Source organism: Syngnathus typhle, linkage group LG7 (assembly GCF_033458585.1).
Source record: "Syngnathus typhle isolate RoL2023-S1 ecotype Sweden linkage group LG7, RoL_Styp_1.0, whole genome shotgun sequence".
NCBI lineage: Eukaryota > Metazoa > Chordata > Actinopteri > Syngnathiformes > Syngnathidae > Syngnathus > Syngnathus typhle.
Genome location: NC_083744.1, coordinates 11006231 through 11064647, shown reverse-complemented (window position 1 = coordinate 11064647; position 58417 = coordinate 11006231). Strand labels below are relative to the sequence as shown.

At 39.6% G+C, this 58417-nt stretch overlaps 3 protein-coding genes across 6 annotated transcripts; 2 read left to right on the top strand and 1 right to left on the bottom strand.

Annotated features, from left to right (window-relative positions):
• Positions 1 to 2414: 2414 nt before the first annotated feature.
• On the bottom strand, positions 2415 to 40834 carry furinb (furin (paired basic amino acid cleaving enzyme) b). 3 transcript variants are annotated; one of them, XM_061283440.1, is made up of 17 exons: positions 40487 to 40834; positions 40211 to 40310; positions 37794 to 38065; positions 26079 to 26177; positions 23488 to 23583; positions 22849 to 22977; positions 22687 to 22763; positions 17283 to 17371; positions 15193 to 15365; positions 11993 to 12205; positions 10669 to 10769; positions 9178 to 9281; positions 7648 to 7765; positions 7371 to 7550; positions 6888 to 7015; positions 3535 to 3663; positions 2415 to 3215 (listed from the first exon to the last, which is right to left on the bottom strand). In XM_061283440.1, exons 3-17 carry the CDS (start codon positions 37965 to 37967, stop codon positions 2548 to 2550), a joined length of 2478 nt encoding a protein of 825 aa, XP_061139424.1. In that variant the 5' UTR covers positions 37968 to 38065; positions 40211 to 40310; positions 40487 to 40834; the 3' UTR covers positions 2415 to 2547. The 3 variants fall into 3 exon arrangements, with proteins under 3 accessions (XP_061139424.1, XP_061139423.1, XP_061139425.1); XM_061283439.1 differs by having other exon boundaries at positions 40211 to 40834; XM_061283441.1 differs by lacking the exons at positions 40211 to 40310; positions 40487 to 40834 and adding an exon at positions 39268 to 39357.
• Positions 40835 to 41689: 855 nt separating this feature from the next.
• Positions 41690 to 50918, top strand: accs (1-aminocyclopropane-1-carboxylate synthase homolog (Arabidopsis)(non-functional)). Of its 2 annotated transcripts, none has more exons than XM_061283437.1 (16): positions 41690 to 41861; positions 43309 to 43973; positions 44164 to 44900; positions 44991 to 45050; positions 45121 to 45191; positions 45264 to 45333; positions 46349 to 46415; positions 46668 to 46765; positions 47259 to 47336; positions 47458 to 47558; positions 48300 to 48389; positions 48500 to 48545; positions 48698 to 48839; positions 49448 to 49590; positions 49740 to 49893; positions 50259 to 50918. In XM_061283437.1, exons 2-16 carry the CDS (start codon positions 43331 to 43333, stop codon positions 50675 to 50677), a joined length of 2919 nt encoding a protein of 972 aa, XP_061139421.1. In that variant the 5' UTR covers positions 41690 to 41861; positions 43309 to 43330; the 3' UTR covers positions 50678 to 50918. The 2 variants fall into 2 exon arrangements, with proteins under 2 accessions (XP_061139421.1, XP_061139422.1); XM_061283438.1 differs by having other exon boundaries at positions 41692 to 41861; positions 44206 to 44900.
• Positions 50919 to 51647: 729 nt separating this feature from the next.
• Positions 51648 to 56646, top strand: si:ch211-256a21.4 (uncharacterized). Its single transcript, XM_061284052.1, has 4 exons — positions 51648 to 51804; positions 51917 to 52115; positions 54636 to 54827; positions 55876 to 56646. The coding sequence occupies exons 2-4, from the start codon at positions 51929 to 51931 to the stop codon at positions 56181 to 56183; spliced, it is 687 nt and encodes a 228-aa protein (XP_061140036.1). The 5' UTR covers positions 51648 to 51804; positions 51917 to 51928; the 3' UTR covers positions 56184 to 56646.
• The last annotated feature ends 1771 nt before the right edge of the window (positions 56647 to 58417 follow it).

Here is a 58417-nt window from a genome sequence, read left to right as displayed (position 1 = left end):
GGTTTATTCGTGGCGGGCGGCTCGGTGTTGCACTGGGTAGCACGTCCGCCTCACAGTTAGGAGGGTGCGGGTTCGATTCCACCTCCGGCCCTCCTTGTGTGGGCCGGAGGTGGAAGTTTGCATGTTCTCCCCGGGCCTGCGTGGGTTTTCTCCGGGCACTCCGGTTTCCTCCCACATCCCCAAAACATGCCCGGTAGGCCGATTGAAGACTCCAAACTGTCCCTAGGTGTGAGTGCGAGTGCTAATGGTTGTTTGTCTCTGTGTGCCCTGCGATTGGCTGGCAACTGGTTCAGGGTGTCCCCTGCCTACTGCCCGATGACGGCTGGGATAGGCTCCAGCACTCCCGCAACCCCCGTGGGGACTAAGCGGTTCAGAAAATGGATGGATGGATGGTTAATTTGTGACACTTGTATGTCTTACTCGTACGGCTAAAGTGCATCGTAGGACACGGAACTTAAGGTGGACATTGATTATCAAAAAATCCTCAAACAGCTGTGCATAAATGAGTGCTGGTGCTTCATGACAAAGCTGAACCGAAGCCAGGGAGATGTTAACAGCCATCTGCTTGCTTGGAGAGCAAATACAATTAGCAATGCTAAGTGTGTGTCTAGAATATAGAAAAGACAAAGTGGTCTTTGCAAACACCGACGCCATTTTATTCCAGCCTGAAATCGATCTCCATGATATATTCCACTGTGAGTTAAATAGAAAAAGTAATAATGTATAAAAATAATACAAGATTTCATTTGAACTTAATCAGTGTAATCTGATTACGTCAATGTACGAGGGACCATGAAAAATAAAATGAATAATAACAAAATGGTTGTGATTTAACGAGTTTTACTTTTAATAGTTTTAATGTGAAGTGCTTCAGGGTAGCCTAGAGGTTAGTATGCCTGCCATACTGTTCTGAGGTTTGGGGTTCGGATGTCAGCTCAGGAATGGAACTGCAATGGATGAGTGGATTCCGATAACTTGGCATTTTTACCCTTTTTTTTTTTTTTTTTGCAAAGTGGCCTCAATAGTCCTATTACGCCTGTTATACAAGGCAATTGAAGGAAAAATAACTTGTAATTTCTGCTTACAAGGAGTACAATAAAGTGATTTTGAACTTTGAGCTTAACTGAGATGTTCTGGGAATAAATCAACATTGCTTCAGTACTGGAAAAGAGAGCAGAAATATCTTGATAGTAAAGGACTTCAATCGGCAACAAACATGGAGAACATTTTCTGGCTTTCTCACTGTAAGGACCTGAGCCTTTGTTCCGAGTTTCTATTCTGTTCTGTTCAAATGGCAGAAACCGCCTTGGGATGGACCACAATGGAAACATGTCTGAAATGCTGTAAAGCGCTGCCCGACAAACATTTTCTATACCACACTTCAAATTGTATAAATACAATAAAATACTGCGTTGTTGAGTGAAAGAAAGCAAAATGTATCAGTACTTAAAATTCTGTGAAAATAAATACATAATTAAATAAATAAATACAAAGTCTTTTGCTATGGCACCATAATGTCTCATTGCAAAACCCCCCCAAAAAGCTCAAGCAGGAGTGTCAAACTTTTTTCTATTACTCAAACAAATTCAATTGCAATTCATATTAATAAGTCCACTAGCCCGAACACGATCTGCTTGATTACAGGCAATTCTAGCGCATGTTCTGTTTAAGGGCCTTTATCATCATTAGGTTGTTTAAGAAAACCAGCGGCAAACTTTTGCAGGCCACAAAAAATGATATGTAGGGCCGGATCTGGTCTGCAGGAGTTTGACACCTGTGAGCTAACTGACTAATCTACTTTACCATTATATAAATAGGGTATTTCAGAATTAAGCAAGTGACACATTAACAAATACACAATTATTAAAAAAAGGTGGGCAGAATAGGTAAGACATTTGGTGGGACAAGTAGGCCTCCGTTTTGTTTTCCTCCCGAAAGTACAACTATTTAATCATGTGTTAGGTTGGGGTCTGAAACTGTTACATGGGTCATCGTTTCCAGACGAAGGATGTTTGACGGTACGAACAAATCAGAGTGTGAAGCGGTGAAAGAATACATCTCGCGACACAAGGCACTAGCAGTTCCTTGTTGATTATTTCACATCAGTGTTCCAGTTTTTGTTTTTCCCATTTCAATCGTATTATTTAAATGATCACTTAATTACATGAAAAATGTTTCATATCAAACAGTTTTACATTAGTTTTACTTTCCCTTTTTCACAGTAAAAAATGAAATTCACGGAGAAGAAAGGCATTTTGTGTGGAATATGCTAGAAAAATTAAGGGTGCATTTCCGAGGAAATTCAAATGGGTGTCGCAAGCGGTGCATGTTTTCGGTTCTCAAATCTCAATTTAAATAAGTTGTTGTAATATGTAATGCGGGGGGAAGCCCAGAGACGAGTTATGCAAGCAGAGTGAGAAGCCTGAATTTATTCAGATATTCATATTTCAATTGATTAAAATTTTTAGGAACACAACTACATGTTCTGACAAATTCTGAGGAATTCCATTGTAAACTAAGGACCCCTGTATCTTGGGATGGGGTCGTCTAGATGACACTCTGAGTCTTGATGAAAGCTGTCCTTTCGCTGTGAGCGTCAACTTCCTCGCTGTCTGATTCAGACTCGTAGGCGGTCATGTCCTCATCCCCCCACACAGTGGGGATTCCCTTGTAGCATATGCGAGCCTTCCTCTTCTGTCCTCGGCCCGGGCCGAAACCAAAGCCCACATGTCTATCGGGCAGTTTGGTCCTCCGGCCAGAAGAGACTCCACGCGAGCGCAGCTGCAGTATCAGAAACACTCCGGCAAAGGCCGTCAAGATAAAGGCACAGCTGAGGATCGCCACAATGACGGGAAAGTGAGAAGACGAGCGAGGATCAGGTGGGGCCACGCCGCCGACGCTTTTATCATCATCATCTAATTTTGGATCCTCTCCTCTGGGCTCCCCTCCGGCAAGAGGAGATTTGCGCTGCACCTGGTTCTGGTGCAGGCAGGAAGTGAGGACCAGGCGACTGTGAGGAGGGCAAGACAGACAGTCCGTGGGCCCCGTGGCAGAGCAGCTGAGACAGGCGGGATGACAGGGCAGGCAGGCTTGTACTGAAGACAAGTCAACCCAGTTCTCGAGAGAGAGATTGAGGAGCTGCGGCCCCGACGTGAAACCAGGAGGGCACAACTTAACGCAGCCTTGGAGGAAGAGTGAGAAACCTGGGCTGCATTCTGTGGCAGGGGCAAGACAAAAACATGAAAATTGTTTTTGCGCGTGTAAATCTAAATCAGGCCTTCATTTAAATTTGCGCTGATCACTTCCTGTCTGGTGTCAGTCGCTCGTTTGCAATTTAAACTGACAAGCTATATTTCCTTGTGGGCTTTAATGGAGCAAGTACGCTTTGCAAACATGTATTGTCATCAGAAAAAAAGCAATATCCACTTCAGCGCTTCATAATGAAGCGCAATTTTACTTTGCTCAAGACTTTTCTTGGTATGTGACCCATATAAGTTGTTGGTTCCCCCGATGTGAAGACAACCGATGACTCACCGATGCAGATCTGCTGAGCATCGAACGTCTTGCAGCTGTTGTTGGAGGGCCGAGGGAAGTCCGACGACAACAGGCTGACCCCAGTGGACCCTGTGCCCCACAGAGTCAGCGTGAATTGACTCAGCACTCCTGAAAGATGGACGGACCAACAGGAAGTAAAGTTTAAAATTTCTAAAAAAGGAAGTGGTGGTGTTATTATGAGGGCAGTATTGCTGCTATACATGGGAATGCATTGAGAACACTGCTATTTTTAGACAATTCTGAAAAGGAATACCACTTTTGATACATTTTTTTTCATGTTTTGACTTGTGGATATGGATGCGAGTGTGCGAATATAAAAGCGTTCATAAGATTTTGGAGCTTTACTCGGCCATTATCCTATGCCATTATTCTGAACATAATAGCTACTGTCAGCTGTTCCAGGCCAGAAAAATCACATTTCTGTCATGCTCAGCTGCTCTGAGAAAACAATATAGGGGCTGTTCAGGCTATAGTAACAGTGCCAAGTGGATATTTGTGTGAATCAGTTCATATAAAGACACACACACATTAAGGATCATTTCACACGCTGGGGTGGACTACTCCCAGTGTTGATGAATGATGTGTAAATAAACAAGGCAGCATCCTAATGGGCTCTCTTTTAGTCAGTGCCATTTTTGAATAAAATACACTGTGAAATATGTTATGAGGACACATAGGAGGACGTAAATATATGTTGTGGGTTACATGACCACAACACCAACGGCGGTGCAGACAGAGCAGACTCTCTGAGCATGCAAAGCAAAGACTCAGGTTGTAAAATAATCAGTGAATATTCTTATTATTATTCCCTTTTTCAGAAAAAAACTAAAAGGGTTCATGTAGCTGATGAGGCCTTTGCCAAAGGGTGATGATAAGACAAGTGCCAAAATTGGCCAATTTTCAATTTGACATTTGCATGGGCATTCTTTGTGTGAAAGTGGCACGATAACACAAATGTTATCTATCGCACTTTTCAATTTCTCAGTGCCTTAATTCCGTGTTCCTTGCTTTTGTAGTTTCCTAGAACTGAAGGAGGACGAAAAGGTTAGGCAGTACTGTGGATAATTTGCCCTTCAGCAGACAATATACCAATTAGGAAGATAATATGTTGGCATATTATAAAACCACCGTGCTCATCATTACCTGACAACAAAAGAAGGGCACAATCTTAATTCTTGAATATGAAAACGAGAGCCGGGGAGTTTAGAAAAACGTGGAGCTGATGAGGGAGAGGAATGTGACACAGAAATAACAAAATAAATAGAAGACCTGACCACGGAGAAAGACGACAACAATTTTCAATGAGGCTGGAAAAATAATGTTTTCCATCTTGTGCGGCAGCAAAGGTCAGTCAGCAAAGATGTTTCAGTCAATACAGATGAGAGATAAAGGCTTACTGTCACAGATCGGACGGACCAGGGTTTATACAGCAAAACAATCTAATAGACTCAGCAAACGGACATGACTTAACAAGATAACAACCAACTAACCAACAGGGACGCGAAACAAAGGACGTTAAGACATTGCGACACCAGGAACCAAACGACATCAAGACAACATCACGCAATGATCCGACGGGGCGTGAGGGGCAGACAGGACTTATATACACGACAAGTAATAAGAGGAAGGTGAGAATAATCTGACTAATCATGGGCACACAGGAGGGGAGGGGCGAGCACACAGACAGAAACCAAGACAGACACATAGTAACACGGCTGGGGACGAGACGTGACACTTACCATGTCTTTTTACTCTTAATTCTAGTGAGAGACTTTTACTATAGCATATCTGCCTACTTCATGGATTGACATTAGATATTCAGTTATGCCAGAAATGTGATAAACTTTTATATATAGGTGTGCTGACCAATAACCCATTTAGTTTTGCTGTAAATCCAAATGATTGTTTTATATTTGCTCCTTTAGCCATTTGCATCATGGTGGAAACAATTCCCTTCAAACCAAAAATTAAAGAAATGGTACGATCCCTCCAAATACAACATACTGTGTATTTGGATGCAAAAGTTTTGGCACTTCTGTTAATGAAAGAATGCCTCACAATGGTCATGAAAATCAGTCACTGCTTTTGAATTGTGGTTCATCAGATTTTTAATTTTTATTATTATTAAATTCCAGGATCACTTTTTTTTATCAATAATTTATATCCGCCTCCATCTTGGTCATCTTCTATAAAGTCCCCTTTGGCTCAAACGATGGATGTTACAATCTGACGCTAATGTACCTTGACCTTGAGGGTGACCTTCAATTTCTTTGGCTGTTGCTCTGGGCTCTTTGGTTGCCATGTGTATTATCCATCACTTCAATTTCTCCTCCATTTTTCTCCTGCGGCCAGGTTGAGGGAGGTTGGCTACGGTCCCGTTGATCTTGAATTTCTGAATAATACTTGCAATATAGGAGCATCAAGCTGCTCGAAGATTGTCCTATTATAGATTTTAACATGCTTGTCCTTAATTTTCCTTTTAATTCCCTGAAACCACAGCAGTAATGCTAATTAGGAAACACACTTTGGTTAAAGATATTTCATCAGCTTGTTTTTTTTAAATCTGCTGAACCACAATTTTAATTGGCTGATTTTCTTTAATTTTCAAAAATGTAGTACTTTCATCAGATTCAAGTTATTTTTCTGACCACTGTGGGCTTTTCTCTCATTTGGGGTTACCAACAATTTTGTCCATGTTTGAGTCGACCTTGCTGTTTATTCTAATTTATTTTGTGTAGTATTGAAAAGATTAAATGGCTGCTAGAAGGAGAGGTTTTTTTCTTTTTTGAGTTTGTGTGTGGGTTCATATTGAAATCCATCCAATGCCGTGTACTTGACTTGTTGTCAGAAAACACTGCAGCTATAATTGGAAAAAAATCAATACAGTGTTTTAGAATATTTTTTCTCCACTTTTGTTAACGGTTCAACCTTGCCGGAGATCAGTGATCTACAGAGTACCGTTGTGAAATAGTTTATCCAATCATCCATTTTTTACATTATTTTTATGTTCAGGGTCACGTGAGTTGACTTCGGATGGGGTGAGAGGCAGGACACTTTCTGAAAAAGTCGCCTGAAGGACATATATGTATGTACAAACAAAATTAACATTCTCTTTTAATTGTCCGATAATGTTAACATGAGCTGGCTAGAGTAGCTGAAGAAAAGCCATGTAAACCTGGGGAGAATATGCTAACGCCACACAGACTAATGTCCAGCTCCACCGTACCAATATTTTAGTTCAAATGAAAAAAGAAATAAATACAAAAAAATGGTCTTGGGTATGGGTGTTTGATGTGATGCAAGTGATAAATAATGGAAGCCAATTCGGTTACCATAGTCTCGGCTATTAGCAACAACATTTTCTATTTCCAAGGTCCATTCCCCTTGAGGATCCTCATCCCACGAGTGGGTGGTCATAAAGGCCCAGTCATTGAATCCCTCAGTGGAGAAGTCATTTGGCCTGCAAGAATAGGGACAGTATTTCTTTTCTCTGCATCGAAATGAAAAATGTGTTTTAGAAAGTGTTATATAGAGCAACTCAGTAGTACTGAATGGAAATAAAACAAATCCTGCAGGTTTATGTACCATCATTAACATTATGTCCAATGGAACGTTTCTTAATAGTTCCAAATTTTGTAGGTAACTTTCCAAAAGGTGATTTACAACAGAAAATGTCTAAATAATTACGATTAGATTAAACTTATTTGAACAATTTTTTTTCCTATTTGTCTGTCAGGACTCTGCATCACAAATTCTAGGTTTGTACACCTCACATGTGAAATTCAGAGTGGAAAAGAAAGTGTTTCTTTGTGTACCTGGGAAACAACAGGGTAGAGCGTGTGCCCAGTGGACTGACGAGATGAATAGCCAGCTTGCCCCTCTGGTTGTGGAGGAGAGTAAGACGAGCCTGAACGTGCTCCAGAGAGCTGACATAGTCTGGCCGTCCCCAGCAGGCATCCACGCTTTTACTGAACATCAGCCTGCTCCCGATGTCTCTGCAGATTTGACAAGACAGCTTAATGGTACGTGTCTACACAACTAAATGTGCCACTCCTGAGGGGCAATATGGTGACTGATGTGTCCAACACTCACCTTGGTTCTGTGAGCATTGTGTGAACACACTGGTGCTGTGGCCCCACTCTGGTCCAGTTTTGCGCTAAAGCCACCATTGCGCCAGCATCCAGGAGCCCATAACCATATGAGTGACTCACTGTGGGGGGGACAGGGTGTTGTTAGTAAACACAGTTCATTAGCATTATTTTCTAGTAAGGGAGACACAAATTGCAAATCAGCCTTTTAATCACTCATTGCAAATTACCAAAGAAATTACAATGTACTGAAGACCTACAGCATACATGACTTAATACATTATTTTACAACAGCTGTATTGTGAGATCATTGCGGTTAGTAGAAAATATATTCACAAACCTATCAAGTCCAAATTTGAGCTTTTTGTGACTCTACCGTTAAAATTCTTGACTACTCAGTCAGTCATCATCCCCGGCAAACAGTGTAAGCAACATAAAGACTGTAAAACATCTCTATACAGCTCAGTGAAAATGCCACATTTTTGTGGTCTGATAAAATGAGACGGGCATAAATCACTTCAGGGTGGCACGGTGGTTGACTGGTTAGCACATCCGCCTCACAGTGCAGAGGTTGTGGTTTCGATTTTGAATCCGACTTTCCTGTGTGGAGTTTGCATGCTCTCCACGTGCCGGTGTGGATTTCCTCTGGGTACTCCTGTTTCTTCCTACATTTAAAAAACATGCATGGTAGGCCGATTGACCCCTCCAAATTGCCCAACGGTAAGAGTATGAGTGCGAACGGTTGTTTATGTGTGCCCTGCTGACCGATTCAGGGTGTCCCCCACCTACTGCCCGATGACTGCTGGAATAGGCTCCAGCATGCACGCTACTCTTGTGCGAAAAAGTGCTTCCGAAAATGGATGGGTGGATAAATCACTCAAAGGTTTTTCAACCATCAATGTGACCTATGATTTGTACTGTTTTAGAGGAGGAACACAAATAAACTGAGCTAACAGTGTTATTTCCACCCCTCAAAAAGATTTATTTTCCTTTTCCTTTTAAATTGACTCATACAGTTTAAGGTCACATAAATGCTAGAAGAAATATTTATCTTGGAAAAATCTTCCATTTGAACTACATCACATTTTTTTATAGCGATAGAACACAATAATGACCACTGTAAGAGATTAACTTGGCAAACAGGGACCTGCTCCTACTCACTGGGGCAGGCCTGTTTTACCATTTCTCCCTGTCTTTTCCTGTCCTCTACCTCAGTTAAACTTTTCCTTGCAATCAGATCTAAAAAACAACAACAACAAGGCTATAGAATAGTTGCCTAATACTGTGGCATAATACACCAAGATGTATCACCATTGTAACAGACCATAGCAAAGTTAATAAAATGCTTATGAATGCTACTGACGATGTTGGTTGTCACTTTATAAAGGTCAGTCCATTTATTACATGCATCGCCTCACTGACAGACCTGCCACGTTCAGTACGGCGAACACACAGAGCACACGCGTACATCCAACATTTTGGTGATGTGTAAAATCAGAAAAGGATGCTTTTGAAACAAAATCATCAGTACTACCTCTGCGTCCAACTCCATTGGTCCTCCAGTCTCCTGCGTTGAGACGTTTGGGTCGGGCTGTTCTCACCACCAGGTGCTGCATGTCCCTCCAGGTCAGGTTCATACTGCCGAAATGTGGGAAAGAGACCACTTAATCTTCATGTCACTTAACAGTAGAAGGAGTAATTTAGTTCCCGTCATATATTATGAGCTGTCAGACTTGGCTGACCTCTAACTATACAGCAAAAGGAAGGAAGCAGTGGAATGTGAAAAACATTTAGCCGTCTGTAGCCCTTGCTGAAATATAATTCCGAACGTTAAAATGGAGAGGCAGAATGTTTTTCGAATACGAAAAAGACCAAGGATAATTTCAGTTAACCATGACAACTATCCTGTTTCACACTATGGTTTAAAGTGTCAGCTATACTGTAGAATGGGGATGTGTTTTTAATAGACACGATTCCCCATTATTTCAGTGACACTTAACAAGTAGTGGCAAGGGTGACTGATGGAGAAAGGGAACAGCAGAAAGATAAAACATCCTTTTGAATGAATCTATCTGACAGGGAGGGCAAATTCATAGATGAGATTACAGTGTGATAAACTGAAACATTGTCACAGATGCCAGGAGATCAGAGTTTGAGAAATGTCTTTTTGTAAAGCATTGACAAATACAAATCACAGGCATGGCCTTTGAACCCACGAACATCTTTGATATGATATTACTCATGAAAGGGAAAACACGCTGAATGTGATCTTTGGCTACCTACCGCTTTGGTCAGACATACTTTGACATAATTGTATAGAACATAAATTCATTTGATTTTTAGAAGCCTCAAAACGAAAACGCACTAGTTAGTGAATCTCAAATTCAACTGACAGCACTCTTGAGTTCAAATGTACAAATGTAACATTTATTGGAAGAGTCGGGTTCTTCATTGTTAATCGGAATAATTGAATATTGAATGAATTGAATAATGTTTTGTATTTTTTGCCCTGACAAGAAATGTCAAAGTATCACACAGAGATACTTACTGTCTTCACATCTTTACTTAAATAGCCCTGTGGGGTTTTCCAGGGTTTCAAATAAAATGCTGCCAGCTAATTGCTAAAATGGGAATCACAAGCATTATGAAGATAAGCAAACTAAATATGCCAAGATAAGATAAAAGGTAAGCCTATCATGGAACACATTAGAATTGCTGAATTTGGAAACCTGGATGAGAAATAACGTGACACACTTTCTAGTTTAAGACGTCACAATCGGCTGTAAGATATTCTGATGTCTTTTGGGGATAAAGTCACTAATTTGTATGCATAGCTAATAAAGTGATTATAAAAAGATCCGTTTGCTGGGTGACCAAGTGGGTTGGGTTTTAGGCTGACTGTGTGCACACAAATATTCATATTAACCTCTGAGCCTACAGTGATGCATACAAAATAAGGTTAAAGAACATCTGATGAGCCATAAGGCTGGCTCCGCGTAGGCAGAAGAAGGGTGATTCGACTTACTTGGCCTCCAGCGCCAGAGCAATGATTCCAGCAGCTAGTGGTGCTGAAGCCGACGTTCCTGTGTGTGAATCGGTGCACTTTTGCCTAAGGTCTGTTGTCACCTTGGAGACAGACATGGAAATTGAGAGATACATTCAATTTTACACATCAACTATTCCACTTATGTGTGCTGGGAAGTCACAGTGAAAGATGTTGAGTGTGAGTCATTGAGGGCCCGGTAATCAGAAGACCCTTTAATGAGCAATTGGTAACAGGAAAGAAAATGGAAGCGTCAGCTTGTTTTTCAGTCTCATGTGTTTAGTAATGGAACCATACAACTAGAAAGCCCAATGGCAATGTTTACTTGAGAACAATGTAGTCTCTGCATTTTTGCAGTTTTGGAAATTCAATTCAGACAATCCCCATGCACGTATCGGGACCAAAATATGCCTAAAGACAATCTTGTTTTAGTCTGGTGTTTGCAGGCGCCTTCCCGTTGAAGAAGATAATTTGTTTTCAATTGTCTTATCTGGGAAAATAAAGGTTAAATGAATAACAAATGTCATTGGCACATCATACGTAATGAATCACTTATATCACATATATATATATATATATATCTATATATATATATATATATGTAGATATATATACGTATATATATATATATATACGTATATATATATATACATACAGTATATACATATACATATATATACTATATATATACACACACTATATATATAAATCATGCATTCAAATCAAACATATTTTCTATCCATGCATCTATTCTCCATACTGCTTATCCTCACTCGAGTTTTCTAACCATCTGTCAACACTCACAGCTACATTTCTGTTCATCCTGGGTGTGAAAGATATTACATACTGAGATACAAGAAGGGATGTCAGTTAAAATAAATTGCTAAAGATACTCCTATCGCCATTTTTGAAGAGTAAAAATGTGTTCTCTGGCAAAGAAAAACCTGATGCTAGCAATACAAAAAAAAAACAAAGGAGGACACCTATACATTTGTTTTGGCCCGCCTGCAGCATGCATCCTTAGAGAGGATTGATAGTTATCTGTTCCTTGTCCCCGAGGCAAGCGTCATTTGACAAGTCGCGCCAAGGAGGCATGTTGCTATTTCTCGGTCATTGTCAGCTCCTATTTTAACAACAGAGAGATTCCCTTATGCGTGTCAATGTTAGACAAGGTTTGATTTTGAATATGTAAGCTTCCATCTTGTCTTGAAACACAATACATCATTTTGACATTTGGACAGTTTCCTTTCGAGCACAAACGCGCAGATTTTCCATGAGCGTATACTGTGTATTTGCGTACACCTACTATCTGTTTTTCCCCAGGGTCTCCGGAGCTGAAGGTGGTGGCGAGGGTAGATGAACAAGGCTCGCTGTACCATGGCACATTTCCAGATTGTGTGGTGCTGCTGATGGACAATGTGTAGATGCTGTTGGTGTAGCCGTCACAGTTGCAGTTGTCTTGCTCTCTGCCGCCGTTCCCAGAAGCCCACACAAAAATAGAGCCCAGTCCCCCACGTCCCTGAGGTAAAGAAAGAATGAACACATTATTCCAAATGACCGCACAACAGTAATTATGTGAGACATCGAGAGAGTCGATTATGCCCCACTGCTCGAATGCCTTGTTAGTTACATGTTGTCTTTGGAAAGTGAGCTGTACAACCATTAGTCTTCTTATCTTTTCATGTGAGGCACCGTGTTAAAACAGATGATAAAAGGGAATAAAAAAAATCAAACGGAATATTTAGAGGCCAGATGAATGCCAAAGCGATAGGTGCCGATGAGACTGTTTTGCTCCAATTTCCTAAAGCACTAACAGTATATCACCCAGTCAGTCTGATTAAGGGTTGCACTTTACAAGCAGCCTAACAATCGTGAGGTGATTTATGTGTCATAATAAGAATATGACTGAAGTAACAAATTATATACTCTGTCAGGTTAAAAAATAAATTTATTTCCACACGCACCAAGGATTTGGTCTTGCATCTTTATCGAAAGGTACTTATTACTGGAATGTCTAGCATTTCAAGAGATAAATCTTGGTTGCCTTCATGCACTGGTTACTTTTCATTTTTAGAATACATTTTTGGGAATGGAGGTGGCGCACTGGTTAGCACGTCTGCCTCATGGTTCAGAGGTTGTGGGTTAGATTTCACCTCCGGCCCTCCCTGTGTGGAGTTTCCATGTTCTCCCCGTGCCCGTGTGGCTTTTCCCCGAGAACTCCCACATCCCAAAAATAATGCTTGGTAGGCCGATTGAGCACCCTAAATTGCCCATGGTGAGAGTGTGTGTGTGTGTGTGTGAATGGTTGTTCGTTCGTCTTTGTGTACTCCGCGATTGGCTGGCAACCAGTTCAGGGTGTCCCTTGCTTACTGCCCAATGATTGTTGAGATGGGTTCCCGCATGCCCGCGACCCCCGGGGGACAAGCGGTACAGATAATGGAAGGATGACTGAATGGAATTTTTTAAATGGCCCCACCAAAGGCACACAGAACGATGCTGCCCTTTCATACATTGATGGCCTGCTTTTTGCAGGTCGTAATAGCTGCAGGTCTATGGACCAGTTCTGTCCTTCTTGGCCATAATGGAATAAAAGGGAACGGGGGAATCTGCTGTCAGCACTCCACAACTTCAAAGTAGCCTTTGTGAAAATGTCCTTTCGTTTGAGCGACGTTTGTTGGTCTTTTCAAGATCATCTTATCTACTCATTTTAACATGATGCAAATTTACACATGTATGATGGCAATTTACCAGAAAATCCAAAAGGGTTTGATTTACTAAAGGTCTGTGGAGAACAAACTTGAATGCCCATGTAAACAAATGTGGAAGCTGATCTTCTTACGAGGTGCAACCAGGATTGTGTCTGCCAAATGACCAATATTGCAATACAGTTAATTTCATGCGTTCTAGAAGGAGTATATTCAAATAGACAAATACTATAATGGTTAAATGATTTAACATCTTTAAATACTGTGTCTGAAAGGCAGGAACCAAACCGGCACACGCAGCGGTGCCAGCATAGCACAGGCAAAATGACAACCGGCAGGGAGAACTTTTCCGTTTGGGCTATTGTTTTTTTAAATGCCAAAAACAACACCAAAAATGTCATGACATATTGTCTATTCAGCAATGTCATTCGGGAGCTTCTAAGGGCTGACCTAAAGCCAGTCTTAGTCAGGAGTCAACCCCTCGCAACTTTCATTCTATCTGCTTCTGGGTCATTCAAGTTCTGGTGGTGGCCTCTCTCAGAGCAGTTTTTTGGGTATATGTTTTAAAGGCAATCTTTCGAAATATTGGTGAACACAGGCAATACACGCACGCGTATGATATGTAGATATTCACACACCAGTTCAAACAGACAAGAACATGGTCTATTATAGTATGATATATGCAAATATGCAGTACAGTTTGGGCCTATTCATGTATGCAATTTTGTTGCATTTTCACAGCAAAAATAGCGGAGGGACCAAAAAAAAAACCTGTTTTGTTCACTACCATATCTGGAAACCTCTTCTTGAAGTATTAATTACATGGATGCATTATGCAGGACGGGCAAGTCATTTTTCAAAGGGGCCGTCTGAGAAAATGGTTGTCGAGGGCAACACCATTCTTACCTCAATTGTGTTCACTACGAATGTAACGTCTTATAAAGCAGTTAATTGTGTTGTTTTAATAAGATAAGACTAGCTTAGATATGGAATATAATTAAATAAGCCTATGTTAAAATATCGCTTCATAAAACAAGAGTTACAAACGCGTACAAACACGTACAATGCAAAATTGAGACAGAAAGTTCGGAGTAGACAAACATGTAGACAAAGATGCAGTAATGAGACCAAGAGAAATTAAACAGAATCAAATAAAACAGAATACAAAAATATGAAGGGAGCTCTATGCAAAGGCTTTGCAACATGAATGAGGCATTGCTTCAAATATTTTAAGGATTCATTAGATCTAACAGATTGTGGGAGATGCCTTCACAGAGCTGGGACTAGGAATGCAAATGTGCGATCAGCTTTTGATTTGTGGTGTGTGTGTGTGTGTGAGGGATAGATAAAAGGCCGTGTAGTGGAATGATGAACTCAGAGATGTAGTAGCTGGGGGGGAGGTCATGTTGATCAAGAGGATCTAGTAGTTTATTCTGAATTTTATTGGAAACCAATGGTGGGAGGCCAAAACAGGGGTTAGTCTAAGCTTTATCAGCTTTTTTTTTTTTTTTTTAAAAGCGACGCGCGGCAATATCAACAGCAACCTTAAAACTGCTAGTTTAAAATTTGGACAGACCCAGGAGGTTGTGTCATTTTGACCCAACTTTAGGTTGTTTTGCAAAATAAATAAATACATTTAAAAAAAAAATCCGTTGCTTTGTACAAAATAATGAGATTTTTGGGGCAAAACGTTGAGTCAAATTCTTGCTGGTTCGGTCCAATTTTCAACCCAAATTGGGTTATTTTTAACCCAGCAATTTTAAGGGTGTAATGACATGTAATGTTAAGTTGTCTGACCAACCTTGGTGATTCCCTGCTGGAAAGCCTCCTTGGCCAGCTTAGCAGGACCGTCCAGAGATTTGCCGTCATCTTCTGGGCCCCAGCTGGCACTGTATATGTGAATGTGCTGGGGGTTGAGACCAAGAGAGTGGGCCTCTACCACGTCTGTCACCTCCCCATCCAACATACGGACTCCTGTTAAATGCACACATAGAGCAGCTCACGTTAGGTCAGCAGTTAAATATGGGAGGCAAGAGAACAGCAGAATAAATTGCAGCCTTTGAATGTTTAAAACTAAGGGGAAAAACATGGAAGACAAGCACAGGAAACGTCTCATGAGTGACAACAGGAACAAACAAGTGGGAAGAAAAGAGAAATACAGATTTCTTTTAAAGCTTGTACATCTGACGAACACCCATCTAAAAAATAGGATAAGAGAGCCTGCAATAGAATGGTGTGTCCAGAGGGTAGAACCAAAATGAAATATTTAATCACACCTAAGCACAGCACTGCCTCGGCGTTTGATGTGAGCAGCCTCAGATCAGTCCCGTGGACATTAATGGCAGTAGAGAGGTGTGAAATGAACCACCTTCAAATGAAGTCTATTACTGGGACTACACCCGCGGACCTGAGACATGACAGACATCCACATTAAGACTTCAATAATCGATTCAGGACAACCCGTTGAGTCTCTCCGGCAGGGCTGCACACAGATTAAGTCGGATCGCTGTAGGAGGAGATTTTGCTTACAAAGGTTTCAATGCCAAATCGCAAATAGTGACACAAAGAAATGATGTTTACTCTGTCATCATTATGTACACACTGTGTTGCAGCAGTAGACATAATCACTGTTGTTACAATTCTCTTTTACTTCCTACAGCTCAGCGACACTGCTGGTGTGAGTACTCAGAAGCGTGACCAGGTCAGAAGTAGTGTGCTACCGCAAATGAATGAGTGTGCGTGGAAGAGAGATGCATGAGCAAATGTTAATTGAGCCAACTAATGTCAACTGGAGTGTTTAAACGCTTATCAGTTTATCATTACTCAGCAAGGATACAACCAATAAAGCGTCGTTCTTTGTACTCGTGAACATACAGAACAACACAACACAGCCGCTCTTTAGCAAGCACTAAGGACGTGAACAAATTCACAGAGGATGAATTATTGAAAAGCACGGCCAATATGTTGCTCAGTCGAGAGACAAATGTTAATGAAGACAAAGAAGGAGAGTTATGAGGAACATCTGGAATGGGGCTAATTCAAATTCCTCAGGGCCTGCATGTACCATCAGGCTGGCTTCTATCATCATGCAATTTAACAGATCATCTGATGCCAAAACCTACAACATTTTTCCTCCAGTTCATTGCGAGACTTTATCAGAAGCATCTAAAAAAAACAAATAAAACATTTTGGATACAATTCCAAAGTCAAACACCACAAAATTGAAATTGGAGCTCAACCAAAATGTTCTGGAAAAATACACTTCCAGGGTCAAATCATCAGAACTTTTATATAATGTATTTTTTTATAACTATTTATATTTATGTATTTATACTCTGTACAATACCCATCTCTTCATGCATCCATTTTTTTACTGCTTGTCCTGTTCTGTTGAACAGACCTTGGTTGGAGGCAGGTTACAACCTGAATTGGTTTCCAGACAATTGCAAGGGAGACTGACAAACACTCACACTCATGTTCATACCTTTGGGAAATTTAGCATCTTGTATTTACCCAACTTGCATGTTTTTGGAATGTGGGTACATGATGGTGAAAGCATTTTTATCTGGCGCATTTCACAACAGCTGCAAGTGTAAGAAAGCCCTTTACATATAAAGGTACAGTGAAAACAGTACATTATAACACAGTAGCATGTGGGCATAATAAGCGTCGAAAGTGTAATAATAAATAATAAATAGAATAAATAGAATAAATCCAATAAATACAAAAATAAGACACAATAAGAATATCTTAATCACAGTATAATCAGTCTGATAATTCTTGTGTTTATTATCATATATTTTTTTTATTCAGACTTTGTGTGAGCACATTTAAAAGAAAACAAGATAAATAAAAAATATCTATATATCCTCATTAATACGGTGCACTCACCTCCAATCTTAGCATTATAGGCCACACCCACGCCACACACACCATTGTTAGCTGCAGCTGCCACCTCTCCTGCACATCGAGTTCCATGTCTTTGAAGAAAGCACAAATGAAGGTCTATGAAAAACAATTCATCCAGCCATCCATTATCTGACACCAACATAATATTTACAATTGAGGGCTGACCAATTAAAGTCTGTTAGCCCTGAATCGAGATCATTTGCAGGTTACCAGCATAGTTAGTGCCCCCAAAATGTTATTTATCAATGAGAAAACTAGGTGCTGCAGTTTCCTCTTTGCAGAGAGATGATATATACTTCAGAGCCAACTGCCTCAGTGCGTGTCTGAGTTGCAGACTCTACTGTATTTTCTTTGCTCGCACGTTGCTTGCTGTGCCATGGGCTTTTGTGCTGCAGGTGACAAGGCTGCAGACCAACATTTCCACTGTTCTCTATTGATTTGCAAACTTAAGTCGTGTGCAGCATAAAATGAGATCACAAAAACCACATAATTCATCTTAGTCCTCAGAGATGCTGATTAATAAATGTATTAAAGTGTGAAGCTCACTGTAGACATTGTTTTCTAATCAAACTTGGTAACAAAACATTAGAGGATGAAAAAAAAAGCTGACGTTACCGTAGGCCAGCTCTGGGGCAAACTTGAAATCTGACTGTTTAAAGAAACCGTCCCATTTCTCAATAAAATGAAACCTCTACTAACAAGCGTTTACATACTTATGAACATTTTGAGATACGAATCGGAGCCTCAAGACTTTTTTGCCTCTTCTCATCAACCAAATTCGACTTCTGAACCCGTGAGTGGCTCTCTCAGAGCGTGTCTGGTGAGATTGTGACGTGTGTGTGTGTTTATGTCATTTACCCATTTTCATATTGTCTTTACCCTTCGCTTGGTCACTTCCTGTGTTTCTATGTGCACGTTAGCATGTTGACAAGTTCATTGGTAGTTTATCTGGAATCTTTGGAGTCAATCATGACTTCTAAGAGGGCTAGTGCAAAAAGCGGCGAGGGGATTCAGAAGAGCAACGTAGAAATTAAGCATATGGTACATGTCTACCCCCCATCACACCCCCCGTCTCTCAAGCGTCTACTCCTATAGCAAGTTGTAACTACTTTCAAGGTAAAGCACTTAAACATGAATCTTCCATTTGACATTAATTCTTATGGGAAAAATGGCTTTTACTCCATTTCATATTTAAGAACTTTTTGACCTACGAACGCGATCACGAAACAAATTAAATTAGTAAGTAGAGGTTTCACAGTAAATTCTGAAGGCCCAGGGCAGATTAAATTGAAATGGCAGCACATTGAGGTCAAATCTGAAGTGAGAGGTGACACTGACAGACATAGACCCATCTCTTTACCTTGACAGCCACACCTCTGAACTAATCTATTTGATCATTGCAGATTAATCATTCATTTAGTAATTTATTAATGCGAGTGCTGAGTTTTAGAGGGCACATAATCAATGATGAAAAATGCAGCAACCTATCACAAATCTATACTCCCCTATCAGTGATACATGCTAATGAAGTCTGTAAGATATAATTATGAAACCTTGGCACATTGACCGTTACAATGCCGTACACACAATAATTCCCTTGCATCTATCGTCTATACCTAACGTTATTGGCTGACACTTTCAGCTATAAAATACAGATGAACAAATGTCTCTCATTTTAAAATTCAGTCCTCTTCATTAAAAGGTTTTAATATGTGATAGAGGAGGCTTGCTGTCTCTGGGGACTTACTATCTCAACAGTATCAAAATGAAGCTCATTACAGCCACAGTGCTGCTATGGCAGAGCAAAGAACAAAACAAAACTCTTTTTGATCCAAAGTCACTTCACAGGGTCAGAGCACAGCAACGCCTGATTAAGCACTGGAACACAGTGATGTATCACCATCATGTTATTCCCACTCCATCACATTTCCAACTCAGCCAGGGCCTGATCTACTAGATTTTTGCGCAGGAAGAATTGAACTTTTCTGCTTTTGAAAAAAAAAAAAAAGTAAAATAAAATGCCATAAACAAAAATGATGACATATTGCTTATTCAGCAATTCAATTTTGGAGATTCTGATCATCCTAAGGGCTTTTTTGGAGGCAGTCACAGTCGAGTCATGCCATATCATATACAATAAAAATCCTTTTAACTCCAGACTTTTTCATTTCTGGGTCATTTCAATGCACTGAGAAAAGTGGTACTGGCCTGTCCTAGAACCATTTTCTGGGTGAGTTGTCCCAAGTTTTAAATGAAATATTACACAAGTTGGACACATGTACTCTGTTCGAGGTTAATCAATCAAACCATGGCTTTTATAATGTTTATAACTCACTTTTACACTTGTAAAATTCCCAGGCAATCAGTGCATCTATATATAAATAAATATATATAAATATATGTATATGTATATACTGCTCTTATGATATATTAATGTAAAGCAATTAATGGTGACTTGACGCTTCCTTCATTAACTACATACTGTACGTAATCAAGGGGCAAATTGAGACTTATTATGCAGGTAACAGCATGAGCAAAGAGTAAGTTTCCTCTTCAGACACCATAGTGGAACATTAAGCAGTAAAAACAGTTCATTTTAGTTCAACTTTTTTTATAGCACTAATTCAGTTGATGCATTTTTGTTACTCAGATTATCTCTCACAGAAGTGATCTGAAAACTTGAACCTAAAACTTTAAATGGAAATACAGTCCACAACACAAAATCAAGAATCCAATCAAGGAAAAACTGGCCGGTATGGGTGTTTGTCCTTGACTTGGATATCTGACAGTGTTTTTCTTTTAATTTAATGTTTTGATTGATTTTTTTGACTTATTTATGATGTTAAGACAAGAAAAAGGAAATATGACGGTAGGAAAACGGAACAGCAAGGTCAGGTTTGCTTTACATTTTAGATGTCCATTAAATAATAATTTCCTTAACAGTCGGGCAACTGAACTGCAATGTTACCTAAAACATCAACTGTACAGTGCGTTTAAAGTTTCTGATGGTGCAAGTTTGACCCCTCAATAGAATGATAGCAATTTATTATAGTTTTGTATGATTTCTTATGCCGACTAGTATACAACACTTAGACTGTACTTTGTTAATATTTCTACTTCTACTTGTTGAATGTTACCAAAGTACACAATTCAATGACTAAAGTGCAATGTAAATGTTATATCACCCAACCATCAATTTCAGTGAAGATGGAACGTTCTGTAGAATGTAAATTAAAAAATAAAATAAACAAATCTGCAAATCTGTTGCAACTTGTATTCAATTTTGTTTTATACTGAGAACCGATTAGTTCCAGTGGGTGAAACTGAAATGATACCATTTACTGTGTAACGAGAGCAGTCAAATGCTGGTGGAGCAGCACAGCCACAAGTATACCCTTGCCTGTGTTGGGTTTTGACTGTGAGTAGGAAGCGAGAAAGCATGACCAAATGTGCCTCTCAGCATGGCCATGCTTGGCTTAATTGTAGGGATGTGTCTCTTGGCATCACTTTTGATTTCAATCTGTTTCTATGGGGTGTCTCGTTAATGGTCCAACCCAATAGTTTCTGCTGTTCTGTTTCTGCAAGAACCCAGCCTTCAGTGTATCCTGTCTCCATTCCACTAATATCTGTCCAAACTGCCAACTCATGAAGCAGAGAGCCTGACATGCTAATTATAAACAAGGGAAACAACCTTTGTGTCAGCGTTTTAATCAAAATGGCAGCCTGAAAACCCTCCTTACTCCCTCTTGCCTATGAATTATCTCATAAAATTTGATTGCGAGGGAGATATTGAAATTACTCACATGCTGTACTATATGTTCAGGTTACTCTAAATCACTGCAGACTTTATTTATTTCATTGATCTCACTGGTAACACATAGTAGGTGCACTTTAACTGACTCGGTAATAGAGTATGTGAGTGAAAGTGTCTGATTTTAAAAGGGTGCATGTGCATCTTTTCAATGGTGATGCTTTGGCTCCTTATTGGAACTGAATCAGAGGCGGTGAGTAATCCCCTGCAGTGGTGCTTTGTTCTGTCACAGGATATTATTAATGTACTTTTAAATAAACACATTTTTTTGGACAGGAAACAACATTTCTTATCACAATTACAGTCACAAAAGAATAAAAAACACACTACATTTAAAAGGTAAAAACATAAAGTGGCAAGTACCATGCCTGAAAGAGAAAATGCACAGCAGCAAAGAAAGCTGCAGTCTTTGAAGAAAACTGACAGATTTAGAACAAGATTTGAAAAGACATGTAGCCTTTCATGTACCCCATGGGGTTTAGACTACGGCCCACTTGTTGCCATGGGCACACCCACGCGCGTTGAAAAGTGTTGAAAAATTAACACACATTTTTCTAAAATCAAATTTGTTTGATTTTCATTATTCTAGTATTTATTTTTGTGTTAAGAAAGTGTGTTCTTCATCAAAAGAAACATTTATAAAATAAAAAAAATGGTGTCATTTTGCTTGATTGATGATAATCTAATCTGTGACAGACAAGCAAGCTGCAAAGTACAGTATTGCCAAAAGTGTTCACTCAACTGCCTTGACACACAAATGACCGGAAATGACATCCCATTCTTAATCCAAAGGGTTCGTACTGAACCGTTCATTGTGATGTTGGTCCACCTTTTGCAGCTATAACAGCTTCAACTCTTCTGGGAGGGCTATCTAAAAGATTTAGCAGTGCATCTTGTCCATTCTCCCAGAATTGCATTTATGAGATTAGGCACCGATGCCGGGCAAGAAGACCCGCTCTAATTCATACTGAACACGCCGAAGCATTCGTCACACCACCAGATTTTGGACAATTCCACTCTCGTAACTTTCCTCTTTCGACATGACATTGCTCCAATGCATAAAGCAAGGTCTGGTGGGGGCCTGCACAGAATCTCAACCTCAACCCTTAGGATGAAGCAGAGCGCTGACTGAGAGGCAGGCCTTCTCATGCAACATCAGTGTATGAATCACACTAGGACTGAGGCATCGCAAAACTACATTACAAGAAAGAGTGAGCTTGAGATTTAGGCTATATTCCTTGATGGAACTTTATGCTCAACATTGAAGCATGGTAAATATTTATGAATGTAATCAAAGGCTTGAGGGGCAACCTAAGGCAGGTGAAAGGTTTTGAACAAATCAGCGCCAAAATGGCTGCGAGGCTTTTGTGTGGAAGACAAGGAAATTGGTATTTTCTAGACTTGAGTATAGGCCAAGCAGCACCTTCAAAGTTGATTGTAGCGAAGTGCATACATATTATCAAGGTAAATCGTGCTATTTCTTAGCCTTTTTTGAATGCACTTCTTTGCTTTCCTCATTTAGGGGTAGTTAAAAGTAATACCTTGGCAAATTGATGAATTCACTGCATACCTTACCTGTTCTCATTACGCTGAGTGTATCTTGGTTGTGGGTCAGCATCTCCATCATTGACATCATAACTGGCCTCCGGATCCTAAAAGACCAAGAACCAAGGTTATAACTCGCAGCATGTTTCAAGGAGGTTCTTAATAATGCAAAGTCTTAATAAGTTCACTAACATAATTGTTGATGAGATCTGGGTGGTCTTTCTCAATGCCGTCATCCAGGATAGTCACCACAATACCTTTTCCAGTGTAGCCGTGAGCCCAAGCTACTTTGGTATTTAAGTCTTGATGAGTCAGAGTGGACTGAAGACATATGGTTATTGGACAAGTCAACAGCATGTGAGACACAGGAATCTTCTCAACAAGCCGTACCCCTCTGGTAAACTAAAATCCAGTTGATTGTCGATTTACATGTATTCCCAGTAGTGTTAAAACGTATTTCATGATTCATGGTTTCACAAGAGAGCAAGTAAATTACCTTTTCACACAGGTAGCTATAAATAGTTTACCTATAATAAATCAAATCATTTAAAAACTGCATTTATGTTTACTTAGGTTATAATTTTATACTACTACTGCTGCTACTACTACTACTACTACTACTACTAATAATAATAATAGAAATAATAATAGAATTCAGAATAATAGTGTAGAATAATAGCGTCGAAAACCAAACCTGAAGACAAATTAGACTACTACTACTACTACTACTACTACTAATAATAATAGTGATAATAATAGAATTCAGAATAATAGTGTAGAATAATAATGTTGAAAACCAAATCTGAAGACAAATTAGAGATCATTACACACCAGGTACCACTGCTTGGAAAAATCAGGGTCGGTTGGTTCCTCAAAGACTTCCCTCCTCTTCCTCCTTTTCACCACTTGCTGCTCTGCCCATAGAACCTGAGGTGTGCAAACATACACAAGCACAGACACTCATCGTTTTGGCATTGTTGGACTTTAATGTCATAGGATATTGCAAAAGCCACCAAACCTAAGCTCTAGTTGTGTACAAAGAGCCTAGCTACAAGTAACAAGAGACAGATTTCGCACACTGCTGGTGAGCATGTTTCGTGTGACTTAATAAGATTGCAATCTTTTATTACAATCCAAGTAGCAAGTGTTTGAATTTTTTCTACCCCAAGTCTAAGCAGGGGTTTCAAACTTAAAACCCGGGGGCCATTTGCAGCCTGCTGGATGATATTTTGCGGCCCCCTATTCGATATCTATTATTTTGTGGAATACTTGATGCAAACAAGTTGAGTTTGAGACCACTGACCTAACCGAATGTTTGGACAGTAGGCAAAAGGTGTAAAAAGGGCTGCAAAGACATACTGTGGATATGGAAGCCAAGCGATAAATGTTGAACTCTTTCATACAAACTAGATTTGCAATCCCTCCTGTCATTCTAAGTATAAGTAGCGCTTCAGACAAGCAGCAAGTTCTCTTGGGAAAACTGAGCTGCTTGTATAAGGCAAAATTGTAGGCGAGGAGGGCAGGAGATGTGCTTCGTTATTCTTATGGTAATTATTTTGCACTCAAAAGTCCAGACAGCTTGGTTTGCATTTTTAAAAGAGAGTTTTGCGCTTTAGGTTGAACCACTTTGATGGTTTTGAAGAGCACTGTGAAAGGAAAATGAAGATAGTAGGGATGGGATGCAAAGTGTTAGTGGTAGAGGCAAAAAGCATATTACTGTGTTTCAGAAAAGAAATCAATCAAGCTGATAATTTTGGGGATGACAGCAACCAAGTGTGTGACTATTGGCTGTACAGGTACTTGTAAATGTTATGAATCCAGATGTTAGATTTTGAAAGGGGAAATGAATTTTCTTCACAAAGTTTCTTCTCTCTACTGACTCTCTTTGTGTCGTGGTAATATTCTTTCATTTAATTCTTTAATTCTTTGATTTCTTGTTTCATGGTAACCTTGTCCTACACAATGAGCTGTCTAGATGGAAATGTTTTCAATATATCAGCGGTGGTGGTTCAATCATACAGTAGTGGTGATGCAACTCAAACTTGGCTTAAAGAACGAGGGCATCAATGTTGTTTCAGTGACAAATCAATATTTAATTTCCTTATTTACCCGTAACGGACATCTTGGCACCAGCTACCACAGGGCACAGTTTAAAGTTGTGTTGGCAAAATTAAACACAAACAAGCACATGTTCTGTCTTTTAATATTTTTGTCAGATGGAATTTTATTGAAAATATTTGATTGGCATCAGCTCCTTGCTGTGGCTGGTATAAAAATTAATTCAAGCATTCGTAAGTACATCTTGGGAAAAAAATCCATGACAGTGGCTGCCTGGCAACACAGTGAACGCCCGCCAGCACGGCACTATGTTCATACCATTTTAATCAAAGAAAGGATAAAAAATGATTGCTTTTTTTTTTTTAACCAAATCAAATTAGTGGTGGAACATGGTTTTATAAAAAAAAAATATATATATATATAACAAAAATTGTTAACAAAAATCCATATGCTGAGCTTGTTAGTGATAAATGGACTGTCATGACGAACTGGATTTTTTAACCTAATATACATGTTTTAGAATGTGGGAGAAGGCCAGAGTACCGGGAGAAAAAAACAATGCAAGCCCCACACAGAAAGGCTTCACCCATTCAAATTCAGAACATTTGACCGTCAGCATAAAGTAAAACGTCAAGAGTAAAAATACATTGATGGGCTTTTGCATTTTCTAGGCCTCTGAGCCAGTGTGTTCTCAGTGCTGTCAATCATCACTACTAATTAAGTTTTCGGGGTCGTTCGATATGAGCACGGATTCTACAACAAAGTTTCTTAGAGCGTTGCAGTTACAAAAAAATTCATCTAAGTCAGCTGCATTTACACCGAAGCCCGGATTGTTGTTGCTGAGTCAGGAGACAGAGACATTGTCCGAGAGTATGGCTTTTCAGCTCGTGCTCAGTCTTAAAGTAATTACATTTTTTTTACAGCCTTGGCTGTTTGATGGTTTTAGACGAAAAACAAATCAAACATACTGTAAGTTGCATGGTTGTCTTTCGTCAAACGTACCAGCCAAGTCTTGAAATAGAAGTGAATCTAGTCGAGGCTTTCATCAAACATCCTCAATGATTTTAGTGCTAGCTTTCATACAACTGAAATGCAGAATATTCTGGGAATGACTATAACTTTCCCTTCTTGTGGCTAATGCTACATTTAATTTTGGTGAAGGTTTCCCATGTTAAGATGTTATACTAAACCCATTTGGATAACAATTATATGAAAAATTAATTTCAAAATGAGGAGAGGATATAAGCTTTAGTGGGACTTGCCAAAACAGATTAAAATGAGCTGTCCTTCACATCAACATCAGTTTCTTCTAATGATTCACATGCTAATTGATTTTAGGCCTCAGTAATTAGAAAAAGTCTTACTTGTGCATCTTGTTGCAGTCTGATGTGCAGCCCCGTGTGTCTAGAAAAAGCTCGCTTCTCCACAGCATGATGTCTGAAGTGATAATAATCTCCAAAAACCTACAGAAATACAGAAATGTCAACAGTAAATATGTTTACAGTTTGTTTAAAGGTTGGTAATTGGTAACTGTGTTGTGATGGAAAGTAGGCAAGTAGAGCATTTAGCGTCCATCAGCGAGTATCGTAGCAAAGAAGTAGCACATTTGTCCATGACCTGGATGACTGGCCTAATGAAAAATGTTCTTTTATATCAGTTTATACGTATAAGTTTATAACATTACATTACATTTTGTCACTCGCACTGATGTATGCCTTGGTGGTGGTCGGACTGGCAGCCAAGCAACATCCATCCATCCATCCATCCATCCATCCATCCATCCATCCATCCATCCATCCATCCATCCATCCATCCATCCATCCATCCATCCATCCATCCATCCATCGATACATGAAAAGAAATTGTGTGCATTAATGCACAAAAATTTAACAACAAAGGAAAAGTAAAGAAAAGTCTTCATTGAGGAAATATTGCAATATGTACTGAGGTGCCACTGGGGAGTGACTCACCTTCCCTGCCTCGTGAAGCAGAAAAGGAGAAGCAGAAAGGCAAAGAAGAAGGGAGGGAAGAGTGGAGTGAGATGCAAGATTTGACAAGCACACCAAGAAGAATGGATGTGTTTGAAGAGAAAGAAGAGAGAGAGAAGACAACAGGATGAAAGCCCTCTCTGGGCTGCCGGCTGACTGACCAGACTGGAGGCATGAAGCCTCGTCTGGAAGGATTGAGAAAGTTGCCAGCTGTCCAGTTTGATTTAAATCTAAAAATTACGACGGGACAACAAATCCGATGAGAGTAAATCACCCTTATTACTTTGCAATGTAACAAGTCATAATTTTCTTTCAAAGTGCATACAAATCTACATGGCAGGCCCATTGAATTCCACCATTTCCAAATAGAAAGCTGTGTGAAAAAGCTCTAATGATGCAAACTAAAATGCCAACATAAAATACACATTGCTGATTCAAACAATTGTAATGAATTTAAATCCAGCCACTTGTCACCAATGGTGTCTATCAAAATACTGCATCCTCTCTGTTTTAATGTGTAAATGAAACTTTTACACCAAACAAATTTGAATGACAACAGCTGCATGACTATGTGATGAAGTTTAGTGTGTTCATGCAACAATTGTAAATGGAGATGATAGATTCAAACCACTGCCTTTCAAACGTACCTTTATATAATACACAACACCACCAGCACAGCATACTGTAGGCTGCATATACTACATATATAGAGCATACTGAGCTTTATCTTCCAAAGTACACTATCAATGTTTGCCTAAAGCTATCATTACAAACACTGGACAGTTTTGAAAAATTCTCTTTTTACAAAGTCCAAGGCTGAAATAAAAGCCCTCACTAGTTGGTTAAAGATTTACATGGGCTACCTCCTTGAGTCTTAAAATAATGAAGAAAGACATAAAAGGAAACCACCTAATGAATAATGCAAGACATAGGTGTGACCCATGAAATTAATGGGATCAACATCACCATTAATAACGACAAGGCAGCAGAGTGACTTGTGCTGCACTAAGGCGGTGCTTCTGTGGAACAAACCTGTTTCTAATACTTGCAGTGCCAAGGTATTTTATACATTAGACCAAGACTCTATGGTTCCTAATAAACAATGAGTTTGCATTCGAAGCTAACTGCACTCTTGACTACTCACTGAACAGTTTCGGAAGTTAATATTTTTCAAGTTCAGGGTTCTCACTTAAATTATTTCGCTCTCTTTCCACCCTGTCTACACCTTCATGCCTCAAGGTATAGTACAAACAAATGTGCTTTGAATCCTTAGTAAGTGCATGATCAACAGTGGCTGTTGCTGCGGTCCTGCCCCCTTTTCTTTTACTTCACTCAAGTGGCAGTGTATCTGAAACTAACCCTAACCCAAAGCCCTATAAATGTACACATGAAAATCCAGCAAGATGGGTGGATGGATGGATGGATGGATGGATGGATGGATGGATGGATGGATGGATGGATGGATTGAGGGACTGATGGACAGGTGGTGTAAAGTCAGGGTCAACTTCATGAGACAAGTGACATCATTAGCTGACTACTATAAAAAAAGCACCCAACCTTGACAGATGATGCAATGTTCCAACTGTTGTTTCACTGAAATGGAAATATTAGACACGATTATCGAACTGTCACCATCTCAATGGGCTTTTATTTGCTGCCATTTGTTATAGGGCATTTACACAAAACACACACATAGTAAGTAAAGTAAAAGAAAAAATATGACAGATTTGGATGGCCACACGCACACACGCGCGCACATACACACGCACACACACACACACACACACACACAATTTGCAATCGACCCAGTTGCTATCTTTAGGCAAATTACAGCTGAAAGGCCTGGTTTGTACTTGGGGGAAGAAGCTCATTTTACTAGTCTAAAACCAAAGGTAATTGGGTATTTTCAAATGAGAGGTAATTATTTGTTTACATCCTAGCTCTAACTGCAGCCTCCTTGCCTCGACTGAATTCATAAGGAGAATTGCCTTGGGAAAAGCTAAGCTGTGGAAAGCCTCAAACAATTATGTGGGCGCATTGCAAAGATTTTATGTGAAAATATATCACAAGCATAATAGAGACACACATCAAGTAAATAAGCTGGTCACTGGGCCACTAGTCGAATTTACCTCATGTTTTTTCTTGGGGTTTTTAATTCAAGTCTGTTAAGTATGCATGTTAGCGTCCTCATTATTGGTTAAATGTTTATATCTGCCAATTTTCTGTATGTAAATAACATATATTTCTGTACATTTGAGTCTGAAGATGAAAAAATATATAATTCAGGTGTTTGGGAAACCCTGCAAAAAAACACTCTCAACCAAAATTAAATACTGCAAAGACATGGAATGTAAATTCTGTAATCACAAATGATAATGTAGTTTCTACCCTGATTAGTTTGAATAATACATAATAAAACAACTTGAAACAGACAAGAATATTACTGGATATTAATTACTGACAATGATGAAATTTGCTCACAGAAATCAGCCATTCCTTACATTTAAGGTAGAATTAACAGTTGTTTTAACAAAAGAAACCACCAAATGCCTTGGCACCCTACTCGCCACCCCTACTTTCAGAATTTAATCAATAAACATCTATTAAAGAACAGGTCGTGCATGATGAAGCTAAGCTTATGAAAAATTAAAGCACGTCAAATCTCGATGGAAAAATTAAAAGGAAAAAATTAGATCACATCATATTTTCAAAAAAAATCATGTCAAATCTCAGTGCACCATCCAGCAAAAAGTCTCTTGAGCTGAGACAGAAACAGAATCGTGGAATATCGTACCATCATTTCTTGAGAATAACACGTCCTTTTTTCTTTTGCAAACCTTCAGTAAATGTAATTTTCAAAATAATATTAGGGAACATGAGGGAATCATGTTTGAAAAATAATTCAGTAAGAATATTAAAAGATAAAAAAAAGTACGTCTTTTTTAGGCTTTTTAATGACCGTATAAAGAACATAAATTTACAGCAGATAAAGAAGTGTGCTTGGATCTACTTAAGACATGATGAAAAATATCCCACTGTGATGAGTGCATCTGACAAAGAGCATAAGCAATGACGCATAGAATTAGGCAAATCTAGGGCAATCTTTAGAATCTGTATTGCCATTGCAGAGTTGTTGTTTTTTTAATTTTTTTATTTTATTATTTTATTTCATGACGGTTGGTGCGAGAGTGATCAGTTGAAGCGGCTGCTGTCTGTTTGTCTGTCTGTTTGTTCCTGAACCATAAGACAGGAAATATTGTAGTTTGGGATTAGAACCGGGGCTCCCTTTAGTCTTTCAACCTCAATGCATCAAAAGAAAGTTGCACAATACCGTTTTGGGACGCTGACCCAAAGTGTATACCTCTAGACCACAGGTGTCAAACTCAAGGCTCGGGGATACAGCCCCCCACATAATTTTATGTGGCCCGCGAAGACAAATTGTGCATCGAATTCGTGTGCCATTACTAGAATTGCAAATTTTAATATCTTTTTTTTTTTTATATTTGACCAGTTTTTACTCCTATGATTTGAAAACAAGTTATTTGTCAGTTTGTTTTGCAGCTTCTACTGTATATAATATGAGGTGCTCATACATTTATTTGGGCTGACAGTCATAATGGCCCTCCGAAAGAAGCTATGACTACAATGCGGCCCGCAAAAAAAATGAGTTTGACACTCGTGCTCTAGACAGTGAGTAATTCATCCCTGACTCAAAACTCTTAAGTGTGGCTCCATCATGCAAAAAAGATGTATATCGATCCCCTGCATCTGCTACATATCAAGAGTGTGAGCTATTTGACTAGTAAATGCATAAAGGTCCAGACTGATACTTGTTTGTACAGAAGATGCTATAAGATCAGTGGTACTATCACTCAGAAGACTTTTAGCAAGATAACTTGATATCAATTCATCTATTTGTAGATACAAGACTGGAGGCAGGGATGACTGTGGGTGTATTGCAGCAATGGTGAAACACAGGAAGGAAATATGTTAAACAGGCTCATCTCCGTATTCTGACCTTCAAGGGCTTAGCTCAGAAAAATGGAGGCTGTCGGCACTTTTAAACATATAGCACAAAAAAGCAAACCTACTTAGAAAAAAAGTAGGACTTGTACCAACCACACCATTCTTTGTTGAGATTAATATCTGCATTAATACAATCCCTCCCTCCTGTTTGTTGTTTAGATGGTGTCCTACTGAATAACATCTTTGATGCTACTGTATTATTAAAAGGTGCAGCCTGCAATGTTCAAGCTGGTAGAACGTTGGAATGCAGCCTCATTTAGCTACGTCCCACCCTATCATGCCACTGGTCAAAGCAAAGGTACCACTGACTGTAAAATGATTGATAGTACAAATTGATAGCATGTTCACACACTGTAGGTGTTATTTTATTTCGTTTAACCCTTTTCTCAACACATTGCCGCGTCAAGTGCGTCAAAACAGAATGACTGAGACTGGTGCAAAGAATTCTCATGACAGCCTTCATAATAATGATAAATAATGCTTTGCTATTGTGCATTATGACTAGATCTCTCGGGACCTCTATTACATTCATGACAGATCAGCCGACAATTTGCATTACAGTCATGCAGCATTTATGGAGGATAGTTTTGTGCTACTTCTATCAATTTATTTTGATAGATACATCAAACAAAAAGCTATCAATACTTCATGTTTAATCTTGCAAGTACAAAGAATACTTTACAGTATAAAGTGGGTCTGCGTGCACTTAGAGCTCATGCAAACAACGATAACACACTGGCCTAAATTTTTCTCAAAAGCCAACAGTGCGCTTTATAGTCCGGTGCGACTTATATATGGACTAAATTCCTAAATCTAAACTGGCCCAAAGCATTGTGTCATGAAATCAATCATAAGTGGCCCGCTGAAGACTATGAATCATGAATCAAAACGACTATGGATCATTATTTTGTGATTATAAATTAATTTGTTGCATCTGAAGTTGAAAGAGAAATGATAAAATGGAGAATGATTTGATTTGGATTAAAAATCTGCCATGATGCATTAATGGTGCGCCTTATAGTCCGGTGCGCCTGATATAAGGACAAAGTTTTAAAATGGGCCATTCATTGAAGGTGCGCCTTATAGTCCGGTGCGCCTTATAGTCCGGAAAATACGGTATATATTTTTTTATTTAATTATCAAGCCAATTTTAAGACAACCTAAGATAAAATGCTTTTTCTAAATGACAATTTTATACATTAAGGAGAAAAAAATCAACCAACATTAATTCTTTACTTAAAAAAATAAAAATCCCCATTTACAAAGATAGCAATTGGTGTTACATATATTACTGGATAACTACCATGCCAATTCAGACAATATTCAGAGAAGCCCTGAGACATTTACATTTTAGATAAAGCTGCTCATGCAGCACTGCAGCTCGACTGTGCACTATAGATTCACAAGGTGAATGCAATTGGGACAAAAAATGTCAACGTACACTGCATTCATCCCTGACTCTGAGCAGCATTTGTTCCACACAGCATACATTCTCTACTGAAGCCGGGGATGTTCTGGCTTTTAAAAGTGTGTGTGTGCGTGCGCGCGTGTGTGTTTGTTTGTGTGTTGTGCATGCACGCAAGAGAGAGCATTGTGCAGTGGTTCTTAATCTGGGTTCAATTGAACACTGGCAGTTCAGTGAATGTGTCTCAAGGGTGCAGCAAACAGAAATATTTGGTTTTTCAACGCCATATACTGGAGTTGTGTGTGTAGAATGGAAAACCCAAAAGGGAAGCACATTTTGAAGCGAGCTCACAACAATGCCTCAGAGAGATGACACTTTGACCACAATAATGTGATTTTAACATGAATGAAAAAACACTCTTTCATTAAAAAGTTCTATGCAATCGCTATTCGTTCGATTATAGTGACAGAAGTTAGCACGCTTCCTCACGCCAAATGTGGAAAGGATAGGTACATATAGTCCGATGTTCACTGTTGCATGACACGTTTTAGAAATGCATTTTTGATTCTATAATGTATCTTTAAGAGATTTTTTTTTACAGAGTAAAAATTTTTTTTTCATAATACAACCCCCCACCAATTTTTCAGACATCATTTAAAAAATAAGTAAATAAATAAATAAATAAATCACCATTTACAGCCTTTGCGTTAGCAGAAGATATCCTTGATTTTGTGAAAACTGATAACACATATGTCTACATTTCCCTTCCTAGCAACAGTTAATTGGGGACACTAATATTCTACGGTGTTTGACTGCAGCAGATGGGAAATGTAGAAGCGGGAATCGAAACAGCTGCACCAGAATGTCTATCCGCATTGTGCAATGCCCAAAGGTAGAGCTCAGAACTCTATGTATGAGTCTGGCTCATGGTAAAAAGTCAAACAGATCCAAAAATTCATCAAATCAACCCAACACATGTCATATCACCTGATGGTTGTATTTTTATCAAGTAGACTGTGCCTCTAGCCACATCTAGTTTAAAGGCAGATAATTGCCTACGGCAGCAGAGTCTTGGATAAGGTCATACCAATAGCTTTGATTCCTGCAAGGATTAATTAGTTGTATTACAGATGACAGCTACTGACTGCAATTGAAGGATATCAACATAATTGGAGCATTTCTGTGATCAAATCAGCGCAGCAACTGCATTGCAGTGATGGATAATTACTTCACACATTTAATTGTATCGTCATTACCTTCACTTAACTTATTCATCTGCAGCTTTCTGAGTATTGCAAATGTACAAAACATGGCAAAAGAAAAGTGGTGCATTTCACAGGAAACACCTTCACACATACAATTTAACAGTTAACTAACAGAGACTTGATTTGAGATTTGGCCACAGAACATTTTGCTGTGAAGCAGCAGCACTGCCTCTAGTCAAAAGAGAAACCACTGTTTTTCAGACGTATTCACTGCTTCTGAGAATCCAAGTCAGAAATCTAACCCATTTAATTAATATACAAATACATTATTGTAATAGAATATTGGGGATTTTAATGAATGTATAATTACAAAAAAGCAACAACAAATCTGGGCAGTAAATGGCAAATACACCAGGTTTGTTGGTTTGATGTATAGTGTGGGTAAAATAATGTAGAGGCAGAAGTACCTTGTGACTTGACTTTAAAAAAGCCCCTGAAGAGGAGACAATGTTAAAACAAGCAGATACTGTCTCAGAGGAGACTGCTCTCATCTGCTCTCTTACTCATCTAGTCAGCCGCCACCTTTAGAAGTATTTGTTTACTTCTTCACAAAGGAAATTCCGATCGCAATAATGCCTGACATTGTCTCAGTAGTATTATTTTTCCATCCATCCATTTTCTGAACCGCTTTTTCGCACGATGTTCGAAATTCCTGGAACAAGTGGAAGATTGTATGCCTATCAATTCTTGTGGAGGAAGTGGAAAGGCCAAAATACATAAAAAATGCAGTGTAATATTCTTTATTATTCACCAAGATATGAGATTATTATTATTTTTGTATCTGCTTAGCAATTTGGATAAAGGTGTGTGGAAAGATAAACAGCCATTTATCACAGCAAATGATGCAAACCCATCTCCCCTTTTTTTATTTGTATGCATTTGGAGCATGCGGTCTTGATGATCAAAATCACAGGCATTGATGTTTACCAAAATACCAAAGGTTGACAAATACATTGTACCAGATAAAGGAAAGAAGATAAAATCATTTTTCTGTTTGTCAAAACACATTCGGTGAGATGCAATTTTACAGCTCTGCTAAAGACTGGAGCAGAAATAATGTACATGTGAAGAGCTCAACGTCTAAAAATTTAACCATGGGGGGGGGCGGAACTTCTCCATAACAATACACAACCCATAACAATCATTGTTCGATGGAATTCCAAAAAAAGCAGATAGAAAGACTTCACAGCTTTTCTCTGGATAGGCTGCCCTTATTTTTCCTTCAGAGTCTTGTGGGAATTGACAGCAGATACTCCAAGGGCAACCATTGTGCTTTTGAGCTGCATAACACTGTGGAGTGTGAGTTTACGTGTGAAACATCTCAAAACACAAATGAACTGGAGAGAAAACAAGGCTATGTGACTGGGGTGGGGAAGAGGGGTACTGAAGGGGTGCAAAAGCAAGCTAGAGAAAGATACTTTGATGCGCCTTTAAATAAATCATTTCATAGCTGAACAAATGAGTGGCAATAGACAAGCACACAAAAACCATGCCTCCTGGCATGCCTAAATGATATTTTCTGATATATCCATTTTGACAATTTTAAAAGACATCTGAAAATACTACAATCAACTCACCAAAGCCTAAAATGAGAGCAAATGGCATGCATGCAGTCACTTGAGGAAGCATCTGTCATTTCTGAGCAAAACTATCAACTCATCCCACACAGCCAGAGACAAATTATCTGACACATCTGAAGACCGCAGACTGGGCTGTAGTATTGTTTGCTTTGCGACAAGACCATGCAAGTCATTTGATGTGAACTGGAAAGAAGACGATGAATTGACCCAGCAGGCTGGTGGCTCAAACGTAGGTTGTCTGAGCATTGAGAGAAATTGGCAATAGTCCTCCAGCCATGGCAATATAACTATCCAGCAGAGAGCAAGAATATTTTGGCTTGATTCTGATTTTGAAATATTAGATCTTAGACTCATAATATTGAGTTTCTGCCAGCTTGATGCAATTCTGCCAGCTGCGGCTGTTGCGATTTTATTGCTCCAGCGACTATGGAATCAGAGATATGGCGACTTCTATAGCTTCCCACCATTTGTTATCTCAACAGAAGAAGATAACATCCTTTCATGCACCATGCACCACCGATGCTTTAGCCACACTGGGAAAAAAAGAGTGGTAGGTGGGAAAACTGGAATGAGGCAACCAGGGTTGGAGTGGGGGGGGGGGGGTTACTTGAAAATTGTATTCCTTCCGAGACAGTTCCAAGTTACAGGTGTAAAAATGTATACAGAAATGCAATCCAAGTACACCTAAATCTTGATTTCACGTGGACTTTGGGGTCCAGAATTTGGGGAGCAGATGACAATATCAGATTGAGTAAGTCATTTTGATGCTATGTGAATTGGATGGAGGAGAGAATAAATCAGCCACTAATTCTACTTGTGTGTCTGGCGACACTTTTTGACTTGTGAGTGACTGACCGCGTGGATGAGGTGCTTCCCTGAACTTCCCGCTTTCCGAATGAAAAATAATCCTAGCTATCCTTAACACTGTAATAAAGCAGTAATAAAGATCAAACAGCCTAACTTTTTATTATCTAACGTCTTTAAAATGATCATGGAGTTTTATCAGATCACTAGCGCTAAGGTTTATGCACTAGTCATATAACTTCATACGTCCTTCTATAGTCCATTTAAAATGCTACTTGAAAATATATTTACAAGGGCACACCGAGACAAACAACCATTCACACTCACACCAACGAGCAATTTAGATGGTCCAATCGGCCTAAAACCCCCAAACAAAGCTGAAATCAGGACTGGGCCAAATAGTTTTCAACTGCGCTGGGTAAAGTATCAATAGTTATCATGTGGTTGTCAATAACAGCTCATTCTTTCTATATCTAATTTCTTATTTGCTTGAAATAAAATGGAATTTGTCAACTGGTGCCAAACTATAAAACAATTAAGTACATGGAGATAGTTGGGTTTTGAAAAATCAATCAGGAAGCATACCCTACCCCTCTACAATGTCTCGTACTAAACACTTACAAACACAATTTCTCATCCTCAAGACAAGTCAAACACAATTAAACTGAATTACGATAAGCAAAACTACACATTCATCAATACACTATACATTTGTGCATTACTGGACATAGAAGTGAACACCTAATCAGCTTTCTGATGATCCTATAATCACATTAGAAAGAGAAATCCAATTAGCCTCTATTATACATCCGTTCCCTCAGCCTCCCTTTGGAACTACCACCATGGATGACGGAAAAAGGACTAAGACCTTTACAGTCTTATCCCCTAGCTTCAAAATGCCTTGCCAGATGTATTCCCTCTCATAACCCTTGCTGTACAGTCACTGTACTGTCACATATATTCAGCACATCGTTCCTCTGGAGCAGCACCTTCTCTCAGTGGCCAGAGACTAAAATAACAAAAATGGCTGATGAGGCACTGCGCCAAAAGGAAATCCCAGACACTGAAAATAATACATAATGTAACAACTACATTTTTTTTTTTTGCCCAGTACGATCAAGCAACATTATAAGATCTTTTTTTCTTTAATCCAGAAATTTTACTCAACATAACTCACCACATGGTATCTCTTTAGAGTGAGCCCCCATTTACTGCAATTGATGGAGACCCACTGGAAATAGGTTTAAATCTGTGCAGTCGAGAGACTATATAATACACGGTGGTCCCTTAATTTACAAGCGACCCAATTTGGGAGTTTTCGAGTTTTTCACCTTGAGTTCACTTGAGTTTAAAATGTGATTCTACACCGCTCCAGTCAAGTGAAAAAAATGGAGCGGAAAGTGTCATCCTCCACTGCTCCAAGTACAGTTAAAAAAGTAAATGAAGCAATAAAGTTCGTATTTCACTGAGTGCCGAAGGTTAGTGAGTGTTTGCGCACAGCCCAAATGTTGTTTTCTCGTCAGGGTTCGTTCAAGGCTGCAACAATTCGGGTTCAGGTTTATGACATGGCACTGGCCTGTAACTCATTTTGTATTCACTGAAATTACACATATAAATTGATATGCTTGAGAGTTTAAATTAGAGGATTATAATTTCTAGAAATAAGGATGAGATTCTAGCAAGGTAAAGTTTTCTTTGCAATACTCTACCTTTCTTACTACTCTAACAATTGAGTGGTTATCATAAAACTAATTAGAACTGCTCACAAGTCTTGTGACCTGGCATTATCATACGCTAAAAGAAATGAATATGAAAGCTTTGCACGCAAGTCTAAAGCATGACGAGTCAGCGCTAAAAGAAGAGTGGTGGCCTACAGATTTTTGTTGCAGAGAGAATTCTCACACAACCAGAGTTAGTGCCACACGGAGTGTCAGGTCAATCATATTTGACAGCAACATCTTGAGAGCAAACGAAGCACGCACAGTTACAGCGCATTATATGTTTGACTCACATTGCCATGGTTGATGAAACCGTGTTCCTTTGCGATGCGATCAGCCTCCTCAGGGCCTCCATTAATCTGGACAGCCCAAGCATTGGTGTAGACTTCTGCAGTATCAATCCAATTCAGTTCTGCTGTCAGGACAAGGACTGTCCATACGTGCAGCAGAGCCACCTGGGCATCCATGACAAGTGAAACACAGGGCAGTGTTTTTGTGGGTTTATCACTGTGTAACGGCCAAATTGGAGCTGGACTCTCTTGTGGTGGTAAAGTAGAACAGTGGCCTAGAGATGACAAAACACAAAGTGAGTGATGAAGTAAAATATATTCTTGATGGTGTCACTTCTGGGTCAGAATTCCTCACTTACACCAAGGCGAAAAGTAGACAGCACAGCCACAATATTAATGAGGCCGTGGTTGGCAGTCAAAGTACTGTTAACTATACATACTATACATTTGTGGTGATGATTATGAAATGTACATCTTTATTCGTGAAATAAGAACTGTGTGTCCATGTTTTAGGTAGTTGTTTTCTTTAATTGGGTGTAATTAAATACTTTTTGCATTGTGGTATTAATTAATAATAATTAATCAAAGGGAAATGCATTCAGGATTTTCTGTACTCCACGCTGTTTGAAAATGTGATATTCAATTGAAATTGATATGTGACGCAAACATACAGGACTTCAGCATTTTAGTCATTTCTGCTAAATGAACAGCAGGGTCAGTTGGAGACCAATGATATAATGACAATTGTCTTTGTCCCCTCTTGTTATAATCCACAATTATTTAAGACAATAGGAATCAAACAAAACCCAGCTAAATTACAATTAATAGTCTGCTACTGGGTATTTTTAGGCCATGAAAGAAAAATCATCTCTAATGGACGACCCCATCCCCCAATTATACTGTTAAATGGAGGTTACACTGTACATGCAAACTGTACATAGAATGGCACGGAACAGACAGACAGAAATGTCTGTTTCCTGATCTCTAGGCAGTAGTGTCTTTTCAAATGCCCGACCTGTTCTATTTAAAAACGGAGCATTTGCAAGGAAGTCAAGTATTGGTTCTAACTGAGAGACTGAGGAACTCAAATACAGGAATTTCCATTGACTGAACAAAAAAAGTCACAGATCCTTCCTTTTCTATGTTAGATTCTTCCAGTCAGCTCATCTTATAGTTTTTTCATTTATGCAAACAAAGCTGGCCAAAATGTAACTTGCTGGCTTCACCGGTGAATAGGTAGCACAACATAACCAGTACTTGAGTTCTATTTCAGGCTGTACCCAAGTTAAATCAGCACCCACCACGCTTCGGGCTGCCCTCTAAAAGAATGCACAGCAGTATGTTGCTGTGATTGTGCGGAAGAACCTTGACAGGTGAGTGTCCATTTATAAAAGCAGATGAAGTTCAGTATGACAGGAAAAAATTGCATATTGCACTGTGCTCAGTCAGGACACACAGTAGGAAAAGAGCTTTTTACCTGAGACACTGGAAATTGAGTGAGCAATGAGATAGAGTAGCTGTTCATCAGATCCAATTTTTTGCTCTTACTGCAATTCGACAGTGGGACTTCCAGAAAATGCGGTCTACGAATACAGCAATGGCCCCATGAGTAAACAGTATCTATAATAACCTTTTGTCTTGCTATATTGTTCTCCGATGCTTCACTGCTTTGTGTCCTCTGTAAATACTGTTTCCAATGATCTTACAGCTGAAATTGATCTGCACTGCTGTAACATTTTCAACACATGACAAGGTTAGGTCAAGGGTGAATCTATAATGTTGTAAAAACAAATGAACCTTTCCTTTATGAAAAAAATAGGTAGCAACTGTATGCACTATGCAGTGTGTATAGTATTTGTGTGTTGCAAGTCAAATGGGATTTAACATTAAAGGGGGGAAAAGCCACATTGCTTCAATACTAAACTAGAATCAGACGATATTAACTGGAATAAATTACAGTTAAGGTGGAATCATAAAATCTTACTGTGTGTCTTGCTATGGTGACCTTGACCCCCAATATCAACACACCCATCCAAAAAGGAAAGTTAACAAATCTACAATGGCCATAATTTACAAGTTTTATATGTCGTTTTATTTACCCCAACCTCACACCGTTTATTACCGTGAATCTTGATTGGGGGGCGGGGAGTGGGGCGTTTGTTTTTCTGAAAGTCAAGCCTACAAAACAGTTATTTTACTTACTAATTCCTACCGCATGCAAATACATGCAATTGATGAGAGAAGTTGTCAAATGAAGGCATGGAATTAATAAAAAAATAAAAATAAATGCATTGTCTGACTGTTGTAGGCTGTAACGTGCATATAAAGCCATGAATATGAAATTGACTATTTGCAATGGAAAAATGCTTTAGTTGTCTTAATAAAAAATAATAAAAAAAATCAACGAGTGACAGTCTTACCTCCTACAAACTTCAGAGAGGACGCGCCGCGGAGAGCGTGTCCATTGTGGTGCTCATTCAAGCCCCCTAGAAGAGGTCCACCTGCGTTGGATCACATTGCCTAGGAGCGAGACTGGTGAGATGCTTGTCGGCAGCTCTGGCACGGATTTAAGGCTAAAATAGAAATGCGGTTTCTGCTAACGTTTCAATTGCACCCGCCCACTTTGCCATAGCGACTCTCCCTGTGGGAAAAACGTTTTACTCGTAGTTTCATCAACAACAAAAATGCGCTCGTACCGTGACATGTCAAAATCCAAGACGTCATGCACTCCATCCCCATCTTCACCCGGACGGGACTGATCCTTTCTCTCGCCACTTGTCCTTTAACTTTCCAATTATTTCTATTATATTGTCGTCTTAAGATGAAATCCAATGCTATCTTCTCCAACTTGCCATCCTCAGCATCATTTTATTTTGCCGGTGACTTCAACCTTCCAAAGCAATTCCTCTTTCCTTTAAACGCCGTTCTTCTGTTTATAAGACAGAGTTGCACAAACGTAAACGCGAGTGTCGAAACGGGTAAATTGAAGCTGCAGGGGGTCAGAGGAGGATGAGAGCGCTTGAGAGCTGCTGAATGACAACAAACCTGCTCCTTTGTCCGGGAAATGCGTCACACCGAAAGCGTATAGAGCGCGTGCTTGAATCGTGAAACCATAATTGTTCGGAGGGGTGCGGCTAAAGGTCATTTAAATTGTCTTCTCTGCGTTTATACAAGAAATAATTAATTTGGATGAATGTTCTAGCTATACAAGAAGAGATAAAACCAGGTAAATCGTTTATTAATCACAAGACAATAATAATAAGAATTATTATTATTATAATAATAATACATCGTATAAAAGACGTTTTCTACAACTACTGTTAAAAAACACATTTTTAAGTGACATGTCTCGGGTTTGAGTTTGTTATAATTTGCGTTAATCTGTACAGATTTAGAGTTTCTCAGTTATTTTCGGTTACACCACCCAGAAAGAAGAAAATATTTAAATATATTTAATTATAAAATATTCCACCCGTCCTCCTCAGTGACCATTAGTAAAAAAAAAAAACACTTCTGCATGACATTGAATCTTAATTACCATGTTCCCTGGGGTCACGGGCGCCCCATCCTTGACTATATAAACACTGGATTACCACGACCCCCAGACACACACACACATACTGATGTATGACAAAAATGCTCATTTAAAAATAAACTACTTTTTCATCGTTTCTGTCAGAATAAATACAAGTATTGTATCTCAATACAATAATTTACCCCTGATAGAAAAAAAAGGGGGAGGCGCTGTTATTTCTATTACAGTGTGGTAGCGTCATCTTGCGGAATAATATTTACATTACAGTACAAATTAAACCACGTCGTACTGGAATAGAGGGCGCTACAGCAGCACAGGACCGGTCTCGCCTGTTGGCTCGAATGCGTTTGCGCCGTACTATGTTAGACCGGGACAGTTATCCCGGAATAAGATAGCATGCATGTACAGCTGCCCCGGATCTAGTTTTCCCGTAGCTGCGGCGTCCCCATTTGACAAGCCTGTATTAGATCGTAGATGTCTCGCTTTAGGAGAAGAAGGCTAGCACGTACTTTGAGGACGTGCACTTTTGATATACGGTGAGCGAAGCAAGTGGGTAAATGTGCAATGCATTATTTAATTTAGATGGTCAGTTTTAGTTTGCACGTCATGAAAATCCTGAAATTGTTAAAATGCATTTCTATGTCCTTAAAATGGTTGTAAAATAGATTTTCGTGAAAGTTCCAAGTTATTGAAATTGTGTATGGATAACACTTCAGATATATAAAATTGAGTTTAAATAAATGATTTAAACAATAAAATACGTCTAATACCAGTTTTTTTTTTAAAGTGATTTTGTTCCTTAACTACAAATTTGAAAAACGTTGACCGAGTCTGTTACTGCGTGCATTTCGAAGTCATGATTTAAATCTGCCTACGTCAGCCTTCGTTGTGAGGCAAGATAATAAACGGCAACACAGTGAAACACGATAAACAGCGTCACTCAAAATAAGATCATGACTTTGGCGCACCGAGTGATAAATGACGAGAGACATTCATCAGCGGGATACACGCCTCCCTAGTACATATATCTCATTTTATACCAAGTAAAGCGAACGTTTGTGCATGATACAGTCTGACTCTGGGACGCTCATTGCACATTGCTTCAAAAGGCGCACATGATAATTTTCTTCAACCCGAATTTTTATTTACGTTATTCTCTACCTGCTGCTAATGTCGAAGGGATTGACAATAGTAATAATAATAGTAATAATAATAATAACAAATAGCACTTTGGTAAATGTATAGTACATTATAAAATAATAAAGGCTTATGGGAATTAAAATTCATAGAGAAGTTCAAATGATTTAATCCAAAAAATGAGTGGTTAGCCCCATTCACTTGGATCAGTAGTGTCAGGACTTTTTCTTCCCAGGTCAACGTACAAAATAAATCAAAGCTCAGAAACACCCCTGGACTAAATAACAACAGATTCACATCCCCATACTTAAAACCATAACAGAACTTTGCTGTACGAAGCTTGCCTTGGCATCACATCCTTATCAAATGATATGTGAGTGTTTCAAAACCAGCGTGGGAGAGATGAGAAGGAACCTTTCTCCTACCTTAATTGCCACCCAGGATAAAAATGAAGCAGGCAAATGACACTGACCATGCAGCAGGTTGCTAATAAATGCATGGTAATGGTTTGGATACACGTGATTTAAACCATGCAAACATTTTGGACCCGCCCTGGCCCTTTGAAAGAATAATAATTGAGAATCAATCGTGCAAATTCAAACTAACTTTAACCCTACTTGCAGCTCAACACGCGTGAAATAAGTACTTAGTGTATTTGCAAACAAAGTGCCGTGGAGCTTGAGTAGTGTTTGGAAAAGTCATTTCTGAAACGAAATAACTGTGGCTAAAAAAAGTGCATGAACCTCATAAATTAAAGACACAAGTTGGGATATAAAATCTTTCCTTGAATCCTAGATCAACATGTGATGATAAAGTTTAGACCTCTGATTCTTCACTATGTTGCAGATAATCTCCAGCGAGCGAAAGGATGGACCCTCGTTGCAAGAGGCACGAGCGGGGCAGCAACTGGACCGACCAAGAGATTGTGGAGCTGCTGCAGCTGTGGTCAGACGAGTCCATTCAGATAGAACTGGAAAGCTCATTGCGCAACCAGCGTGTGTTTGACCGCATCGCACTCATTCTGCGTGAAAAGGGCATGTACCGCACAGGTGATCAGTGCAGAGAGAAGATTAAAAAAATGAAGTTGGAGTATCGTCGTATTAAAGAGAACCACAAACTGAGATCTTGGAAATTCTACGACGTGATGGATCGGGTTTTGGCAAACCGACCGGCGATCACATACTCCACTCAGGGTGGAACATTTGTCGCGCAGCAATTTTTTCAGAGTCCAGATGGAAGTGACTCATTTTTACAGGGGAATTCTTCACTAGGCTCTTTTGGTCCAACTTCTTCGGGTGGGTTTCTGTTTGGTCAGCCCCCTAAAACTCAAAATCCACTGGATGTCAAATGTGAGCAAGTGAAAGAAATTCTCTCAAACGCTCATGTAGCACGACCAGATCTATGTTACAGATCAGGAGATGAACAGGAAACAGATGGACAATCTTTTCTTGGAACAGAGGATACACTCGATCAAGGAGACAATTCCGCTCATTCAAGAATTACCCCCTCAGGTTGTTGAGTTTTTTTTTTTTTCTAAATTACCAGTATTACCAGTGTGTTATACACGCACGCACGCACGCACCCACGCACGCACGCACGCACACACACACACACACACACGCACACACACACTTTTATTATTTTGTATAGAGGCATGTCTTTAAGCAATCATGTCATCTCATGCTTTTCTCACAGCCGCAGATTCAGCTGACCTGAACGTTGATGCGTCTGCTTCCCATTTAGGCACTGTTCCTGTGCCACATGACGCATCTAGGGAGGGCCTCCGTCCCCTGGCTGCCTTAAAACAGAGGAGACGTCGTAAGGCAAAGGCAGGGAAAAGCCCGTGTGGCCACGGAAATGGAAAGTGTTGCAGCCAGGGGCCTCTTAACAAAGCTCTTGCCAGCGTCCTCATGTGGCAGCGGTGTGCTGAAGATCGCCTCCTCTCCTGGGAGGAAGCACGACTAGAGAAGGAGTTGCAAGCTGATGAGCGCAGACAGCAGCAAGAAGAGAGAAGAATGGAAAAGGAGCACCAGCATGAGCTGCACCTGTTCAGCATGCTTACGGGGGCGTTAACTGCCATTAGGCAGGGTGCTGTGACCACACAAACAGTACCCACTAACATCCCCGTTCCTCCGCTAGATCATCCGTCAGCTGTACTGGCGACATCAACTGCTTCCTCTGCGCCATCTCAAACATATACACAGACTCCCATTGCACACTCTGTTTCCACTAAGGGGACAATAAAGCCGGAGCCACAACCATCAGGCAGGGCCTGCACAACAGCCGAGAGTGCTTTGGCAACTCCGAGAGGTGTCAAGTCTCCTGAGGCCAGCGTGTATCTGTCCAATCGTGGGAACAGTATTCGACAGCATCAAGGCATCCTCCAGGAAGGCTTTGCTCAATATAGAGAAAACAAATATGACATTGACAACCCTAATGTGAGTCACTTGTTACAGTGACTGTAACATTAAGCAGGTTTTGTAAATGCTAAAGTGGCTACAGGTATGTCTCTGTGCCCCATGTTGCAGGGTGTCATCAATATGGGAACGAGCGAGAACAAGCTCTGCTACGATCTTCTTCATAAAAGGGTAATATATGCTTTATTTTCATACATCAATACAAGACAGGAATACGATTTCACTTTCATTTTCATTGCAGTTGACCCAATCTGACATGCTACATGTTGACCCAGCACTGTTACAGTATGGTGATTGGAGGGGACATGCATTGTAAGTGATTTGATTTCATTTAGATTTAAAAAGGAACATTTTCAATTATTCTGTTTCAATGTTGTGTTTCAGCCTGAGAGAAGTGGTCGCAGAGTTTCTAACTCACTACTGCTGTTCTCCAAAGCTATTGAAAGCTGAAAATGTGAGTGGAAGTTATGGATCTCAAAATTTAATGGTCACTATTTAAATGCAAATTGTTTTGCCATTTGTCACAGTTAATGTATTTATTTAGCATTTCAATTGAGCAAGAGCATTCTTCAGCGGTCTCACATAAACAGAGTGCAAATTTGTCATAGCAAGGTTACAGTTTCATTGTTATAACGTCAACATGGTATGTCAAGTTTCAATCGCTAAATAATTGAATTCAATTATTATAAACAGCAATCACTTTGGAACTAGCATTTTGAAGAGGAAGAAAAAATAACAGCGTATAGATACACATTGTGCAGAAGACATACAGTGCATCCAGAAAGTATTCACAGCGCTTTACTATTTCCACATGTTGTGTTATAGCATCATTCTGAATGAATTCTTATTTTTCTTAAAATTTGACACACAACAACCCATAAAAACAATGTAAAAAAAAGTTGATTTTTTTTTTTAAATTTATTAATAATAAAAAAATGCAACCTTAAATGCTTGGTTAAAAACAACACAATTTGGGTTAAAAATTGGAGCGATCACGGAAGTTGGGTCAAATGTTGCACAAAAAAACCCCCATTTTTTTGTCCAATTAAACCCAGCAACCCAAAGTATGGTCAAACTGACTACCATAAACCAAAACATCAACTGTTTCCTCTAACTATGACAGCGTAAATGGGAAGTATTTGCTTTATTGAAGAAGAATGAATCTAGTGCATGTGACCAAAAATTAATGAGGGAATTGTTTTTGTGTAATTTTTAATGAAAGGAATCACCCCCTACTGGCTTTGCAGGCTTTAGGCGATTCTCCAACTAATTTGAACTAAAAACAAGGCTGCACTCATTGTCGTACAGCTGATGTTGCCAAATCAGTTAATTTGAATTACTTGATTAGCCAAATCGCCATTTAATTAAGTAGTTTAATGTGCACGTGTGCATCGTCAGGTTTTCCTCTGTGCCAACAAGGTTATTTGCGCCTGTGAAATAACACTGTCCATTTTTGTGTACTTGGTCAGGTTGTGGCGATGAATGGATGTAGTGCTCTCTTTTCGTGCATTGCAGCAGTCATTTGTGACCCAAAAGGTAGATCCCCAAATGTACATTGTCATGCATAACTTGTTTTTGTATTAAAATAAATGTTATACTCTATTCATGCTTAAAGTGGAAGATGTACTACAATAATTTGGATGGAGTGAATATCCATATTGAATCTTGAATGATTTGATGGAGTGATGGAGTTTTATTAGTGAATGTTTCCTCATTCTATGTTCCAAATTCTATTGCCTTTCAAATAACTAATAATAATAAAATAATAATTTCTTGTTTTTGTTATAGATGCCATTCTAATTCCAAGCCCTTTCTACGGTGTTATTACTGAGGACCTGCAGTTGTACAGTGACGTCAAGTTGTTTCATGTCCCACTCCAATGTGAGGTAGAAGCCTTCATCTTGTATTTATTTTTCGCTTCTTAAACAGATATACAGTAGACGCTTGAACGATTGTACCTTTTCTGAGAATTTCCTTTCCTTGAGGCTACCAGTTGCTCAATTTCTTTTTGAGTGAGATCTGCTTGTTTGCTGGTTATTTTTCTCTTCTTAATTGCAATTATGTGGGCACATCAATTATTCACAAATTGTGCCTCTTCACAGTCAGGCTCTGTCCTTGTCCCTACACATGTGAGGTTTCTGTACTGCCTTGATTATATACATTTCAGCAGCACTCTTTGTCATGTTGTACTTACCGTATTTTCCGCACTATAAGGCGCACCTAAAAACCTCAAATTTTCTCACAAGCCGACGGTGCGCCTTATAATCAGGTGCGTCTTATAGTGCGGAAAATACGGTACTACTAGATACTTAAGGTAATGTTATACAGCTGGCTATCTGTGGACGTTGAGACCTTTCTTGTCTTTTGCAAATATTTTAGGATGGTAATAATGATGGTCGACATTTTCATCTCACCGTGAGCAAACTGGAGGAAGCTATAAAAAGGGCGAAGCAAGAGGTAATCCATGCATGTCTTTGTTTCACATTTAATATTTTAAAAAAGTGCTAACCCATCTAAAGCAGATTCTGGAAACCTTGCATCCTGTTTCACTGACGAATAACTGTTGCATTTCAAATAGGGGGTTATCATTCGGGCTCTTATACTAATGAACCCGCACAATCCTCTTGCTGAGATCTACACCCCAAAGGAGATGCTTTCCTTCTTGGAATTTGCTAAAAGGTAGGGTCTGCTCCTCAGTTACCACATGCTGCGGTAAAGCAAAACATTTAACAGAAGATAACATACAGTGGCTCTAAAAAGTCTCTAAAAAGTTTACTGCCAGGTTTTTAAAGTGTGCCGTCGGAGTTCCCACATTGAAGTCTTAAAGGGAGCAATATTGTACTGTTTGATAAATATTTGGCGTTCCAATTTTCTTGTCTAGTCTTGTATTGGCCAATCCCCCTGTTTTATTTTAATGCACGGCACCATGTTGGGAATAGATGACATTGAGACGTTGGATATATTTATTTATTTATCTATTCATTTATTTATTTAGTTATTTACCTTGCATCAGTAATGATGCTGGAAAGTTGCGAGAATACAAACAACAAATAAACAAATAAATTCAGCAAGCATTATTAGCTTGCTTTCGTGTAAGCAGATTTTTTTTTTTTCGTTGATAAACCTTGTATATTTTTCCCTAATTCTGAGCTACGTAGGTACACTTTAAGAATCAGGATATTGTCAAGTGCAGCATGATCAGGAAGGCTCTTAATGTTTTGTTGTTTTGTAAATGCGATTGCCAGCGCAATAGTCACCGTATACCTTCCCAGTCAGCTGCTGTATACATAAATCACTTTTTTTTAAATTATGTATAATGCTTTAACTGTATGCCATGTTGTCTTTGTTGTCAATCGTCATACCTTTTGCACTACATATGGTATGTCGAGCTGACTATTCAGTATCTGTCTCCTGCTTTAGAAATGAGATCCATGCCATCATAGATGAAGTGTACATGCTGACAGTGTTTGATGAGTCAGTAACATTTCACAGTGTCCTCAGTCTGGAAAGGTACAGTGTTGTTAACCTATCCTCTTTATTATTACTCATGTATACCCTTTATCATGATAATTATGGATGGAGATTGCCTCTTAAGTGCTAATGATGTGCCCTTATTTCAGTTTGCCCGACCCACAGAGGACACATATAATGTGGGGGCTGAGCAAGGTGCGTGCTGGTGCTGCACCACATTATGTGGAGGACTTTATTTTTTTATTTTTTTATGACTCCTGACAGAACTGTAAATTCTCTGCTTTTCCTCGCAAAAAGATTTTCAGTCAGAGCCATTTCGCTTGTTGACTTCATCTTGCCCTTTCCAGGACTTTGCAATGGCTGGAAACAGATTAGGGACTCTTTATACTGAGAATCAAGACATTGTGGAGGCTTTGGCCCAATTGGGCTCATTCCATGGTATATCTGGGATAACTCAGCACCAGGTTGCACAACTTCTTCAGGACAGAGGTATGGTTATGTGACTTGGAGAAAACATACTATTGTAGTTTTGACCTCAATGTTGTTTGTTACGTCGAAAGATTATCCTATATTGTGGAAAACTTGTTAGATAAGGTTTAGATGGATTGTTTTAGGACAAAATGCACACTCATTATTTATTAGAACAAAGAACCGATTAGAAGAAATAATATGCATTTACATTTTAAATACATTGGTTTTATCCTTTTTGTCACAAAGCACATGATCGCAGGTTTGATAGATGATGACAAGGGTGTCTCGGGTCACATTTCAAGTCTGTCACAGGCAATCAGACACGTTTGAAATTTAAATTTGCACTTATACAGCGGAAACCAGCTTTTCCCAATCCAAGCCGTCACTTTATTGGGTTATTCTTTCTTTGTTAAACCTGCATGTAGATCAGCTGGCATAGTTGAGGTTGAAATTTAGCTTTAACCTGTGTCCCTCTCCTACTTCAGCTCATGCTGCAAATCATGCTGGACAATTTGTAACACAATGTAAACTAGTGCTGGGAAGCTAATGATGCCTCCCCCTGTCATGGTGTAGATTGGATAAACAAGGAGTTTTTGCTAATGATGCCTCTCACTGTCATGGTGTAGATTGGATAAGCAAGGAGTTTTTGCCTGAGAACCGACGCAGATTGAAAGCTGCTCGCTGCTACCTGACAAATGAGTTGCAGAAAATGGATATTCAATACCTGGACAGGCCTGCTGCTTTGTATGTCTGGGCTGACTTCAGGAAGGTAACTTGAATAAGGTCACATTGTAATGCTGTGGTTGCTAATCAAATGCTAATTTGTGCAGAGGTAATTGGATTGCAAAGAGAAAGTCATTGTCATTAAAAACATTTTATTCACGAGGTTTGATGTCAACTTCTTGTCTGTTTTGCTAGTTTCTCAGGGCCCCTTCATTTGAGGAGGAGTTGCGGATGTGGCGGTGCTTCCTCAAACACAACGTTGTATTGAGCTGCGGGCAAGCCTTCTCCTGCTCCACACCTGGCTGGTTTCGCATCGTATTTGCCGACCATCAGCACTACCTTCAACTTGGTCCGTCAATATATCTACACTGAGTTATATAGTATTTAGTTCAGTCCAATAGAAAGGCATCCATTTATTGCTAAGTACACTTGCACTGACCATATTTCAGTATATAGGATGTATTCCACAGGTGAAGAAATGCTAACGAGATTTCTTGCATTTCTACCAAATATTATGATGAGAGAAGCTAGCCAAGAGAGTTTACTTTTAGCTTAAGCTTTAAAGCTTTAGTTTCTGGTATAAAATGAGCACTCAACACATTAACTGCGAAATAAACGAGTTCTGATATGACTTGCTTTCATTCTACTTTGATCTCAGTTCATACATGAACTGAATACCAATTATTGACTTGTTTTATGTTCATTTTGTTTTAGGGTTGAAAAGAATTGGAGAGGCCTTAAAAGAAATCAAAGAAAGCAGTATGGACAGGGATTCCTTCATTGTCAAAGAAGGCAGTGAGGAGAACAAGAGATCAGTGAAAGAGGACAGTGGTACTTCAGACAATGCCACAATTGAAAATTCAACATCATCCCCCCAGAGCAAGTCATCAGACCAGCTAAAGAAAAAGGAGAGTTCTGTTCCTGACACAAACTGGCTCGCCCCTGATGAGTTTGTCTTGCTGGACTGCCAAGCCTCTAAGCCTGTAGAGAGCCTGGACTCTCTGATTGGTACACTCAAGCATCAAATCCGCTCTTCTGATTGGTTGGAAAAGAACACGCCAGAGCGGTCTGCAGAGGAAGACCCAGAGATTCTTGATGTGTTCCAAAGCCTGTTGGCACGAGCCAGAAAGTGAAGTTACGGATAAACAGGCAACGATATGGCTGCCAATTTACAATGGGCAGCACTGAATAATCCCTCTTGTGACTGACTTTATGGCAAAACCAGTTAATTTTCTGTTGGTTTTCTTCATATCTGTAATCAAGAGTTTAATGTTGATGGGTGATTAATTTCACATTCCAGTCCATCTATAATCAAGATATTTATAAGCTGAATTAAATGCCAAATGTAATTAAACCAAAACAACTCGCAACGTTTATGATGTGCCAATTTCCTGTTATTTGAGTTTGCCTTTAATACACTCATAACAGCATGTTTTATATTATTATTTTTATTTGACATTTTGTTTATAACCAATAAGGCAATTGAAAGGTTTGATATTCTTATTTCCGATGCCGACCTGGGCGCTCCTGAGAAATGCCCAGATAATTGACTTTTGGGGTACACATTTTTCCAGGGGTTTTCTTTTCTTTTTTTCCCTTAACATTTTCACCTGACCCTGTATCAGCATTTTCAGAATAATATTTTGGGTGTTTATTATTATTATTACTTCTATTATTAATTTATTTTTTGAGGTAGATACATTTTTTTGTCATCTCATCGTGTACCGATACAGAATTAAACAACATAAGGTATGTGTTTCAGATTTATTGTCTAGTTGGCTTTGTAGATACTGTACTGTGCAAATTATAAAACCTTGTGAGGCCAGTTCTGCCTCAAAGAATGGAAAACAAAGGGGGACGATTTGTGACGGCACTTTGAATAGTAGATGGGTAGCCTTTTGCTGTTCTATCAGATGGAATGCCACCAACAAAGTATCTCAGACAAATTTGAGGGCATATCTAGCTCGTTCTCACTTATTTTTTAATTGGTAAGCTTTCTTTTAATGTTTAAAATAATCAAACAACCTTGAGCTTCCTCAAATAGGCCAACCCTGTGTTGTTTCACTTTCACTATGAGATTGTGGGCCACAGAGATGTCACAGCAACATGCTACTAGAGGAGTTTCCAGTTCAATGGAGGCGGAGTATGAGTGGGTGATGAGCACAGTAAAAAAAAAAAGTGTGAGTCAAGGTGTTGAATACAGTACAGAAGAGATACAGTCAAGAAAGGCTGAGATGCTTTGATTTGGCTTTGAACAAAGGTAAGGTGATGACTTATCATCATTTGACATCATTATACAGGTTAGGATTTGATAATGAGAACTTTGAGAAAATGGTAACCTGAACGGTAAACTTCTGTTTCTCCTCTCTTAGTGCTCTTTTAACATGAAGTTGCCAGAATTCAAGGACACGATCAGTCGCTTCAGATTCACACAATGTTGTGTGGGGCTTGGTGGTTGCCTGTGTGTGTCTTATGCAGTCTGGACACCATTCTGGTTAAAGGATGGCGGACTTTGGACTGAGTGGAATAAGACAAAGGGTGACCCTGTCATTGATGGTGTGATCTTCAATGGTGAGCAAGATGTCTCAATTAGCTAGATTCTGATGGCTTTTAAACATAAAGCAATGTCAAACCTAATGGTTTGTCTTTTGTGCTGGAAAGAAGCAATACTGCGTTCCCCATTGTCCAGGCTGAGGGAGTCATACCACAAAGTCAACAGAAAAACCTTTACCAAAGTAGTAAACAAGTCTGAGCATGTCACTGCTCCGAGAAGTGCATTCTTTTCAACAAGTATATCTTGCATATATTGGATAGGATAGGAGTCATTCACTTTAGCAGATTGAGAATAGTTGAAAACCTGATCTCTGTTTTTTTTTTTTAATTTGCAAATTGTTATTGTTTGACAATTGCTGTAGAGGTTGTGTTCTCTGTTAATTCCTAATTCCGTCAAGATGCTTGTTGCATGCGTGTGAAATATTCCCACAATGCATGCCGTAGTTATGGTTAGCTGAAGGCTATAGACTGTGAAAACCAGGTAAATGTCACCACATCTTAATATTCATGCAGTCTTTTTGAACGGGCTCTTATCCGGTTCAGGGCTAACAAAACGCTAGTAATAGCTGTAGAAAGTGAAGAAACACACCTCTAATAAATACTTTTCTTTTTTTTGCTCAAGGAAAGATAGACCTACCTGAACCACAACAATCTAATCGTATTACATCAGATATTCTGTGGAATACAAATATCCCAGTGTTCTGTTTTGATTGACACTCAGACATTTATTGAACTTGTTCATTATCATATTTGTTGTTCTCAGTGGTGCAGAATTGTACTGCATGATTTATTTCTGTTTAAATACGCAACTGACATGTTTGACAGTGGATACATGACATTATGTTGCTTTAGAGTTCGACACTACACAAACTGCTACTACAATAATGATAATCGAATTCTTCAATTAATATGTCACAGATCAATGGAGCATTATCACGAGGGCCTCTGCGGCTGAAAACCATTATTTCCGTTTTCTTTTCATTGAAATTTAGAAACATCCAGGTTTTGAAAAGGCATTAGAAAAAAGTGACAGCTAATGTCACAAAGCATAAATCAATGGAACTAATGATGATCTTATCTCAATTTATTCACAAATTGACTTTGTCAGTGAATACAAGGCCTTACAGCGTAATATATTCTATTGATCTAGTGCTGTACTATAAATGGCCACAAATAGAATTCATGTATGATTAATTTCTGGATTTTTTTTAATTTGAAGCTTTAGATACTTGATTCATTGCAACCTAGGGATTTTGTTGGACAGTCTGACAGCTGCAGGGAGGAATAATCTGCAATATTGCTCGGTTACACACGCCGGGCGGTGCATCCTTTCACTTAAGGAGCTCCACAGTGCAGCAAGTGTGTGATGATAAGAGGGCGTAAGAGTCTTTGTCCAGCATGGAGGACAGTTTAGCTGAGATCCTCCTCTCTCTCACCTCCTTCACAATTTGCAGAGGGCATCCCAGAACGGAAATGGCATACTTAATGAGCTTGTCCAGCCTCTTCCTGTCAGCTGCTGTAATGCTGCTCCTCCAGCAGACCACTCTATAGAAGATGGCAGAGGCCACCACAGGTCTTACCATCTCAATGTCCCGTCCTTGGATGTTCACTGGTGTGGGCTTCTACGTAAGTCCACAACCAACTCCTTAGTCTTTCCAGTGTTAATGTGGAGGTGGAACCAGTCCATAAAGTCCCTCACAAGTTCTCTGTATACTTGATCGTCCCCATCAATTATGAGCTCGACGATGGCAGAGTCATCAGAGAACTTTGGCAGATGGATGACAGGTGAGAAGAGTCTGCGGTGAAGAGGAAGGGTGTTCCGTTTCTTGGGGGCCCTTACACTACAGAAGACAGTCTCTTGACACACAGTCCCAGATCGTTGGTGACAGTTGGTGAGGTAATCTACAAATCAGCATGTGAGGTGTTGGTCCACTCCGGCGAGCTCAAGCTTGTCCCTCAGGATAGCAGGCCTGATGGTGTTGAAGCACTATTGAGGTCTAAGAAAAGGACCCACATAAAGCTCCCAGGAGCACTGCTGAGGTCCAAGAAAAGGACCCACATAGAGCTCCTAGGACACTCCAGGTGAGGCAAGGCTCGTTGGAGCTCGTTGATGGCGCCGTCCACTCCGATGCCGGTCTCGTATGCAAACTGCAGCAGGTCCATAGACGGGTTTACCAGGGACGCAGATGGGCAAGGGCTAAGATCCATGGCCTCATGAGGTGCAATGTTAGGGCCACCAGTCAAAAGCAACTGGGGTTGTTATGTGTCGCTAGCATAGACAGATGAACAAAGATTTGTCATAAATATATATTTCCAGACCAAGGAAGTGAAATAGGATCATTTCCTCAGGCACAACAGATGATGTCTTACAGCCCACTGGTTGGGAGGCAAAGCTGTATTACAGTAAAACTGGGGATTTCTGTTTTTTTCCAAAACCAAATGCAGAGTGAACATTTACACCAACACAAAACACATTTGTATTGCAGAAGTTTGAAGAAAGGCCCACTCACATTGACTTGTCTTCATTTTCTGATGCAGCCCTGGAAGCAGAGAGAGTGTTTGGGGTTCTATCCTTCCTGTTGGCGTTGAGCACAGGAGCTCTATCGCTTGTCTTTGCCCTCTGGTGGACATCAGAGACCGTGCGCTCCTACTCGAACACTCGTTCTCTGCTTATGGCAAGACAGGCACTCTACCCCACCACCTTGTTGCTCCTCACCATGTTATCTACAGGTAATACATGCCCATGATTACTTTTATTTACACTGTCAGAAACAATTCCATTTAACATCCTTTAGTAACAGCAAACAGTTAAAGGGGAGGTCATCCCCAAATTATCTTTGTTCTGTGCATTCCAACTCGGTGAAACGCATTGTTCTGATGAATGTTTCGGGTCAGCTTCATAAACCTGGTGAGCCATAATTAGTTGTGACCTGAGACCTGAGCAACTGTAACAGCATTTTCAGTTGACACCAAGTGCCCCCCGTGTTTGCCTCGTTATTTTAGTCCACAAACGCAATATTAAAATGAGAGCAACCCAGGAAATTGGGTCAATTCGACCCAGGAATTGACACAACTTCCTGAGGTGTTTTTGAACTAAACAACCAATTTTTGTATGGTTGTTTCAATCAAATTTACCCAACTTCCCGTGTCGGTCCAATTTTTAACCCAGCCATTTTAATGGTGTATGATATGGGTCCTTTAAATGGCGTAAATGGGTACATGGGTACGGTTTGCCACTCAGACGGACGGATGGCAGACAGACAGGCAGGCAGGCAGGCAGGCAGGCAAACGGACAGACACATAAATCCGTTTACGGTAGTGACAGCCAAACAAACAAGCAACCAAACGAACAAACAATATTACTAACTTAGCATGATAGTTTTGGGGAAAGTACATCCTAAAAAATGATCGTGACCGGCCAAGGTGACACAAACGCAACTCCCCCAAATACACAAGGAAAGAAGACATCCATCTACTGGATTTGGAGAGGACATTGTTTTTGTCTTGACGTTTAAATATAGCTCATTTGGAAGCAAAGTCCTAAAATAGCTTTGTCTTCTCTTAACCTCCAAGAGACTTTGTTGTGTTGATTTGGGTTAAATTCAAGAAGACTTTGATGTTTTGCATTTACATACCCTCAAGGGCAGAATGTGTTTAAACAGACTTTTTAACTTTCTTTTCCATTATCATAAAAGCTTGAGGGTACCAATAATAGGCTTAATGACATTTTAAATGCGGTAACTCGTGGTTTTACTGCTCTTTTCCCCTCCATTGACAGGTTTCTTCTTCCTACTGAGCTGGTCCATTTTCACTTATCACCACTATGAAGAAATCTACGAGGATTTCTCAATCCTAGGTTCCTCTTACTGGCTGGGTGCTTTAGGATGGATCCTACTGTTAGTTGTGGAATCGATTGTCTTTGTCGCTGAGCAAGCTATTGTGCCAGACATCCTCGAAGACCTGGAGAAGGCAGTGGAGTCATGGAGGGTCACCTGCCAGCCGAGTCGTAGCTTCAGTGAAGGTTGTCCTCACCCTGCAGTCAGTAAAAGTAAGCTATTTCCAAAGAGGTACATGTCAGTACCTTAAATGGGCCACATTACCTGGATATGGCCGAGAATATGAGTGTAATAATTTAACATAAAAATGCTGAGCAGACTCCATGGAGAAACTGGCAAGCAGTATGAATATCGAGGGCATTTTCCAATCAGATTGACTTGTAACAAAACAAAAAACTATACGAAACAATGAAGCCCGATTTACTAAAAGTGACGGGCTCCGCGATTTGCTCGCAACCAGTTCAGTCTTCTTGCCCAAAGTACAATATAACGGGTAAAGGCTTCAATTATCTGCAACCCTAATTAGGACAAGCACGACAGAAAATGGATGGATGATGAAGGGTCTCACTGTCAATGGATTAAAAAAGAATACAAAACAGCTAACAGAAACAGTTCAATTTTTGTTGTTTTGTAATTGTGTTACTGAGTTGTACAAATGATTCTGATGTTGAAATGAATGTTATCTTTGCATAAAGACATTTTCTCAAAAAGCCGACAGTGCGCCTTATAATCAGGTGCGCCTTATATATGGACCAATATTGAGCCACTACAGCAGGCGTGTCCAAAGTCCGGCCCGCGGGCCAAATGTATATATCTTAAATATAGACAAAGTTTTAAAATGGGCCATTCATTGAAGGTGCGCCTTGTAATCTGGTGCGCCTTATAGTTAGTGCGGAAAATACGGTATTTGTATCCTTTATTTCGTCAATTTTTCAAGACAGTCAAATCCAAAAGTGCCGCGTAAAATAAAAACATTGCCTCTTCAGCTGACGCAACTGCCATTCACATGGTACTGAAGCTCTATTACAGGTGTGTTTCAAACCTGATTTTGTCACTGAGTTTTATGTCCAGAGAAAAAGAGAAAAATAACCTCAACTAAATAATCCTCTCAAAGCTTTCATTTGTTTGGTTTCTGTATTTGCTATGACACGCATACATACATCATCCCAACGTGAGTTGGAAGTGTGTTGCGAAAAGGTTGCAGCTGCCATGTCTTAGGACCACCCGATGACAGACTGCCTCCAAAGTCATTACATGTAACGTTGTCTTGCATTCCCACGAGGAGGCGTGGCATATACTACTTGAGACTGCTTAGGCTTGTATGCTGAATGTGCCAAAGTGGGGAAAATTAAGAGGCACCGGCTTTGTTAATTGGGCGTTAATCAGGTGGTGCTCTGATTAAAAGGCAGTTCCGCCCTGTTGGACCCTGCTAATGAGTTTGTTATTAAATCCACAGAGGATTTTGGTCTCTTTTTCAATTTAGCAACGGGGTAGTGCTTAATTGCTGTGTAAATGAGGCAAACGTCCTTGAGGGTCGTCATCCTGCATCAGCTCTCAAACCACAAATAGAATCCCACTTAAATATAAAACTACGCAATTCATTGTGGTGTGTGTACTCTTGTGTCCAGCTGTGCCTCTCAGGATTTGCTGTTGTTTGCTCTGCTCTCTCAAAGAAAGCTCTTGAAATCTAATTAAATATTTGAGAGAGCTGGAAACATCTAATGTAGAAGTACTTTTCAAAAAGATTCATTTTTCTAAGATTCTGGTGTCTCGTCCCTTGGCGGTATATGGTCTTAGATAAATAGAACAAACAATTAGATTCCCTGTTTTTGGGCCAATTCGTGGAGGTGGGGGGCTTATTGTTTGAAAACGTCTTCCCAAAAGCTGGTGTGAATCAAGGTAGAGTGAATCAACACGTCAGATGATTATGCACAAAGGAAGCAATAACAGGAGAATGCTCAGGGATGCAACCACAGAGATATGAGATTGTGGCTGCTGGTTGTTGAAGGGCATTTGCTAAACAGACATCAATCAGAGGACGTCTCCCTCCTTAAAGGCCACTGGCACTTCCTGCAGGCAGCTGGCAGCATGTGCAGAACACAACCTGTGCTCATCCACTGCTCTTCATATCAATTAGAAACTCATTATCCAGCCATGTCCTTCTAATTATGTTAACACCACCCCCCACAGGATGAACGCTTAGTATGTACTTGCCGTTCTGTAGTTGCACTAACGAAGTTAAATAAATGTACCTAGAAACAAAGCACTGTCCGATTTTACAGATAAGTCTGGATTTTTCAGGAGAGGAAGTGCCACTAACTGAACAAATTCTTGTTTGGCCTGTTGGTGGTGCTAGTGTAACATTCATATCTGACTGTCATTTGGCTCAGCAGAGGAAATCTTGTCAGATGAGCAATGCTACATAGAAATCTCTGCATGTACGTATATATACATTTTCTTCCTGTGTAAAATTGGCAGAACAGG

What these genes read in the sequence shown, in the direction of transcription:
- furinb (XM_061283439.1), bottom strand. Translation starts at nt 37,967, where the DNA reads ATGGATGCCCAGGTGGCTCTGCTGCACGTATGGACAGTCCTTGTCCTG. An exon ending in GACTGCAACAAGATGCACAA is followed by an intron (nt 23,584 to 26,078) that starts GTAAGACTTTTT and finishes TGCACACCTCAG; the next exon opens with GTTCTATGGGCAGAGCAGCA. An exon ending in TGCTAATAGCCGAGACTATG is followed by an intron (nt 3,664 to 6,887) that starts GTAACCGAATTG and finishes TCCATCTTTCAG; the next exon opens with GAGTGCTGAGTCAATTCACG.
- accs (XM_061283437.1), top strand. Translation starts at nt 43,331, where the DNA reads ATGGACCCTCGTTGCAAGAGGCACGAGCGGGGCAGCAACTGGACCGAC. An exon ending in AGCTATTGAAAGCTGAAAAT is followed by an intron (nt 45,334 to 46,348) that starts GTGAGTGGAAGT and finishes GTACTTGGTCAG; the next exon opens with GTTGTGGCGATGAATGGATG. An exon ending in TAATGTGGGGGCTGAGCAAG is followed by an intron (nt 48,546 to 48,697) that starts GTGCGTGCTGGT and finishes TGCCCTTTCCAG; the next exon opens with GACTTTGCAATGGCTGGAAA.
- si:ch211-256a21.4 (XM_061284052.1), top strand. Translation starts at nt 51,929, where the DNA reads ATGAAGTTGCCAGAATTCAAGGACACGATCAGTCGCTTCAGATTCACA. An exon ending in TGATGGTGTGATCTTCAATG is followed by an intron (nt 52,116 to 54,635) that starts GTGAGCAAGATG and finishes TTTCTGATGCAG; the next exon opens with CCCTGGAAGCAGAGAGAGTG. An exon ending in CCTCACCATGTTATCTACAG is followed by an intron (nt 54,828 to 55,875) that starts GTAATACATGCC and finishes CTCCATTGACAG; the next exon opens with GTTTCTTCTTCCTACTGAGC.